The 72089-nt window shown below is 38.8% G+C and overlaps 2 protein-coding genes across 3 annotated transcripts; one reads left to right on the top strand and one right to left on the bottom strand.

The window, feature by feature from the left end:
- The first annotated feature begins 17624 nt into the window (after positions 1-17624).
- Positions 17625-26565, top strand: RFXAP (regulatory factor X associated protein). Its single transcript, XM_080799354.1, has 3 exons — positions 17625-18397; positions 22883-22990; positions 25088-26565. Exons 1-3 carry the CDS (start codon positions 17915-17917, stop codon positions 25196-25198), a joined length of 702 nt encoding a protein of 233 aa, XP_080655480.1. The 5' UTR covers positions 17625-17914; the 3' UTR covers positions 25199-26565.
- A 10648-nt stretch (positions 26566-37213) lies between these two features.
- Positions 37214-60844, bottom strand: SMAD9 (SMAD family member 9; the record flags this gene model as incomplete). Of its 2 annotated transcripts, XM_080799242.1 has the most annotated exons (6): positions 37214-37357; positions 42038-42294; positions 48641-48862; positions 50677-50787; positions 54416-54679; positions 60433-60844. In XM_080799242.1, the coding sequence occupies 6 exons, from the start codon at positions 60842-60844 to the stop codon at positions 37214-37216; spliced, it is 1410 nt and encodes a 469-aa protein (XP_080655368.1). The 2 variants fall into 2 exon arrangements, with proteins under 2 accessions (XP_080655368.1, XP_080655369.1); XM_080799243.1 differs by lacking the exon at positions 50677-50787.
- Between the last annotated feature and the right edge of the window lie 11245 nt (positions 60845-72089).

The following is a 72089-nucleotide window of genomic DNA, read 5'->3' as shown; positions in this document are numbered from 1 at the left end:
CTACTGTTGATAATGCTAGTATAAACATAGAGGGGCATGTACCCCTTTAAATCTGTATTTTTGTACCTTTCAGGTAAATGCCTAGTAGTGCAACTGCTGGGGTGAAGGGTAGTTCTATTTTTAACTTTCTGAGGAACCTCCATACTGTTCTCTAAAGTGGCAGCACTAGTTTGCATTTGCAACAACAGTACAAGAAGGTTTCTATAAGGGCCAATTTTGTTACAAGATTGGGGGTTGGAGGACCACTATAAACATAAAGTGGGGAGTGTCAGGGATGCTAAACATCTTGCAATATGCAGACAGTCCTCTATTTAAAAAAAGGCATCATGTCCAACTTTTGAATATTCCTTTAGATTTCCATATAGGTGAAAAATTTATTTATAACTATCTGAGCTGAGATTCAAACTCTGGTTTATATATCACCAAAAATATGACTGTATAGGAATATAACTACTATATAAATTGAGGAAAGAATGTACTAGGGTTTTGTTCAGAACTTTATGGAGTTGTTCCCATTTCAGAGAGTCAGGTTACTGACAGTACCACTGTGAGGGGTATTTGAGTCACCAACACAACACAACTAGATCAGTCTGTATTTGTAGCTATAGAATCATGGTGATTCGAAGTAAATTTACAGGTTTCCTTCTTTGGATCTTATTTCAAATGTCAAACATAAATTTTAAATGTGGGCAAATATTCAGTTAAATATTTGAAATTAGGTATAGTTATTTGAACAAATAAACAGTCACCAATGTGCCTACTTTGCCAACTCGGTTAAGCTAACAAACCATCAAGATTAAGTGAATATTTTACAAAGGAATATGCTGATCAAATTGGAAAAGATAAATATATATTTTATGCATATGTATATTGAAAAATACTGAAAACTGCAATACCATCACTGGGATGTTTGATATTGTTCTAAGCAAAAGAAGACAGGTCTCATTGTTTTCTTCAGAGCAACATAAATGATCACAAAATATGGTATGTTACACAATATTCAAGAAAAATTAATCTTAACAGCTGTATAAAAGATGATAAAAATAAATCATATTAAATAATTTCCTCTATTCCAGTGCACTGTTGCCTTAAGAAGTTTACAAAAGTTGAAACCAACTGAATAATAAATTTTTATTACAAGTAAATGAAAGCATCCTGTCTCAGAGAGGCTTTACCACTTGCATATGTCAAGTTTGAAAGGACAGAAGTTGTAAAGTGTTATTTTCAAGATTACTGACAGTGAATAAGAAAGAATTGTCAATTTTGAAACCTTCAAAATTACTTAAAAGAAAAAAATACTTTTCCAACATCATTGTTTATGTAACAGATAACAGCATTAGTAATGATCGTTTAGAACCTATTTTAAAAACACGCACACATATATGCACAAAAACCTCATAGAAAGAAAGATCAGGACTGTGGTGACCCAAGGCAGGGGAAAAGAGAAGGGGGAACTGGAGGAAGGAAGGTAGTCAAAAGGTACAAACTTCCAGTTATAAGATAAATACACATTAGGGATCTGAAAGAAAACACAGTCAGTAATCTCTTATACATGGGCCTTAGCAACATATTTATGGATATGCCTCCTCAGACAAAACAAACAAAAGCAAAAATAAACCATTGGGACTATACCAAAATAAACAGCTTTTCCACAGTAAAGGAAACCATCAACAAAATGAAACAACAACCTACTGAATGTGAGAAAATATCTGCAAATGATAGGTCCAATAAGGGGTTAGCATCCAAAATATAAAAAGAACTTATACAACTCAACACCAAAAAACAAATAAACAAAAAAAAAAACAAACAAACAAAACAAAAACCCAACAATCAGATTTAAAAATGGGCAGGCGACCTGAATAGACATTTTTCTAAAGAAGATACACAGACGGCCAACAAACACATGAAATGATGCTCAATATCACTCACCATCAGGGAAATACAAATCAAAATCACAATGAGATATCACCTTATACCTGTCAGAATGTCTGGTATCACAAGGACAAGAAATAACAAGTGATGGCACGGATGTGGAGAAAAGGGACACCTCGTGCACTATTTGTGGGAATAAAAATTGGTGCAGCCACTGTGAAAAATAGTATGGAGTTTCCTTAAAAAATTAAAAATAGAAATACCATATGATCCATTAATTCCACTACCAGATATTTACTCAAAGAAAACAAAACCACTAATTTAAAAAGATACATGCACCCCTTTGTTTATTATGGCATTATTTATAACAGCCAAGATATGGAAGCAACTCAAGTACCCATCAATAGATGAGTGGATAAAGAAGAGGCAGTGTATATATCTATATATTTTTATATATAGAGATATATATCTTTATCTATATACTTGCAAACACAATGAATATTACTAAGCCATTAAAAATGAAATTTTGCCATTTGTGGAACATCGGTAGGCCTAGAGGATATTATGTTAAGTGAAATAAGTCAGACAGAGAAAGATAAATTCCATATGATTTCATTTATAGATAGAATCTAAAAAACAAAACAAACAGACTCTTAAATACAGAGAAGAAACTGGTGGTTGCCAGAGGGGAGGTCGATTGGGGGATGGGTAAAATTGGTGAAAGGGATTAAGAAATGTAAACTTCCAGTTGTAAAATAAATTACAGAGATGAAAATTACAGCATAGGAAATACAGTCAATAAATAACACTGTAATAACATTGTACAGTGACAGATGGTGACTACACTTATGGTGAGCACTGAGTAATGCACAGAATTGTTGAATTACTATGTTGTACATCTGACATACAGCATACAGTGTACATAAAAATGAATGTCAACTATACTTCAATAATAAAAAAATAAGTACTAGGGATGTAAGTACAACATGTGACTACAGCTAACACTGCTATATGTATATAGGAAAGTCATTAAGAGAATAAATCAGGGGCGCCTGGGTGGCTCAGTGGGTTAAAGCCTCTGCTTTCGGCTCAGGTCATGATCTCAGGTTCCTGGGATCGAGCCCCGCGTCGGGCTCTCTGCTCAGCAGGGAGCCTGCTTCCTCCTCTCTCTGCCTGCCTCGCTGCCTACTTGTGATCTCTGTCTGTCAAATAAATAAATAAAATCTTTAAAAAAAAAAAAAAGAGAATAAATCATAAAAGTTCCTATCACAAGGAGAAAATTTTTTTCCTTTATTTTCTTCTTTCTTTACCTTTTATTGTATTTTTATGAGAAGATGGATGTTAGCTGAACCTCTTGTAATCATTTCACAATATATGCAAAATAAGCCATTGTGCTGTATACCTTAAACTTTATTTAGTGATGTATGTCAATTATTTCTCAATAAACCTGGAAAAAATATAAAGCAGAGACACTCCTAAGTTTCCCTTTGCCTTTAAAACTTTATAATGCTATTGGTTTTAAAATTATGTGCATTTAGTTCATTAGAAAACAGTATGACTTTCCATCTCCACACATTTAACCCCTAACAAAAGGTACAATTATATTACACCTGTATCTGTAGAAAAGAGGAGTTCAGGAAATAAGTTTAACAACAAAAAGCAGTGTGCTTTCTTTGGGAGTAAATAAAATGATATATGAAAAGGTACTTTGTTACTCTTACTTTCCTCAACACGGTTCTGAACTTTGCCTACCTGTCAGGAATACAACTGAAAATGATTTTAATATATGAGGTATTTAATCATCTTCAGTCATTCTCATACACTCCCACAATATATACCCTTCTTGGACTACCACCTGGAATTTTTTTTTAATTCAACTCATGTTTAACTCAGCATTTATGTTAAATGGCAATAGTCTTAAGATCATGAATCTGATGTACTAAACTTAAATTACTCATCAAAATAAAACTATTACTATTAAAGTAAAATAAAAAAATATGTAGGTTAATAAAACCCAACAGATTGAAATGACAAATAACTGACATATATTACTTTGGGTAAATACAATTTTATAAGTTTATTCATTTTTCTAGTAAAATCACATTAAAATAAATTCTAATTTTGAATGCCATATCAGCATAATTAAAAAGTGAAACTATATATACTGAAATATAGTTCTCTACAAAACTAAACACAATTTTTCTTGTAAATGTTCCTTACTTCTTCTCAGGTAACTATAGTAAAATTCTTAATTTAGTAGGGCAATTTATATGTCAGATTTTAAAAATTATATATAATTGTATAATAAATATATAATATGCATCACAAATGCATATGGAAATAATTTGTTTCATACATATATTTCTACTTTCTAATGTGTTCTGATCTGATTTACTCTGTGTCATTAGTATTCCCTATAAATATCATAGTTTGCAAATAATAACTGAGGTGCATCACATATACCTAATACTTAAATGAAGAACAGATTTTTCACAAAATGTATGTTCTAAATAGAAGAATAAAAGTATGCCTTTATAAATACCTTATACTAAGTGATAACTATTTTTTCAAGTGTGAATATTAAAGGATATCAGAAAGAAAGAAGCACCAAATGTTTTTAAAAAGTCATTTTGTTATTCATCAGCAATACTTAATTACTGAGAATTATTGAGATAAAGTCCACGGATCAATGAATGTTCAAAAGTAATACCTTCAATGACAGATTACCCACAATCTATCAAATGTCTTGAAGAATCTGAATGTCTTATCCAAATAAAATGGTTCTCCAATAAATTAAAAAAAAAAAAAAGATTTGGGAGCGACTGGGTGGCTCAGTCATTGGGCATCTGCCTTCAGCTCGGCTCAGGTCATGATCTCAGGGTCCTGGGATCGAACCCCGCATCAGGCTCTCTGCTCAGCAGGGAGCTTGCTTCTTTCTCTCTTTCTGCCTGCCTCCCTGCCTACTTGTGATCTCTTTCAAATAAATAAATATTTTTTAAAAATAAAAAATAAAAATAGGGACGCCTGGGTGGCTCAGTTGGTTAAGCAGCTGCCTTCGGCTCAGGTCATGATCCCAGGGTCTTGGGATCGAGTCCCACATAGGGCGCCTTGCTCAGCGGGGAGCCTGCTTCTCCCTCTGCCTCTGCCTGCCTCTCTGTCTGCCTGTGCTCACTCTCTCTGACAAATGAATAAATAAAATCTTAAAAAAAAATTTTTTTAAATAAATACAAATAAAAATCATGCCCAACTCATTCTTCGTCACCTTCTTCCTTTGACAGCCTATTAACTTCTCTTCACATGTTTTCTCTACTTCAATTAAATGTTTCTCCCTCTTTCCTATCACATACAAACTAATTTGGTTTGTTTTAGCTTATCCTAAACTATTCCTACTCTGGGAGCCACCATGTCTCTGCTCTTTTTTTGTTCTGCAACCTTTGTAAGGAAAGACTTCTAATCTTCTTATTCATTTTAGTAGATAAAAGCATCTAACTACATCATTATATTTTCCAGGCTAATTGTCCCTGAAATTAAAATGTTAGATATACTATTTGGTTATATATTATTTTCTTTTTGTGTCTCTTTTATATTGCATTTAGGATAATGTTGATTCTTTTAAAATTGTGGTTAAATATATATGACATAAATTTTCCATCTTAACTGCTTTAAATATACATTTTAATAGTGTTAAATATGTTCACATTGTTGTCCAACCAATCTCCAGAACATTTTGGTCTTGCAAAACTGAAACTCTATACCCACTAAACATCTCCCCATTCCCCTCTGTCCCAGCCCCTGAGAACAATATTGATTTTTAAATTATGTATGTAAGTAAATTATATTAAATGTTAATTAAACTAAATTAAAATTTCATTTTGAGGTAGAGAAGGAATTTTACAAACTATATTTTTAAAAGAAAGAAAGGCCGGCCAACCTTGGGTCTAATAGGGTGTGATGGTGAATTTTATGTATCAAGTTGACTAGGCTAAGGGATAACCCAGATAGCTGGTAAAACATTATTTCTAAGTGTGTCCGTGAGGGTGTTTCTGGAAAAGATTAGCATTTGAATCAGTAAACTGGGTAAAGAATATTGTCCTCACCAATGTAGGTGGGCACCATCCAGTCCACTGAGGGCTAAACAGAAAAAAGAAAAAAAAAAAAAAAGGCTGAGGAAAATTAGCTCTCTGTTGCGCTGGGACATCCATTTTCCTGCTCTAGGACACTGAGGCTCCTCGTTCTCAAGTCTTAGAACCTAGAGGGAATTATACCACCAGCGCGCCTGGTTCTGCAGCTGGCAGTTGGGAATCATGGGACTTCTCATGTGTGAGCCATTTCTATAACAAATCTCGAGAACTCTGACTAATACACACAGTCAAGGACCACTACTCTAAGCTACTTGAACGAAGAGTTTCTTATTTTTCTTAGTATTTCCAAGGCTTATAGCACTGTGTAAATAACACAAGTTCAATAAAAGTTGTTAAAAACAAAACCACACCCCCGAAATGGCATCACTTAGGTTAAGATAGACATCACAAGGTCCCAAGTCAGTAAACCGAATCTTAGTATCTAACTGGTTTCAACCCACCAGAAATACATGGGGATTTCCTGGTCAGCAATTGGAAATTTACTGACAGACCCCTTAGCAGGGTGACTTTGCCTAAAACAATGAGGTTAGGGGAAGGCTCCGTAGCTCAGGGGTTAGAGCACTGGTCTTGTAAAACAATAGGGTTTTTTTTTTGCTAATAATTTTTTTCCCGCTCCCTACCATTAAAAATGTTTCCTTTTCTATAGCTCCTTAAAGCTTCCCTCTACTTGCTAGATAGGAGGCTGCCCAAATCATGACTCCATTAATAAAGCCAATTAAGACTTTAAAATTAGGGGCACCTGGGTGGCTCAGTGGGTTAAAGCCTCTGCCTTCGGCTCAGGTCATGATCCCAGAGTCCTGGGATCTAGCCCCGAATCGGGCTCTCTGCTCAGCAGGGAGCCTGTTTCCCTTCCTCTCTCTCTGTCTGCCTCTCTGCCTACTTGTGATCTCTGTCTGTCAAATAAATAAAATCTTTTTTAAAAAAGACTTTAAAATTACTCAGTTGAATTTTTATTTAAAATTTTACTGGAAAAATTAATTACTGATATGCTAAGTGAAAGAAAACAGTCACAAAATACCACACTTTGTATGATGCCATGTAATGAAATGTCTAGAATATGAAAATCAATAGAAAAAAACAGATTAGTGGTTTCTTAGGCCTGGGAGAGGGAAGTGAAGAGAAAGACCTGCCTGTGAAAACTATAAACCACTGATGAAAGAAACAAACAAATGGAAAGATAGCCCCTGTTAGGGTCAATTTAATGTTAAAACCTGTTTAACTATTAGGGCCTGCTTAGCCAGAACAACTCCATATTGCCTAAGTAGCCACATTGTTGTTTACATCCATGGACTTCATTCCGGGAATAAACGCCTCCGTAGTTCCTGGTATGGTTCCAGGTATCGATTCCGGGAGTAAATGCCTTAACAATAGAAGCCATGTACCTTGGGTCTGCAGTTATGCCCTATAAAACCAGCCTGTGAGATCGGGATGGGGTCACTCTCTTCGGAGGCGGCCCTGGCCGGTCAGTCTGACTTCTAATGCTTGGCATAGAATAAGGCTTTGCATAACTTCCACTTTGTCTCAGTCTCGTTCCTTTGATAACAGACCCCAATAGCCCCTGCTCGTGAATTGCAAGAATATTGATAAAATGTCCATACTACTCAAGCAATCCCTATCAAAATACCCTATCAAATGGGTATTTTAATGCAATCCCTATCAAAATACCAACAGCATTTATCATAGAACAAGAAAAAATCATCCTGAAGTTTGTATGGAACCAAAATAACCCTGAAGAGCCAAAGCAACTTTGAAAAAGAACTAAACTAATATACCTCAATTCCAAGATATACTATAAAGTTGTATACTACAAAGTTGATATACTACAAAGTTGTAGTAATCAAAACAGTATGATACTGGCACAGAAACAGACATGGATCAACAGAACAGAAAGTCCAGAAATAAACCCACCCATATATGGTCAATTAATCTGCAACAAAGAGGCAAGAATATGCAGTGAGAAAAAGACAGTCTTTTCAACAAATGGTATTGGGAAAACTGGATAGCTACATGCAAAAGAATGAAACTGGACCACCTTCTTATACCATATACAAAAACTCAAAATGGATTAAAAACCTAAATATAAGTTCTGAAACCATAAAAATCCTAGAAGAGAGCACAGGTAGTAATTTCTCTGATATTGACCATAGCAACATTTTTCTAGATATGTTTCCTGAGGCAAGGGAAACAAAAGCAAAATAAACTATTGGGACTACATCAAAATAAAAAGCTTGTTCACAACAAAGGAAACAGTCTACAAAACTAAAACACAACCTGCTGAATTGGAGAAGATATTTGCAAATGACATATCTGAAAAAGATTAGTATCCAAAATATATAAAGAACTTATACAACTGGACACCAAAAAACAAATAATCCAATCAAGAAATGGGCAGAAGACATGAACAGATATTTCTCCAAAGAAGACACACAGATGGCCAATAGACACATGAAAAGATGCTCAACATCATTCAGCATCAGGGGAATACAAATCAAAACCACAGTGAGATATCACCTCATACCAGTCAGAAAGCTAAAATAAAAAACAAGAAATAAGTGTTAACAAGGATGTGGAGAAAAAAAAGAAGAACCCTCTTCCACTGTTGGTGGGAATGCAAATTGGGATAGCCACTGTGGAAAACAGAATGGAGGGTCCTCAAAAAATTAAAAACAGAAATACCATATGATCCAGTAATTCCCCTACTGGGTATTTACTTAAGAAATATGAAAACACTAATGTGAGAAGATATATGCATCTTATGTTTATTGAAGCACTATTTACAATAGCCAAATTATGAAAGCAACCCAGATGTCCATCAACAGATGAACAGATAAAGAAGAGGTGGCATATATCTATATAATAGAATATTACTTAGCCATGAAAAGAATGGAATCTCACCATTTGCAACAACAAGGATGGATCTAAAGGGTATAATGCTAAGTGAAATAAGACAGAGAAAGACAAATATCATATGATTTCACTCATATGTGGAATTTAATAAACAGAAAATGAATAAAATAAAAAAGAAGCAAACCAAAAACAAAACAAAACAAAAAAAAACCAGACCCTTAAATATAAAGAACAACCTGATGGAAACTGGAGGGAAGGTGAGGGGATAGGTGAAATAAGTGAAGGGGATTAAGAGTACACTTATTATGATGAGCACTGAGTAATGTATAGAATTGTTGAATCAGTATATTGTACTGCTGAAAGTAATACAACACTGTATATTATACTGGAATTAAAATTTAAAAAATAAAAATAAATAAAGATACCCAAATTTAGACACTTACCAGCCATTCATCACCTAAAAACATAATAGTTCTACCTACCTGTCTCTGCTACCTGTCCTTTTTCTCTCATGAAGAGGCTGTGACATTTGCTTAGCTTGAAGTCTGACCCCATAAAAAGTTTCAAAAGAAGGCAAGATTGGACTTTTCACAAAAAGTCCCCTAAAATTTTGAAGCAGATGCTTTGATCCATGGGATAAAGGGATTTCCCTTACTTCGCAGGAACACTCAAGTTGTATTTAGACTGAAACCAGGTCTGTGGGTGGTATGGAGTCAGTATTTTGGCTTGGGTGTCACAAGACCAATTCTATTTATGTGTTTGATGAATTCCAGAAAACTCTCCTCTTCAATTCACTCTCCAGAGAGACATTTCTGTCAGTGGGTTGATTCCACCCTGCTCTGTCTTTCAGAATAACAATTACATGTTTTGCACATTTTCCAAGTCACCATTTGTTTGTTCTCAGCTCCCTAATATATTTCTGTAATTGACCTTTGATCACCTTCATCTATACGAGATTATTCTCCAGTGCTCAGACCTCCTGGGTGGCTTTAGAATATTGCATTTCAAACTTTTCTCCTTGGTCATACTACTTCCTTAGGGAGTCCATTATTTTTAGTCAGAAGGTCCCTATCCCCAGTTTAATTTGTTCAAGCTGTGTCTCCAATCTAGCTTCATATTCTCAGCTTTCCTCTTGGAATCACTGTATTCATTGCCTACTGCTTTTGTGTCTTCTGAAAAGATAGTATCTTCCTCCTCAAAGATGAAGGTTCTTTTCCTAAACACCTCTAATATGTAACTAATGAAGAAATGAGTCCTTTTACGGTATGGTTTCTAGGCTAAGTAGGCAGGGACTCTCTGATGGCAATGAGGGGCCTAAAATAGTTTTATTACCTTTTAATTACTTTCAAATTCAGTATTATCTCAAACTATTACCTCCCTCTTTTAGTGCAATTCATACAAAGCTGTCTGCACAGATTTGATGACAATGATGATGATAACGTAAACTGAAGGCACTAGGGATTGCTCGTGGTAATGGTACACAAACTGGGTTGATGAAGGGATGACTTAGAGCCCTTCTGAATGAAAAATGGCAGGGATGAATGAGAAAATAACAGTAGACCATGAAAAAACTATATATGGACAATCTAAGTGGCACAAGTTACGACTTCCAAAATTACAATTACTTTCCTTCCTATTGTCTCACAGTTCTCAGTGATCCCCCAAAGATGAGAATAACATGTGTTAAGTGCCCGTACATAGGTGCCAGGACACCAGTGTGGCTCCAAACTGGTTCTGTAACCTGAAACCCATTCCCCACTATCATCACCCCTTTACATATAAGAGAAGTTAAGAGTGTGACAAGAATGAGAAAGATTGAAGAGGACTTTTTTGAAGGGAGTTGCAGGTGAACTATGTGTTTCTCTCATTGCATCTTTCAAGATGAATGTGCTGAGCTTAAAAAGAACATTTCAGAGAAACTGCACATATACCTTAGAGTTCAGGGGGTGACAGGGATTGTTAACAGACTCTTCCTTAAAAATGGATGAAGCTGTCTCCATAACACAGTGAAAAGCTAGGAGCAACAGAAACCAGCCACTCTTCCATCCATGATGGGGCAAGGTAGCTGGCCTTGAGTTATTCTGAAAGGATGAGGTATATGGATCCCAGCAGAAAGATGCATGGAAATGGTATCACCAAAATCAGGAAAATGGAATTCATTAAAGTATCCACCAGGAATAAAGCCAGCATTAGGGCATCTGCTGCATGAAAGGTTATAACTGTGGACTACAAAAACACCTGCCACATAAGCTTTTGTTCTTCAAAAGTTCCCCTTATCCCTATGCCTGACTTAGAGGGGTCAGAAATAGCAATTGTAAATAGGGGAGAAAGTGGAGGGTGGGAGATAAAGAAACCAAGCCCACCACCACCCAGCCAGTTTCAAACTGGTCAACCTTGAGTTATGGTGGAGGAGAGAAACTTTAAAGTAAATGGAGAAAAAAATGAAGTTTTGATATATTTCCCTGGGGTTGTTTAAATCTGAAAATGAGACTGTTTATTAGTAGACAGAAAAATAATGGGATATTCCCAGAAGATTGTCTGGGGGTGAGAAAGAGCAGATGCAACAGGTTTAAAGAGAACATATAAATACTTCCAAACCCTACCATTTCAGCTCATGTAACAAACTGCTTATCCTGATGTTATCCTTAATTGAGCACTTATTAATTGCCAGAATCTTATGTCATATAATACTTAGAGTAAATCTATGAGACAGGCCAGTTCTCACTGTCTCCTGGTAATTTAGGAATAATATTCTTTTGGAGCTTATTAAAAAGAAATTCTAAAGGGATTTCATAAAGAAAAAGAAAGAAAATGAAAAGATGAGCTCCAATGATTAGAAGCCAGCACAATCGCGTTTTCAAATGCTTGGATAATAGGTAATCCTTTCCCTAAGATAATTCCAAACCCAATCCTCCTAAGTGGACCCTTAAACTCAAATAGAAGATTTCTTCTCTGAGAGTCAAAGTACTTATTGGACAAAGTACTAATGAACTGAGGTAGATTTACACACAAATAATGATGGTTAAGCTCCTTTCTTCCTGTCCAAGGCTGGGAGGGTGGCAGCAATGTATTGACATGGGCATATGTTTTTGCAAAAGAAAGTAAACGACTTAATCTTAATTGAGACCCCTGTCTCTTTCTACTTGTACGTCCCTCCTGTCACATTTCTTCTTGTGCTTGGAGATGTTGAAGAGGATCTAGACATGTGGAGACCTGACTGGGGGAGGATGAGTTGAGATACAATTAGTTTGGGTTTAGTGGAATATATTTATGTGGTTCATAGTCAAAGGATTGCTAACTGACTCTCTCTCCCACTCTCCCATGTAGTCCAGGTTTTCAGGAATGTTCCTCCTGCCTATACTGTACTGACTCGCTGGGCATAAAGACAAGAAAAGTGTACAATCGGAGGTCGAATCACAATATGAATGTGACAAATGTGTCCTGTGCTCTTAATGTGAGACACTGGAGAAGAAAAAGGGTTTGAAAGGTATGGAGCCACAAACCAATTCATGGAAAATTATTCTAGTCATCAAATGTGTAAGATCATAAGCACAGATTTGGTTTCCATCAATAGCTACTCAAAAAGAAGTTCTATCCTATTATATGGCATATACAATTATAAACATAACATGTGTTTTCCCCCCCTTTTTTGGTGGGAATTGTGCAAGACAGAATTTACCAGAATGCTATGTTTTTAGGCATAAACCTAGCGGTACTACCAACAATAACTACATCAACAGGCAAAATGCATGTTTTATGTACCATATGATTGTGACTCTTTCCTTGCTTCCCTATTACATATCATGTGTCCCTTCAAATCATCTCAAATTCCCTTGATGAAGCTATCATGCTAAGACTTATGCCAAAATAGAGCTTAAGGCCACCAGACTAAGGTGTCTCAGAGTGAACATTACTTCATACATTGTGCTACCAGAGTTAGTCTCTTTAATTGGTCATTAGAATGTTGTTTTGTCTACAAATTATCTACTAAAATGTACTTTGATAAAGTAACCTACCCACACCTTTAAGATCTCTCATCTCTGGAAAAAGTAATGTTGCTATAAATTGATGGGATGTAATTCCTTATTTCAGTTAATCTTTTTAAAAATCCTAATTAGAAAAACAATTTAGTTGTATAATTTAAACTAAATCATGAAGCCTCCAGGAGTTTTTTATGTCCTCCCTATCTCCACACATAGCTCAAGAAGGATGAAAAGATAACCTGTTTCTCAATGAAACCCAGACTTTTACTGTCATAGCAAATGGGTCTAGGTGTCAGCTCTATGTTCTTATAGATCAAGTCTTGCCTCTCATTGTTCTTCCAGTCACACTATTTCCATTAGAACAAACTTATCTGACTTACTTAGAAATAGTTTTAAAAATGTTTCTCTGCTTGGAGTGCCTGGGTGGCTCAGCTGGTTAAGCAGCTGCCTTAGGCTCAGATCATGATCCCAGGGTCCTAGATGGAGCTCTGCATTGGGCTCCCTGCTCAGGGGAGACCCTGCTTCTCTCCCTGCCTCCCACTCTGCTTACTTGTGCTCTCTCTCTCTCCATCAAATAAATAAATAAAATATATATTTTAAAAAATTTCCCTGCTTATGTTCAAATGAGAACTCAGTTTGGTAGTGTGAGCATCTAATAACATCACAAGTGTTATGAATACATATCACATGGGGATAGAGGAACTCCCTTGTTGCAAAGGAACCAGCAGAGGTCATCTTACAGATATTTCACTGCTGTTATGTATTTTATTTATATTTAGGTAAGGCATTTTGTGACACTTAAGTTAGATTCAAGGATGACTGGGGTATGAAAGATCAAATACATAGGCATTCAACCTCTGACTAAAGTCAAAACATCACACACTAATGTCCAAGAATATTTCTTCCCCTAGAAGTCCTCTACTCTTACACTGATAACATTATTGTCAAAGTATTACATACCCAGCAACTCTTTGAAATCTTCTTTCAAAGGAGGTTATCTCCTGGCTTTCCTAAACAAAATGCAAACAATGTATGTGGAAGTCTAAGCATAGTCTGCTTTTTGTTATAGTCATGCATTATCTATGGACTGATAGATACAAGAAATACAAATATGGGCTCAAAAATGAACTCTGTGCTCATTTCATTATCTTAATATGCCTTTTACCTTTCTGGAAGCAAAGGATAAATAATTTTTTAAAAAATCATTGAATAAAAAAACTAATATAAAATATAACATGTAATACAGATTATCATAAACAAATTTCTCATCTCATGATGATTCATATCATCAACAAAGCTCTCATTGGGAAGAAAGAAGATACTAAGTGGAATGGGGGAAGGCAAGAAAGACTACTGGGGGTAGGATCTTAACTGGAGTTATCAGTAATCAGCATGAACTTATGATTACATATAGATATATACATACATAAATATACACATATTTGGATTTTTTCCCTTTACCTCTTTCTGCTAAAAGTGCCTACTAAAAATGAGCACATCTAGCACCCAGATATTGGTGTCTAGATACCATTCTCCATGAAAAAGAACCAGAAATCCTAGGAGAAAGGAGAAATGGACTGCAGCTGGAAAGGTACAAGACAGGTCTGGAATACCTTTTTGTGCCAGAAAGTACGGAAATGCTCAAAAGGATATAGGACGCAACTTGAAGGACTACTACCAGCCAAATCTAGAAAGTCCAGCCAAATCAGAACAATTTGAGCAGCAAAATCAATAAGTAAGAGATTGCAATCCGTTAAATAAAACATTAATCTATGAGTCCATACTGATAGTATATAAACAGTAAATAAATATGTAAAGTAAAAGGGAAGGCTCTTCTTTACAGTAAAATACCAACTTATAAATACAGAGAAATGGTAGAATTGAAAATTATTGTTTTGTAATCATGGTAACATTCACTCAATCAATATCACAAGCATGATACATGGTACAGTTAAGTACTTTATTTTCCTCTGAAATAATAAAATAAAATCCAAGACCTAAAGACTTATTTCCATACAAGACTTCTTAGATAAAAATGAGGGTTGTAATTGCTTTTAAGACCATTCTACTATGCTGTAATCACAATGGTAAAGTTCTCTTCTGGTGAAAATTGGTACTCTGTGAACACCAAGTTTCATAGTTTGAAAGAACACCTAGGGTGACTGAAAAAAGGAAATTAGAATGATTCTTTTCATAAGCTCCCAAGACACAGCATATATTACTCCTCAGGGAAGCATAGAACTGTTGTCTACAAGCAAGAAAGGAAGAAAAAAATAAAAATAAGCTAGAGAAGGCAAACTAGTCTACAGAGTTTGAAAGAGAGGAAAACAGATGGGGAACTCTGGTTCCGGTTGTATAACAATTTTATTTGAATTACAAATTACATAAAAATTAACCATACATCATTTTCTTTTTTTATTTCAAGTCTTTATTTGAATTCTAGTTGGCTAACAAATAGGGTAATACTGGTTTCACGTGTAAAATTTAGTGATTCATCACTTACATGTAACACCCAGTGCTTGTCACAAGTGCCCTCCTTAATACCCATCACCATACATCATTTTCTTAAGCAAAGGAAGAAGGCTAAATCAGAGTTAAATTACAGTAACACTGAAAAATGGAATATTAAAGCAGTACTACAGGAGTCAATTGGTTCCTGCTGGCCTATATCATTACACTGTATGCTTACCATGAGTGGGTTTCATGATATGTAAATTATCTCTCAATAAATTAAAAAGAAAACCCTGCTGTCATTTATTAAATACCATAACAGGAATTTGTACTAGGATTTAAATAGCACTGCCCTCAGTGACATGCTGGTAAATTTTTTTTTAAAAGAGTTAACTGATAGAAAAAAATGTTTAGCACACAATTTACAAATAATGACAAAAATCAAAAGTCACTTTATTGTAAATTCCATACACCCACACGTCAGTGACTTGTTACTTGTAAAATCCACTGTCATTTTTATAATTATTTCACCAACAGCAGTAACAGCAGTGTCATGAATTCAAACTATAAATAAATGCTTGATTTTTATTCAAATCAGCAAAGAAGTTGCTCACATCACTGACAGAGTGTAGTTCAGATATGAATGTTGGCTGATATTTTTGTTTATATTTATGAGTAAGACAAAAGTGAAACAATGAAGATGTACACTAGGACTTCACTTGTTCTTCAATGATGTAAGCAACTACTTTGCTGAAATCACGGTAGTTTTCAAATACTGAAAGAATATTTATTTCCTCAGTTTTGGGAAGCTATTGACAATGTGACAGCCACAGATCAAATGTTTTAAGTTGAAACTTTGTTAACATTTTTACAATCCCTTTAAGTCTGAAGACAATCGGACATTTAGTAAATCAAACTCCTCTTTGTTTCATTTGGCAATTTCCATTGTGTAAATACTCTTACTATGGCTAGTTTCAAGCAACCACTGTGACATCAATGTATGCAGAGCTGAGATGTACAGTATCATATCACTCCATAGTATTTCCACATACAGATACAATAGACATAACTATTGTTATAAGCGTTGCTACAGTAAAACACTGTAACACAATTAGAAAGTGATAAGTTTTGAGGCTTTTAATTTTTGTTTTGAACATAATTTAATTGTTGATGTAATTTAATTTTTAGAAATGAAGGTGTTTAGACTCCAGCTCATTAAACTCCTGATATTTTAACAACTGGCTCTCATCCACCGGGTCTAGCATACCACTGACCGCCCCTCTGGCCACTGAGAAAGCCAAAGCTCACACAGGCTTTCACTAACTAGGCCTGGTCACAACAGGACGGTGCCACCCAGGTCTGTCGAATTCCAAACTTTCTCCCATCCACTGTGCCTCTCTTTGAAATGTAGCTCACACATGAACACCCAAACACCTTAATGTGAGTGGATTTATCATTGGTTGGAGAGCATTGCTTTCCTTAGCAACAGGTGGAATGCAAAACCCAACTACGCAAGGAGGAAGGAATACATGGAAAGAGCACAATTACTCGACGGTTTCGTACAAGACCTTGCAGGATCGGTTCCCCCGCGAGATTTGGCTAATTTAAGATTTAACAACCAGCAACTGTGCCACAACTGGTAAAAATGATAGATCGTCTACTGAGAGGGTTTTTTTTCCTTGTTTGTTATTCATTGCTGCTTTTCGCACATTTTCACTGAATTTAATGAAAACGGTATTAAAGGCTTACCTCAGCCGTCATAGCAAAGGATAAACATTAAAAATCAAATAAACAAGTTTCCAGGAGAGAAATACAAATTTATCAAGAACAAATCGCTTAGCTCTCAACACAAATAGAACTTGGGCCCCAGTGTGGCCCACTCCTTCACCACTGTATCATTTTCAAATAGGCCGCCTCCGCCGTCCCTGACTGCTAACAAGCGGTCCCAGGGTGTGACATCCCCACATCCCAGCTTCACATCTCCCACTTCAGGCAGTTGGGGACAAAATATCAGGACAACTAGCGTCCGAACGCCACAAGTCATAAATCGCTCAGGAACAACCTTAATTTACACTGTGGCGTTCCAGTTCACAAGTGTTTTGAAACTTTCTGAACAGTAGGTTTCAGCAAAAAAAGCGCCGTCTCACCCAGCGCCCCGGACACTTCAACTTCACACACAACCTCCACCGCAGCGGCGGCGCCAGCGAAGCCTGGCGCCTCCCGCCAGCGCCAGAGCCGCACTTGCGCAGCAGTTCCTTCGCTGGCGGCTCAGCCCCGCCCCTCAGAAACGCCAAGTTCCCTGAAAGGCACCCGGCGTGGAAACGCTCACGCGCAGGCGCAGTCGGGCTGCCTTCGCGGAGCCGGAGGTTTTTTTTTTCCCTCTCGCGGGTCCTGAGTCTTTGGTTTGCGAAGTGCCGTTGGGCCCTACAGGTGCTGAAGGGCTGGGGTCGTGGACCCCTATAAGGTGTCAGAAGCACGGAGGCGCAGGGTGTTGTCGAGGGTGCGGGGCCGGGCGCTGCCAGCGGCGCGCTCCACCCCGGGGCCCCGGCCCCTCCTCTGGGCCAGGCCCTGGCTCCCGCTCCCGTCCCGGCCCCTACCTCGCAGTTTACTCTGCTGGTGATGCACCCCTGCGGAGGGCAGGACGACTCTGCGGCTGAGGGCGTCCTGAGGCAAGCTCCGGCCCTGGGGGACGGCGCCGGTGCAGGCAAGTCCATTAGGTACCTGTGCGAAGTGGGGGGGACTGGCGAGGAGGAGGCAGGGGAGGACGAAGCCGACCTGCTGGACACTTCCGACGCCCCAGGAGGAGGCGAAAGCACCGCTAGTTTGGAGGATCTGGAGGATGAGGAGACCCACTCTGGCGGCGAGGGTGGCAGCGGGGGAGCCCGGAGCCGGAGCAGCGGCGGGGGCAGCATGAGCAAGACCTGCACCTTCGAGGGCTGCAGCGAGACCACGAGCCAGGTGGCCAAGCAGCGGAAGCCTTGGATGTGCAAGAAACACCGCAACAAGATGTATAAGGACAAATACAAAAAGAAGAAAAGTGACCAGGCCCTTAACTGCAGTGGGTCCGCCCAGCCTGGCAGCGCGGGAAACGTCAGACTGGAGGTATCAGACCTTAGATGGGGTCTTGGGTAGTGGGAGGTGGTTAGAAAAAACTCCACTCTTAAGCGAACCGCATTTCCAGCACTACCCACCGGCTCCCAGATGGGCCAGGTTGCTGGGGCTGGACTTGTGGTTGAGAGTTAGTGAGTGCTTGTCCTAAATTAAAGTTTATACACACATGTGCAAAGCCTTAACAGTTCTGTTGCATCCTTGTGATAGATGAATAAATGTCAATGGAAATGATGTGATACATCAGCAGATCTGTCATTTCAAAGATCTGGGATATGGGCTGGAAGGACAGATAGTAGGTGATTGATCTGGTTCATCGCTAAAGAAGCAGGCCAAGAGACTTAGGAACCTAGATGAAATTGTACTTTGGAGAAGGTAATCTCTTCCTGATTTTATTACCCTATTCACAGCTTACTGTTATCAGTATGCCTATTCTTAGTAAGCTGCTCTTAGTACCCCTATGCTTAGTACTCTGTCCTTAGTGTCCTGTTCTCTGTTAATCTTATTCTTTGTACTCTGTTCTCAGTAATTCTATTCTCAGTAGCCTTATACTTAATAGACTTGTTCTCAGTACTCCCATGCTTAGTACCCTATACTTAATACCTTATTCTCAGTATCCCTGTTCTTAGTACCCTGTTCTCATTAGTCCTTTTCTTAGTGCTCCTAGAAAAGAAAATGGAATCATAAAGGGGCGTAATTCTCAGGAAGATTTTTGGACTGTTTGCTTTGAACTGTGTTGAAGGTTAAAGCCCGTGCTTTGGTGTTGGACTTCCGGCCACAAATCTCCATTCCATCATTTGCTGTGTGTGGCCTTGAACAGGTTATTAAACTTTTTTAAGCCCAGCTTCTTCATCTGTAAAATGGGTATTAAAATGGTACCTGGTTCATAATGCTGCAGTGAATATGTGAGATATTCCATATTGAGTGTTCACACAGTGTCTAGCAGATAGTAAGTCAGTAAGTCTTAGCCATTATTGTTGTCATTATTAATGCTATACTTTGAAGTTGTTATAGATAGCGGATATTTCATCCTGTGTGCTTTACTCCTTCTAATAAAAGCTATAATCCCTCTGTACATTTTCATTGAAAAATTGAATTTTGTTAAAAATGATCCAGAAAATTTTTTAAACTGAAAGCTATCCTAGGATATATTCTAAAACTCTTTAAAAAAATTTCTTAGTTTTTGCTGGACTTGAACAGCTGCCTCATTGCTAAAATTTTAGACTTTGGAATTGCTTACAAATAGGAAGTCCTAAATATTTTAAAAATCTATAGTATTTGGCATGACTATAGTATCTATAGTAGTTACTATAGATTAGTATTATTATAGTAATCTATAGTAATCAGCATCACCTACTGATTAGGGTCTGAGTGACTTCTCTTTCCCTTTTATCCCATTGAATCTTAATCTGTTTAGCGTTAAAGGACTTATTTGAGAATGTGATGAAACCTAATGAACTCTTTTCCTAGAAAAATACACACAGGTAGGTATTTAATTTTGCATACACATTACAAAGTTAAGGACCCCTGTGGCTTAAAATCTGTATCCACATCCTTATAAAATATATTTTACCAAATCTTGGATTACAAGTAATTATGGAAATAAACATCTCACTTATTACAAAATGAAAGTTGGTAAGGGTCATGTTTGCCCCCTATACATTCCAAATTCACTTCAGAATACAGAGAGAGAAAATGATATACTTCTTTTCAAGAAAGAAGTATTTTATCTATAGCTACCTTCTTCTTTTAACTGTCTAGCTTTTACATCTACTGTTTTAAGGAGAATGTATAAAAGGCAAATAGATACTGAATTAATTCTCTCCCTCTACCTCCCACAAAAAGAACCTTAATAATTTTCCTATTCTAAAATAATTGGCATGAAGAGAAATAACTGCTATAAGCAAAAATTAATACCCTGCTATACCATTGTCTTATGTTATGGGGACACTTTACCAGTTCTGAGGAGATACCAAGATCTATAAGTCTTTATCTTTGTCCAACTGAGTGTAAAGAAAATAACCAACAGTTATCATCAGGATATAATAAGGGCCAACTATATAGTTTTACTTTACTAGCAGAGAGGAGGGTAGATCCTTACCGGCTGAGATACTCTGGAAAGGTTTTGCAGAGAAAATATAACTCAGTAGACACCAGAAAGTGTGGCTAATAGTTTAAGCTTAATCAGCTAAGTTTCTTATATGCCAGGCATGGAGTCTCACACCCTTCAGCAGTGCTACACAGATGCTATATTTTACACGTGTGGAAACTAAGGCACAGAGAGATTAAGTAACTTAGCCTAGGTCATACAGCCAACAAGTATTCAAACCCAAGCAGTCTGATTCTAGAGCCTTCATTCTATCCCCACTCTATATTGCTTCCCTCAAATTTTGGTAGATAAAATAAAGAGAAACACATCTTAGTAAAGGAAGGGAAGTGGGAATACAGAAAACACTTTTGGGAAGAAGCAAGGGGACCATTCTAACGAAAGAATATATATCTGGAAAATTCATGGAAAATAAATTTGGAAAGAGAATTTGAAGCCAGTTTTTGTATGGTATTGAATGTCAGACTATGGGATTTGGGTTTGGAGTCTTCAAACGAAGTTTCTAATTAGGAAGTAACAGGGACTCTAATGGGGTGGATTAAAGTTGAGGGCTAGAGATTTAGAGATTATTTAGGAGATCATTATAGTAGGACTGATGAGTGGTAATAGGGGTCTTTTGTAGTAATCTAAAAGCAAGATTAGGAATTAAGGTATTTAAAATCATTTACATAAATCAAGTTAAATTAGGAACAAATGTATATGACATTTAGTCATGCATCTAAAAATTATGCTATAGGAGAGAAACATAAAGGAACTAGGGATAAAAGAATAGACTTATGGGAGTGATCATTACCCATAAATATCTTTAAAAGGGTATCATTTGGAAGAAGCAGTAGGTTTATTTTGTGTAGTTCTATGTAAGTAGGACATTTAAGTAAAAATCACAAGAGATACGTATTTCAGCTCAGTCGAAATAAAAGTTTACCTAAATGTTGGACTTATTTAAAACTAAACGGGATGCCTCAAAAGTTGGTAAACTCCCTAGGACAAAAGGTGTTGAAAATTTTTGAAAAGGGAACCTCGACATTGTTGAAGTTTGGACTAGCTGACTCAAGGTTATTTCTACTACGAGTTTTTGTGATTTTGTAACATTCACATTGTGAATCTGCATAGTACTTTGTTTGGGGTTGTGAGAATATAGAGTACTCTGCCATCAAATCAGTTTCATGATTCCACTTCTTGTGCATATAAAAATGAAATAGTGCCACACATAGTTAATCCTGTGGAAAGAGAAGAAGAAATTATTTTTGTTTTCTTTGGGTATGAGAAGGCTCTTTTTATAGTTTTGTTTTTGTTTTTGTTTTTTTTTACATTTTGCGGCCTAAAATGTTTAGGGATTGAACATTTTTGTCACATCGGGTTGATAAACTTCCCATAATGAAAGAGAGATAGTGGCTATTCTAACAGAACTCAGAGGCCAGTAGAGAGAGGTCAAGAGAAGGAAACAGCCTCAGTAACCACCTAAATGAAGAGCAAAGAGAGAAGAGTAAATTTACATATAGCATGGGTTTATGTAAAACATTTGCAATTTTATATTTGCTTAGTCATCATTTTTGGATGTGATCAGTATTGTATCGTGGTTTTATAAGAGTCAGAATATATCTCAGTTAACTCCAGTATTTAGTTATGCCAGGAAAATTGTGAGTTTTTAAGATACTGTCAAGGAACTGGGGATACATATTTGGTAGGTAGGGCTGCTGAGTTTGTTTGGGTAAGGATATCTCAGAGTATGGTTTTCATTTTAGGATCTAGCTATTTTGTCTATACCAGTGGCAGGAGCTTATTTATACCAGTGCTTTCCAGTTTTTTCAAAGCCAGTTTGTAATTTTTCTCCTAGTGACTTACAAATTTTGAAAGCCTTGTCCATCAGTTGCTTCTTTAATATTTTACTGCCTCCCCCCATTTAATTGTTGTTGTTAACTAGATAAAAAACTATCAACGTCTCTAGCAATAGGTAGATTGCCTTTGAGTATATATTCTATCCAAAGGAGGCAGACTGTTTTGGCCTGGATAGCTTTATCTGAAGAGAATGTTCAATTTCCACTTGGCATTTTTTGTAATACTGAAAACAGTTCACAGGTAACTCTTTGCTCCTCCCTCCTCTACCCCATTTTTGATTTTGAGACCTTCAAGAGACTGGAGATCTGAGGTTAAAGAAATTGTAGAGGGTGGGAGTGAATAGTGTTCTATAAAATTACCTGCCAACATCTTATCTGTGACTTAATGAGGGCTTTTCCCAGAGTTTCACAGGAACTGGGCAAGAAAGAAAAGACGCTGAGGACCCATTCATGACATCATTAAAAGCGTACAATCATGGATTCTTATATTATGTGAACTGTTAATCCTATTTGCATTTTTATCATTTATCCCAGGAAAGTACAGATAACATACTCTCCATTGTTAAACAAAGAACAGGAACCTTTGGGGATCGTCCTGCAAGACCTACTCTTTTAGAACAAGTGTTAAATCAAAAAAGACTGGTAAGTATCTGTAAAATACTTACAAATTTATTATCAGAAGTTGTTAGAATTATTTAGATTTTTGAGATTTTAAAACTTGCTCAACTGGTCATCAGAATGAATTGTTCCTTTGCCAGTACACCCTGGAATCTCATAAGGCTTTCCCCAAACAGACCTTTAATCCTTTATCTTTATTGACTAAACCTTGAATATCTGAGCAAAATGAGGTTTTAAAGCAGACTTTGTACTGAATTCTGTGGTTTGCGGAAGAATGCATTAGTGGTATGGAAATAGAATGAGACCAACATTTAATAGGGGTTTCTATTATAAATTTGCTAGAAGACATCAGAATTCAATCAGAAAAGCAGAGATTTTTCAATAAACATGGAAATAATTGGGTAATAATTTGAAAACAAAAAGAATTTAGCTCATCAAATCACTATACATCAAACTAAATTCCTGATAAAGGAAAAAAAATACAATTGAGACTTAATCTTAAAAACCTTTTTCTAGTTTAAAAGAAGTAGAAGTATGAAGTAATGAATGCTGTAGTCAAAAATGGTGAAAAAATGCAAACTTCAGGCAGCACCTGGGAGGCTCAGTCGTTGGGCATATGCCTTCAGCTCAGGTCACCATCCCAGGATGCTGGGATAGAGCCTCATATATCGGGCTCCCTGCTCAGTAGGGAGCCGCTTCTCCCGCTACAGCTCCCCTGTGCATGTGTTCCCTCTCTTGCTCTCTCTCTGTCATAAATAAAATCTTTAAGAAAAAAATGCAAATTTCAAACTAATATATTGGAAAAATATTTGCAGCACATATAAGACACTATGGTTAAGATGGTTGACATTTTTAGTTTACAAAATATTCATAGAAATTGATGAGGAAAAAATGTTGGCTTCACTACATTGCAAAAGTATAAACAAGAATAAAAGCAGAAATGCTACCATGAAGTGATATGAAAAGGTATTCAGTATCAGTAAAAATCACAATTAACAATACAACAAATGACAACTATTTAAAAGACATCACAGTGATGTTGGGGGTTTCATGAAATGGGCACTCTCATTCTATTGGTGGTATTATGTATGTATCAGACCCAGAAAGCAGCTGGGCAGTGGTATCAGGAGTCTCAGCAGGAAATAAACCCTGTATATGGATAAAGTTAAGCATGAAGATGTTGCCAGAAATGTAATTATCACAAATAGTAAAATAGTAGTTAAAACAACGTAAATGTTCAACAGTTTCATAATAGTGGAGTAGATTATTGTCCATTTACTTAATAGGATATTGGTACATCTTTACAAACAATTTTTTATTGAAGTGTAATAAATAGGTTTTAAAGTAATAATTAGAAAATGTACCGTGTTCTAATGTTAAGTTTTAAAATCAGTGTTTAATGATAGTATTTCCACCTTGCTCGGTTTATCTTTTTTAATTTTGGGGATCCAAAGTTTTTTTCCCTCATCAATTTCTAGAAGTATTTTATTTAAGTAAAAGCACACTAACTATAGTGTTATATTTGTTATATGACTATATTTAAAAATGGTAGGTGTACAAAACTGTATTAGATCAGTCATATTCTGCCTTTTCTGAAATTTTTGTAATATGCTAATACTACTTTCATTAATACCTGTACACACACACATTATTTTTAATTTCTTCAGAAAGACTTAATAGGCTAGTGGAGAAATTGAATCCTTACATGGATTTCCAACCTGGCATCTAATTGCCATTTTCACACGTGGCCCCTTGTTTTTCTTACTGTGACCTTGGACCAGTGCTCTTCTTGGCTGTTTGCTCTTATGTTTCATAGATAGTATATATGCTGGCATAACATAAAACATTTCATTTCCTTTGTGTACACAGTCACCGATGATTAGGCTTCACCCATTACTGTAGGTTTTAGTATTTTGATGTATGACATCGAATTTTATTATTTTTAGTTTGCAGTTTAATGCAGTGCATCAGGTGCAAGTGTGAATTCAGTTTGGGCACATTTTGTTTTGTAAGCATATTGTGCCTTGTGTAGAGACATCAGAGTAACTTTATAGCATGAAGACAATCTACTCCCATAAGAATAATGCTAATAAATATATTTTTTTCCTTTTTCTTTTCAAGTCATTACTAAGAAGTCCAGAAGTGGTGCAGTTTTTACAGAAACAGCAACAACTATTAAATCAGCAAGTTTTGGAGCAAAGACAGCAGCAGTTTCCAGGAACATCAGTGTGAAGGAATTTACCAAGAAGATCCACATGTTTTTTTATTTTGTTGTAGAAGATGGACATATTTTTATACTAAAGATAAATGGGATTAGATACGCCAGTAAAACATAAATAGTCATTTTCCTGTAAATATATGTGTGCATTTTGGGATAAATAAGTATTGCCCTTTGTGCATCTAATCCTTTCAGATTACCATGAATTTGAAGAAACAGCTTATCTTTCCAAAATAACATTAAATTACGATTTTTTTTTTAAACAGAGTATTCCTCTTCAGTCATTGTTACTGAAGGTAATGAAGCAGTTACTTTCTGTGGAAGTCACAAAGCTAATAGCTACTAATTTTTGATCATTTAGTTCACTGGTCTTATCAAGGAGCAGTCAGAAATGGATGGATATGTTTTTAATTATCACAATGATCTTAAAAACTCCTAGTATTTAGTGAATGGGTCAGGAATCCTAAATGTTCTACAGTGTCTGGAATGGCCTTTCACAACTAATAATTATCTCACTCACAATGTCAGTAATCCTCCTCTTAAGAAACACTGATAGTTGTGATACTACTTGTGATGATAAAATGTCATTGGAGCACCTAAAATTGGGTTCTTGAAATAACTTTTTCTTTACAGTTAAGACTGGAGCTGTCAAAGAGGTAAGCATATTTTAAATGTATAAGGAAAATGATCATTGTTAATTATCTATAAAATTAGGATGTGCATTTCTTTTCAGAGATGTGCTGGTAAAACCTAGGAGGGGGTTAACTAAGTACACTGGAATGAAAGCATCTCCTAAAGTTGGCTTCTCATTTCATGTTACCTATTAGTGTTTTCTCTTTTAAAGCAGACTTGTGTGTTGAATTTGTAAACAGTATAGGTGTATCTCATTCCACCAATGTCAGGGCAAAAACAATTTTTTAATATTAATTTCCTTTTCAAAAAGAGATTCTGAAAGTAAGAATAACACTTCAGCATTTTGTCAATGTTTTTCAAAATTGAGCTAATTTAATATCGTGTTATTCCTAAAGTAATGTTCAAAGAATGATGATGGGTAATCTGGGTAGATACTTTTTTCCTTGTGTTGTCTCCTACGAAAACTTAAAAGGCGAACCTACCAATAAGAATAACAAATCAAATGTCAAGTGAGTATTTCCAATGTTAGATAATAAATTTATGTCTCTTAAGTGTAACTGTGCAAAAATGTGTTCATTTCTTGGGTTTTAAGCCCTGAAATGTATATCGAGTTAACCTTAGTCGCAGCTGTTCTAAGAAGTACTTAAGGAGAGAATCTTTTTATATTTTATGTGTTTTGTACCTGTGTTATCTGTGCAAAAACACAGATTTTACCAAAATTATTCATTAAAGTCCAGTTGTAGACCTTTCGGTTGTCTGATTCACTTATTCTGTTCTTTAGTTTTTTTCATTCTAGATACAGAGGAATTCATTTATACTTGTTATTAACTATTAGTTCTCTTACTCATGTTTTTGGAGCCTTTATTGAATCCCTACAGTGTAAGTTAAACTTTATAGTGGAAAAAAAAAAAAATAAGGGGCACCTGTGTGACTCAGTCGGTTAAGCATCTGCCTTTGGTTCAGGTCGTGATCTCAGGGTCCTGGAATCGAGTCCCACATGGTGCTTCCTGCTCAGAGGGGAGTCTCTTTCTCCCTCTGCCCCTTCCCCTACTTGTGCTCACTTGCTCTATCAAATAACTAAACAAAACTTAAAAAAAAAAAAGAAAAGAAATCAGCTTATCTTTCAAGTGGAATAAGCGGGAGAGGAAAGGAGGGGAAAGTAATAGGCCAGAATGCTGAATTAAAGTAAGAGGGATTGAATTTATGTATAAATAAACATCTATCTCAGTATATGCTTACAGACAGCTCATTAATAAAACAATACGGTTTTTACTTATTTTGGGTAGATTTACTGCAGTGTGTCCCCACTTGTTTATCCCTTCAGGTACTCCAGACTTGTGCAGTATGACTGACACTTCTCTCACCCAGAAGCTGACTTTATTCCTCTATCCCTTCAGTCTGAAGGACTGGCCTGTGACTTGTGTTAGCCAATAGAATGCAGAAGAAATAATATATGCCAGCTTTGAGTGGATTTCCCAAGACTTTGAACACTTCTACTTGTTCTTTTAGAGCCCTACTCAGCTGCCGTGGTGAACAGCCGAACGTGTGAGTGAGGCTGTGCTCCACTAGCTTGCCCCCAGCCACCCTGCCAGCTGACCGCAGATGCATTTGACCCCAGGCCAAATCAACCAGACCTAGCCCAGATTTGCAGAACCACCCAACTGATCTGTAGACTTGTGAGCAATAATAGCTGTTTATGATTATAAGCCACAGTGTTCTGGGGTCCTTTGTTACACAACATTCTGGAGAGCAGGTAACTGATACACCTAGCTATATAGTTATTGCTGCTTAACAAATGACCCCCAAATTTAATGGTTTATTAATTTATTATTATCTCTCATGGTTCTGGATATGATTACTATAGTTTTAAATAGCTGTACAAATGCTTTCAAGCTAGGTGCTTTCTATTGCAGTTTATAAGAAGAAATGTTTTTACTAATAAATCTTCATTTCCATATATTTAGCCTTATTTATAGTGCAGTTTCCCCCTGGAGTTTCCTGCAATCCATTCTGAGGCCCAAATGTAAACCTCCCTCACAGAGGTGCATGAAGAAAGTAGATTATAATCTAAAGACAGCATGACAGAATGATACCAATTTTCTAGCATTTTATAATTTTTGAAAACAATTCTGGCTACTTACTCTTCCGACAATCCCATGGTGTATGCACAACAGTTATTGCGTAGATGCAGGAGCAAGCCTGCAGAGGTTGTCACTTGCTCAAGATTGCACAACCAGCTGGATTCAAATCCAGGACTTTTAAGTTACTCACTGCACACTGTTGTACGTCGTGTGAGCCGTGTATGTAATCATGGTGAGGCCTGTGCAGTTTGAGCATGAACTTTATATTTGACAGTGGAAGTACTATCATAAATAAATAAAGCCTTTGTACACTAACCCTTGAGTTTTGGAATATGTTAAAAGACAAATATTACTTACACCCTAATTACATTACTTTAGAAAGTACTTTCATGTGCTAATTCATTTGAACCTCAAAATATGGCAAGTAGTGTCCCTGGTTTTGGATGAGGAAAGAAACTCAGAGAAGTGACTTGTAAAACAGGTCTAACTGTTGGATGCAGAGCCAAGACTTGAATTAAATCTTGTCTCCAGAAATGATGCTCTGCCCACAGTAGAGTGTTGTTGCTAAATTAGGAGCTAACACTTCCAAGTGCCTAGTTTCAAACACGGTAGGCACTTAAATATATGCTAAATTTTTTCAAGTTTCTGTATGCACACACGTATAACTTTATATAAATACATCAAGGTAATCCTAATGTGTATACGGAGGATTTCTGGTTTAGGTTCTCCCTTTTGTTTCATTTTTTGGTTCCCCACCATCAGTCTTCCATGCACTGCTCACCTTGTAGGTAACCCATGTCAACAACCTAGCATGTATTCTTCCTTATTTTTACTGTTTTGTGAATCTTAAACACACATATATACACATATAGCAATTTTCAGTTACATAAAAATGTGGGCATATTATACACGTCAGCATATTACTTTTTTATGCTCCAGTACTCAGAAGTCCCCCCCAAATCACTTCTGTGGCTCTGATTCATTCCTTTAGATGGCTGCAGAGCATCTCATGATAGGAATGTGTCATCACATTCAATCATTCCACTGTTGATGCCATTCACTTGGTGTCCAGTTTTCTGCCACTATGAGGTGCCCCAACTCTGTCATTTTTGTTTGTATTTCCCCAAATTTAAAATTTGCCTATCTACTTCTTTTGTGGTATTTTTGCCATACAAGGTTTTAGTTTTTGTAGATTCAACATATATGACATTTCTTTTGTGGCTTTCGGGTTTCCAGTATTGGTTTAAAAAATCCAACTTGGGATCTTTCAAACGATTGTTGATTTATAATGTGCTGTTTCTTTGTCTAGAATTAGAAAACATAATTAGTGCAGGTATTGCCAAATGGTCCTAATTTCTTTCATGTAACTAACTGACATGGAAAAATTCATTTTTTTTTATCATTGTGACTCCTTCAGCTTCTCATTTTCTTTAGCTATGAAAATAAATATTATAATCATGACAACAGGTGCTGTTGAATGGCACATAACATTTACTTGTGTTCCCACAACTATTTTTTTAAAAAGGTAACAATTTATTTTAAAATGGGCTGAACTGCCCCACTATAGAAAAAGGTCTGATTAAAATGATTTTATTGAGTTTAAAGTTAACAGATTTCTTTTAAAACTATTTTAGTGAAGATATTTGAACTGTTTAATAATTAGAGAAGTTGATCTCATCTCCTACTCAGGACATGGACTACTTTCCTCTATCAGCCCAACATTTATTACTTGCCCTCCAAATAATCATTTGTAATGTTCAAAAGCATTAGAGACGAATGGTTTTTGTTATTGTATACTGTAGCAAAAGAAACAAATCTTCCATCTTCATAGCTTTACCCTAGTGATACAGAAATACATGCAGGCTTTCTTAAGATGTGAAAAACAACCAGAAGTTATGACTAGTGAGATTTTGTTTTCCTCTCTTATAATTGTACCTTGTATCATTTACTGTCCTCAAATTGTCCTCAACCACAGTCAGCACTAATAAGATTTTACACCAGTTGCCTTTGAAGATCTAATAACAAACAGGATATATTAATAGTATTATATTAATATTAAGCATTTGCACAAAATGTATTACTACTTATTATAATTATATAAAAATACACATACATACCTGAGTTTCCTCATCATGTTGAACAGACTCATCTATGAGGGAATTGTAACAGGGACAGCATTATTTCCTACAGAAAGTGAAGGAGTCTGAGTCTGAGAGAACTGTCAGTATTTTTCTGAGATCATCAAAAGTTGTCTGCTATTATGAAAACTCAGGTTTGCTTTCAGCAGGGTAGTACTCAGAGATCCTTTTTTCTAGGCTCCTATTATATTTACAAAGCTGATCTTTTCTTTCTAGAAGAGACTTTGGTGGGGGGGCGGGTGGCTGGGTGGCTCAGTCGCGTAAGCAACCTCCTCTTGATTTCCACTCAGGCCATGATCTCAGGGTTGTGAGATGGAGCCGGGTGTCTGGCTCTGTACTCAGCATGGAGTTGGCTTGAGTCTTCCCTCTCCTTCTCCCTCTCCCTCTGCTCCTCCCCCTCCTTGCACTCACTCTAAATTTTTTTTTTTTTTAAATAAAATAGACTTCATGGCATGAACACCTTGCCTTTTGTGTTAGTGAGTGGACCCTTGTGTCCAGGAATGTGCCTGAGAAAAACCAAGCATTCCTCTCATATCCAAGTACTCTCTTCCTTACATGGAAACAATATGTTACCGGGTTTCCTGTGTCTCTTCTATTTATCATTCATGCAGCAACAGTCAAAACTGTCCTTTACTCACTAGTTCCAGACATTTGCTGCCTGTAAATAGGGCATAAAGTCCATTCAGTATCTCATTTCTTGAACACTTCTGGCTTTGTCTGCAGTTGGAAAATGACTATAGCCCCTGGCCAGGATGGGCATTGCCTATTCTAAACCAGTACGAGAACTTAAAACTGAGGCACATGGAGCAGCTCTCATGTGCTCACTTTGGAGAGGAAGGCTGGGTGCTTTCTGACCAACAAGCACTTGGGCCTGAACTCCACTAGATGCAAGGGGAAGGTCAGAGGCTGGGATCACCACAGTGACTGTGCCAACACAGCAGCACGGGACCAGCAGTGTCCTCAGAAACCAGTACTACTTTTCTGTCTACACTGTACCCTCGCTGTGAAATGGAATAGCTCACCTCTGCTATTAATAATTGGAAGCAGGAACTGATCTATTTCTAGCAACCAAAATAGCAAACCTTCCCACATAGTCTAGGAGAGAGACACAAGTATTTTAAACAGAGATCTATGTAGCTAATGAACTGACAAATCACCTTGAGCCTGAATACTCATCAAAACCAGAGTAGCAACCACACAGGAATACATGGGAGGTGCTTTCAGACAGGCGTGCCCGAACTTGGTGAGAAGCAGCTACTCTCACCTCCTTTTGAATCAAAGACAAGGTCTCATCAATATTCCCAACATAAGAACGGTGAGGACCACTGTTTCAGTTATCCAACACACCACCTCAAAGCACGATGGCCTAAAATAACCACCTTTCTGTTGTGTTAACATGCTGTCAGTTGGCTGAGTTCAGCTGAGGGGTTCTGGTGATCGGGCTTGGGGTGTCTCATGAGGCTGCATTCAGAGGGGAGCACGGCTGTGACTGGACCACACAGGGTGGCCTCTCAGTCATCCAAGCAAGACTTGGCAAAGTAGGACATCCTGCCCCAGGCCGAAACTGACCCACAGCCTTGTTTCCGTTCTGCCTCAGGCTAAGAATAGTTTTTACATTTTTAAATGGTTTATGAAAATCAAAAGGAACATGTTTTCAGACATGTGAAAAATACTGAAATCACATTTTACGTTTACAGGAGCCCAGCCACACTCACTGTGTGCATACTGTTTACAGCTGCTTTTGCAGGCAAGGATGGAGCGGAGCAGTTGCAACTCCTGGTTGCCCCATCAGAATTCCTTATGCTTCTTTCTAATCTTTTTTTTTTTTTTTTAAGATTTTATTTGTTTATTTGACAGACAGAGATCACAAGTGGGCAGAGAGGCAGGCAGAGAGAGAGGAGAAAGCAGGCTCTCCAAGGAGCAGAGAGCCGGATGCGGGACTCGATCCCAGGACCCTGGGATCATGACCTGAGCCGAAGGCAGAGGCTTTAACCCACTGAGCCACCCAGGCACCCAGCTTCTTTCTAATCTTTACTGAAATTCACATTTTGAAAGTAAGTGCTTGGACTAAAAACAATGATAACTGTTTAACTGTTTAACTACCGTAGGCAGCTGAGTAACTATTTCCAAACCAAATCATACGCATCCTTCTCTTACCCCACCAATAGAGCAAGGTCACTGGACATGCAATTGGAGGCTTGCAATTATTTTATTTCAAAGAGAAATGAGGGGCACCTCGGTGGCTCAGTCAGTTAAGCATCTGCCTTCGGGTTAGGTCATGATCCCAGGGTTCTGGGATGGAGCCCAATGACGTTGGGCTCCCTGCTCAGCAGGAAGTCCAGTTCTCCCTCTACCCTGTCCCCCTGCTCATGCTCGCTCTCTCTAGCCTGTGTTCTGTCTCTCAAACAAATAAAATATTTTTTTAAAAAGAGGAGAAATGAAATAATTGCTGATTTTTAAAAAGAGGAACTGGAAACAAATATCATTTCTGCTTTTACAATGTGAATCCCAAATGCCTTTCTAAACAATACCTGGAAAATGATTGAACATGAATAGATACAACCCTTGCCCTTCAAGAGCTCCCAGTCTGGTAGATAGTTGGACAAGGAAACAGTGTGGTGCAGGAATTAATAACTGACCATTGATGAGCACAAATATGATAGCAGCACAGAGAGCAGGCATCCAACCTGGCTTAGGAGGTCCTGGGTGACTTGCTAAGGGAAATGATGGGGAGGAAGAAAGTTGGATTGGCCCGGAAGCCTTACCAGGTACCAACCCAGGGCCTGATGGAGATGTCGCTGTTTGTTCCCCCAGCAAGCTGCCACAACCAACAGTGCACTGACCTTTGCTGACATACTCATTCATCTTCCTCCACAAACTTGTAAATTCCTTTAAAGGCAGAAACTGTGTTATCTGCCATTGCATCTACAGTGGCTGACGTATAAGAACCATCTGATAAAAGAATATGCACAGGTTTCTAGGATGAAAATATCCCTTCTCAAAGATAGGTCAATATTTAAAGACTGTCTTGTATGTCTATGCCATGACATATTAAAAGCAATCTGTACAGTTAGTGTTTGAAATGCCAATACCAAATATTAGAGGCAAGAACAGGGTCAGGAATCATGAAGATGCAAAAGCAGACAAGATGGAATCATGGTTCTCCATAAACTCACAGCTGAAATGGGAGGTCTCAGAATCCCTGCCTGCATCTGAACCACAATAGCCTTTCATTCATTTACAGTTTTGAAGTCCACAAATACCTCTTTGAATAAAGGGTGCATTTCTTAAAATGATAAAAAAAAGGAAAACTTTGATCAAGTTTAATGAGAAGGCTAAACTTTCTTGAAATATTGACATATTTTTCCCCCTCCATTTTAAGACTAGAAGAAAATGGAGGAAATTGAGAATTTCCTCCTGGATTTTATTTTTTTCCTCATCAGTCATCTTTAGCACCTTTCCTGATACATAATATATATGTACAATGAACAGATGTTTACAATAACAAAATTGTTCTTTCCTTTATATCACAATATCCCTTAATATTTACCACTATCCAGAAAAAAAGCTTCTATGATATCCTCTTTAAAATTACCACAAAGTATCTCCAAGATTCTATACTTAATGCTGGGGACACCAAGATGTTTAATTCAAAATCATTACTTAATTTCTCTATAGCATATTGGATTTTAAAAGCATCTCATTTTGAAAATAAGATCACCTAAAATCCATATGCAGTGACCTTTCTATGATGTTTGTAGGGAAAAATGAGCCAGAACCATATAGGTACAGTATTGTTTATTATAAACAATCACATAACAGCATAAGTGTGCATTTGAAGGATAATTGAAGCCTAGATATGATTGACAAAAGCATTACTTAAATAGAAATAGTTTCTTGTTGGTTTGTGTTACATTAATTTGAACATATGTCAGGATCCTCTAGTCTTGTCATACGGTTCAACTGCTACAATCATAACAGGGGAAGACAAATTTGGAATGCATGTTATAGTTTGCTTTAGTTGTTGAATACATATATCCAAATACTCAGGACACATTCAAAATTAAACAAGTGCTTAAAGTCTAGCAGGTGCTGTTTATAAAATGTTTTTGTTGTTGCATTTAATCCCTTAAAAGAAAATGAAAAAGGGATTCTAAGTGCTAGTGCTATTTTGTTGTTCAACTTTTCCTGATTTATACTGAATGTAAAAAAAAAAATAAAAATAAAAAAGGTAACTCTTGAAAAGTGACATCTTTACAGTTCCAAAACACTGGCAGATAGTAAAATATCATCTAACTAAAACAAACTTCTCATATCTCAATTTTTAAACAGGAAAGAATAGAAAACAGGCTTGAACAACACAGTAAATGTTCTGGGGTCCAGAGCAGGCCAAAACATTGTTCTCTACCGCACGACCCTTGTCCATGGCAACCTTAAAAATGTGTGGCGTTGTTGGTGCCTTTAAATGGCTTAGCATGTCCACTTTGCTAGTTTTCCTCTCAAAGAATGCTATTACATTTTGGGGGGGCCTGTCCATCTCAAGGAATGAATGCTACATGAGCAAACGTGGAAGTCTGAAAGAAAATGCTACATTACAACTTTGGACAATTCCTGACAACATAAACGTTCAAAGGCTGATGAGAAGGTGACTAGTTACAGTGACCGAAGGGTTAACTTTTCTGAATTTCACTCCTATCCGAATATGGACTTTGGGAGAGACAGGACCAGTGACGATGCAAATGTACCACTTTAAGCATTTGTTTTTCAAAGGATGAGCACAGGCTTCCTGGAATATTTTGTCCTGGTTTTACCAAACCTGCATGGCCATCCAGGTTACTTAACTTTCTTAATGTAATTTATAAGCAACCAGTTATGATTAATTCTGCAAAGGTATAAGGTTATCGCTACCAGAGGATGAGTTTGAGCATTTGTGAAGAGATCAAGAAAGCTATGTTAGCTCTCTTGAGAAAAATCATGTGTCCTTATGGTCTCACAGAGCTGTACTCATGTGAGGAAGACTCGCCGTATTAATGCCTTTTCCAAGAAAAGAGGAAAAGGGAAAAACCTGGAAAACAGGGAAGTCAGGGGAGAAAACAAACAACTTTGGGGCATGGAAGAAAAGTAGCATTTCTCCAAGGAAGACTTCATCTCTTACCTGATTGCTCAGAAGAGAAGGGAACTAAGTTTCAAAACAGAAATAATTAAGAAATGAGTTATATCTTTCTGAGCAAAGGAAAGATCATAGGTTTTGTTGTGTTTTAAAAGTTCTGAAACATGAAGGTATCTACACAGGTTTACTAACAGACTCTCAGCTCCAGAGCCTGGGGCTACTTCTGGTTTACATCTGATTCCACAGTTACCCAACACTGTACCCGGCCCATACAGGGGCACAATACATAGTTGTTGAACCAAGGAACTACGGGGTTTTCTAAACACTAAATGGACCACCTAGTTTTAACGTAGAATGTACTATTTTCTATTGCATATATGAAATTTCTATTAGATAACACTAGTTCTTACAAGAGGTGACAGTAGGAGCTCACTCGCATATCTTTTTCACAGGATCATTTCTACCTTGAATATGATTTAATGAGAAGCAACTATTGTGTGCGCTAAAGCTAAAAAGAGTTGACAGAATGCATAAGTGAAGAAACCTCTTGGATTACTGAAGTACCGTCTGTTACAAGCATAATTACCTTCTTAAATTATACATTTTTAAGAGGGTGTGAAATATTTTTTGAAGCAATGCAGTGTTTAGTGGGTGGGAATTTTATATATATATATATATATATATATTTTATATGAAAGTACCTAGAAATGTGGGGAATTTTCCTCTCCTCTCTTTATCATCTGAGAGTAAATAAGAACAGGTTTTTAATACCATATATATATATTTTTAAATGTCCCTTTCTTCAGTACCACTGTTCCCCAGAAATTACAGGGGTTATGAAATTTTTATTCTATTGGGGAAGTTATTTCCAGGTATGAGGCTTCAGCTTTGTAAGAGACTAACAGCCGTGACCAGCAGATCGAGACACCAAGTTACGTAACCCATAAATGTAACTTCAGCAATGTGTCCAGATTCTCTCAAAGGCTGCACCACCGTTTTAGTCATCTGTAAATAGTATGTGCCAACATGTAGGCAAAAGGAGTGCCCTTGCCACGAAGTCTTCTAACGGGAATGGGAGAAGGTGTGAGAAAACATCCAATGCTTTCGTCCAACCCTCTTCTTTTACTGCTTCTTCCCCACCTAGAATTTACACACAAAGTCCTCTAGCTCACTGGGCAGACTCAGATGTCTGCCAGACTGTTTGAGTGGAATAATGGGAAAACAGGGGCCCGATTTCCAAGGTGGAAAGCAAGAGTCTTCCTGGGTGATTCTTGGACTAAGTTCTGGTCTTACTTTGCAATTTGGGAATATAGCTCATTTCATGCCATTTTCATATGAATATTCCCATGTATTAGACTCATTATTTTCTTCTTAATAGTGGTGGATCATGAGGCAACATGACTCCCAGCTTCACAGTCTCTTTTCCAATCACAGTTTAAATTTGTTTCAAATGTACCATTAATATCAGCACCATAGTTCAGCTATAGGTATTTCAACTTGGGAAATAATTTACATGACTTATCTTACATAACTGATTTTACAAGCTTGGTGTTTTTCTGTCCCCCTTCTTGCCAATAGCACTAAAAGTGAGATTGTTTAAATGCTATGGGTTTGATTGCTTTCTTTTGTCTGAAAGCGTTACTTGCTCTGGTGCTGCTCGTACCCCAATTTGTAAGACACAGTTTCGATATTTTTCTGATAGGCCACACAACATACCTTATAATGACATGGCTGACTAACACTGCCTTTTTTTCTGCCAACATTTTTCTAATTCTATCGACACGGTTGCTTTTCCTTTGTTTCCTCCCACAAAAGAAGCTGCTTCTTATTATAGCATTGGCATGAAAAACCTGCTTTCCTAATCACGTTGTGCCGGCATCAGGTTAACTAGAAATTCTAGTGCAAATTAACTGGTGATAAAAAAAAAAAAAATGAAGAGTATATATTATGTGTATTTACATTATGTACTTAGAAACTTCACTTAGTTGCAAATCTGAAATGGTATCTAAGCCACTGCCTGCAACAGCATTTACTCTATAGAACTGTGGATTAAGACATGACCGGCTGTTAAGACACTGAAGAAATCGGGTTATGTGGAGAGCCCATCTGAGTCAGAACTTTGTCCAACCATTGCAGTGGTCCATGAAGATGAATCTCAATCCAGCAGGGGGTACTCGTGACATCCTGGCGATGATACTCAGCTCCCCAGCCCTGGAAAGCAAGAACAGAGCCCAGAGTGATGGTGGCAGACTTTTGGTCAGCCTTTAGAGGTGAGAGACAGGCATCAGTGCACACATATGCCAGAGCAGCTCCTGAGACCCGGGGAGAGCGTGCCCTCCACCTTCCTGTAAGCACAGGACAATTTGTGCATCAACCAGACACCCGAGGAAGAGTCCAAATCAAAGGATTCCCTCTGGGCTCACAGCTCAACACACGGACCTAGAGTGGTCTGGTCTCTAGGCACACCGGAAACACTGGCAAGTCATTCTCTCGTCCACAAGGGAAGGGGCCTGACTTTATGTTCAACCCCTTCCTGCTGAAGACAGTGTTTTGCACAAAACAGATGCTCACTACAGACCAGTGACTGGATCTCAAAGGTGTAAAGACAGAAGTGAGGGTGTTCTTGATTATTCAGGGTTGGTTTACAAAGCTTGTTTCTCCTCTCTCTCTTTTAGGCTCACTTTTGGCAATTTCCCATTTATTACCATTCACAGAAGAGACAGTAAAAATAAATAAAAAATAAATTTGCCTATCTTTATTCTCTGTATGTTATACATCAGTGACAAGTTATTTTAAAAATGAAGAGACATCACACATCACTGTTATTGGGAACAGTGACTCCCTGTAGTTCTTAAAAAATTGGATTTCAACACAACCATTCTGCCTGACCCCACTTTACATTCGTGAGCACAAGCCTCAAGTGCCCCTCTTGATGCCACCTGCAATCAAATGACTGTCCCCGAGTCACTGTGCTCTCCCACTCCTCCCCACACCCCAAATGACTGCTCACTCCTGCTCCTTTTCCCTAAAAACTCTAACACCTACTCCCCAGTCTGTTTGTGAATGATAATCTTCTTTTTAAAAATTCTTTATTTAAATTCAATTTAGTTAACATACACTGTATTATTAGGTTCAGCAGTAGAATTCAGTGATTCATCTGTTGCATACAACATCCAGTGCTCATTCCATGAAGTGCCCTCCTTCATGTCCCTCACCCAGTTACCCCATTCCTCTACCCACCTCCCCTCTGCCAACCCTCAGTTTGTTTCTTAAGAGTTCAGCATCACTTATGGCTTGCCTTCCTCTTAATTTTCATTTTATTTTAACAAGATGTAGAGCAATCAGAAGGGTTTCCACAGCACCTGTGCCAACACACTCACCCTTTCTATTTCTCAGCACAGATTAATTATCCGTGCTTCCAAATAAGCCAGTCCATCCAGTTGTGCACAAGACTCAAATGCCTTCCCAAGGACATCATTCCCGCAAATCTCCCCATTCTTCCCTACAAGATTTTGTTTTCTGCTAGATCATTCCCATCTACATAGGAAAATTCTGAAATAGCTCCCATCTTCAAAACATTTCTGCTGGCCCTATCACTCCCACCACTTACTGCTCTGTATCTTTGACCTCCTTTCTAGCAAAAACCCTCAAACAAATTATCCATACTGGCTGTACCAATTCCTCTCCCTAGGGTTCTGTCCTGAAGCTCTGATCTTCTCTGTTTAACTCAAACTCTTGGCAGTTCCATCCAGGCTCATGGATAAATACTGTGCAAACACTGACAATTCCTAAACTGACATCTCCAACCCAGCCCTCTCTTCCTAAATCCAGACTGGTACCTCTGTCTCCTTCACATCTCTACTTTGACGCATGTCAGACATCACAGAGGTATTCTCACTAAAACTGAAGGTTTTACCTTCTATCTACACCTGATTCACCTGCATCTTCTCCCTACCGGGTGGGGGCAAGTTTATTTCTTTAACTCCTCCTTTCACCTTCCCCCGTGGAATCATCTGCACAACTCAGAATCCTTCCCCTTCTTACACCGTCTATGAGATTGCTCCCCCTAGTGGGCACAACCGTCATCTCTCATCTGAATACTGTAATAGCCTCTTAGCGGGTCTCTACTTCCATCCTTGTCTGCATGATACCTGCAAATCACATAGCAGCTACAGTGATCTGATCTTTTAAATATTTAAGTCAGGGGCGCCTGGGTGGCTCAGTGGGTTAAGCCTCTGCCTTCGGCTCAGGTCATGATCCCAGGGTCCTGGGACTGAGCCGCGCATCGGGCTCTCTGCTCAGCTGGGAGCCTGCTCCACACTCCCCTCTCCCATTTCTGCCTGCCTCTCTGCCTACTTGTGATCTCTCTGCCAAAAATCTTAAATATTTAAGTCAGATCATGAAATCCTAGGCTCATATCCCTTCAGAGGCTCTCCATCTTTTTAAAATAAAAGCTGAAATCCTTGCGTTGGATCTCACCCCCAGCCCCACCCCAGAATCCCTGACTCATGCTCCAGGCACCCTGGCCTCCTCGCTCCTACAAATGTTAGGGTAAGCTCTTGCTGTCTGGTTGGCCTTTCCTCTGTGTCTACTGCTTCCCCTCTAGATACCCTTACAACTTGACTCCCCTGTCTCCTTTAAGTCCCCACGGAGGTCCACCCTGTCTATCTTTATAAAACTTGCAACCGACCCCTACCCCAGCACGCCAATTCCCCATACTCTGCTCTATGTTTCTCTTTCCATTCACGTTCTTTATTATAGCTGTTGTTTACTGCCTGTCTCTGCCTTCTGGAATATTGATTCCATGAGGGCAGTGATCTTGAGTAATCACTGATATATCTCAATTCCTAGAATGGCGCCTGGTGTGGCCCATGGTAGGTGCTCAATAATATCTTATTGACTGACTGAGTCCTAGAATCAGTAAAAATCAAAGCTAAAAGATGCCTTATAGATGATCTAGTCCATCCCCTCTTAGTGGAAGCCACCAGTGTTTAGTCCTATAATTTCTTTTTTTAAATTTCAATAATGTGTTTTATTCAACTCAATCTATCTAAAATATTATCCTATCAACATATAATCGATATGAAATTACTAATGAGATATTTTACATTATTTTTATCTGTACTGTCTTCCCCGCCCCCCAGCCCCAGTTTTGTTGAGATGTAATTGATATATACTGTGTCAGTTTTAGGTGTACACACAATGATTGGATATACATACATTGCAAGATGACCACAATACGTTTAGTTAACATCTATCACCTCACATACTTTCCCATTTTTTCCCCATGATGAGAAATTTTAAATTTCTTTAAACTGATTGTCTGTTGCAACATTATTAACTGTTTTCTGTGAACTGTATAGCTTTATGAAATAGATCTGGCTGATCTTAGGACAATCAGATGTCTATGAAAGCTTACGTTACAGTGAAATAATTACCTCTGATGTACTGGCATTTCATCCTAACTTTAAAAACACAGACCTGGAGAAAATAACTAGGAGTCAAATGATTGTTCATTAATGGCAATTTAATGCCCTCTGCTGGTTCCAAAGCATCAGAACATTTAGAAAGATCTCCAGGTTATTTGCTAACAGCTTTACAATATAAAAATGCTTTTAAAGCTTAGCAGTAAATTTGCTTTGTCATCATGAAAGAAAGGGTTTCAAAAAGCCATTTTTTAAATTGGAAACTATATTCTTGATTGCTATTTTTAAAATAATTACTAAAATTATAAATACAATAAAAATAAGAGTGTAGAAAAATAGGACAACTCTTCTTCATGGTAATCTTAAAAGATTAATAAATTTTACTTTGGAAAAAACCTGGAACAATCCATACTGATTTCCTGGGTGGATATGTGACAATGTGAAAACTGTCACATAGACCCAGAGAGTCTGATAAACAACCTAAGATTCTGAAATATCAGAATTATTTGCAACTGCTTTGCAAGAGATGAAACAGCCAAAGACTTCAGTGTGCAAATCCAGTTGGCTTTCCTTCCCACTAACTTCCTCAGTTCTCCGAAGCCTTCACATCAACGTTAGTAAGATCTAATTCGAGAAATTCAATAAATATTCATAAACAGAACAGCTACTACTCGCTCAGAGTTAATCATACCCAACATAATATTTCCATCCCAATTTGTTTATGCCTTTATAATAGCACTTAATGTACAGCGGCTTGTATTAGATACTACTCTCTGTTCTGTAGCTTTTTTATAAATATGATCTCTCCTGTTGACCTGCATGCTTTCTAAGAGTAAGGGCAATGTTTTATTTAAATCAGATAAATTCAACATTTACTGAGAGACAACAGTGCTCAGAAATTTGAGAGATGAGGAAAAAAAAAAACCACTTTGTGGCGTTAAATCCTATAAAATCATCACTGTCACTTTATCTTCCGCATGAAAAAATTCAGATTACCACCTTGTTTTTCCTTCAAAAGTAAAATCTTTTAGAATTTTCTTAGGGGTGCTGGGAGGCTCAGTCGGTTAAGTGAGCCTTCAGCTCAGGTCATGATCCCAAGGTCCTGGGCTGGAGCCCTGTGTTGGGCTCCCTGCTTGGCAGGAAGCCTGCTTCTCCCTCTCCCACTCCCCCTGCTTGTGTTCCCTCTCTCTCGCTGTGTCTCTCTCTGTCAGATAAATAAATAAAATCTTAAAAGAAAAAAAAAAAAGAATTTTCTTGTAACTGCTGAACAAGAGTGGATACTCCTGGAGGAGCTCTTCCTAGAAATACCTGAACAGAGTTCCAAAAGAAATCCTCCAAAGCAAGAACAACCCTGTTTCCTACTCGAATGGGCGGTATAGACGCCACACACCCAAAGGATGCTTTTTGGTTTGTTTTACTTTGTTTGTCATCTTCTATCTTACTATCTGAAAGTAAGCATCCTTACCTTAACAAAGCTCATGCGGATAGTGCACATCTTTGTTAACTCGTAGACGACTTCAAATCCATGGTGAACCGACTGCGCCAGCAGCTGAGCAAAGAGCTGGTTGTTGAAGATCTTGAGGCTGCAGCCGCTGGGGATCTTGCACACGGTGGCTGGGTGGAAGCCGTGCTGATAGTTGCAGTTCCGGCTCTGTACGAAGATGCTGCTGTCGCTCACACACTCGGCGTACACCTCGCCCCCGACGTAGTATAAATGCACACCTACGAGGTTAAAAACAGTGTCCCTCAAGCACCAGCATCGTGTTTAGCTTCGGATTAACACCATTTCCTCTCACTGCAACCTCGTGGTATGTGACTCTCTCTCGTGAAATTAATTTTATTATCACCAGCCAGAGTAAAAGAGTGATCAAAATGCCCACTTATTCTAATTATACTGTGGGGTTTTTTTTTCCCATGAGTCCATTTATAAGCGGATTGCACCCCATGTTTACAATGATTGCCGAGGCTGTTGTGCACTGCTCCTTCTGTCACTCTCGATCTCACACTTATTCACTCTCATAATATTAGAAGCAAAATAAATACATAATGCAGAAAACATCCTTCATGTCCATGTATCAATAAAAAAATAGAAACTGGGCACAGATAATATCAAGGAAATGTCACTTACCCCTTTAGTGCATATACTAAACCCGCTTCAGAGGAAAGAGTAAATGAAGTTTACTTTTTTTTTTTTAAGTTTACATTTTAACAATTATGAATCCATTTGTCTTAATAAATACCTCAAAGAGATTTATTTCATTTTAGAACTTGTCACCTACCATTATAGAAATAATGCCTACATTTTACTTAAGAACAACGAAATTCTTGTCACCTTTTCAGATATAAAGACTCCCAGTCAAAATGTTGCTTATTTTACTTTACGTCACGTTTTTGGACTTAAAATGCAAAACACCATCCTGAGATTGGTGCTGCCCAAACTAATTTTCATTCCAGATTAAATATGAGTTGACTCTCTCACTCCAGGTCTCTGGGTTTAAGACTTCACATATATTTATAGCAAGAGACTGGCGTTAGATAAAACAAAGATGCTCTAGTCTAGTGAATATTAAATACCAGCACATTTTTCCTCCAGCCTTTCAGCAGAAACAAAATTTTCCAGCATTATGTGTCAACGTGATGGTAAATACAATTGTCACGGGGTCACAAAGTGTTCATAGAAATGATCCAGAGTACACGGAGACTGATATATCTTGGATCTCCTCTCCTTTTCTCCCAACTTTCCGCTCCCTTTTCTTTCTCATGTCCCTTCTCTCCCTGAACAGCCTGGGGTCAGGCACCCTCAGCCCTGGCCATGAGAAGCAGCAAAGAGGGTCCTCTTGGCTGGGATATGGTATCTGGCTGCACTGACGTGTTGGAGGTGAGGCTGGGACAAATACAAACAGACTTCTTTCCCAGTCCCCGTGAGCTCCCGGGGAGGGCCGCCGCTGCAGTGGTTATGGTTGTTCAAAAAGAGGGAGAGCTGGTGGGGAAAGAGCCAGAGAATGAGATGGCCAAGTGTTCAGGATGTATTTGAATTGAATGACCTTCAAATTTACAATCCTCCCAGAACCTACTAGGTAGCATCGATAGGATTTTTGTTAACTAAACTTTGGTTTTTATTTAGGGGATGATTTTCAATCCTGTGGAAGTATTATCCGCAACCAAAGCACAGTTGGCAGAATAAGGAAAGCGAAGTAGAGGCTGGGCAGACAGGCAGGAGTTTAGTGTCCCGAGCAAAAAGAGGGGGCAGAGCCAATGGGATGAGCACACGGAGGCCTGGGTTGGCTCTGAACAGTAGGACAAGGGTTGAATTCAACCCCACCGTGAAGGAAGGAAGAAAGAAAAGTCAAAGGTGTGTGGGTGGCTCAGTTGGTTAAGTGACTGCCTTTGGCTCAGGTCATAACCCTGGAGTCCCAAGACTGAGTCTGGTGTAGGGCTCCCTGCTCAGCAGGGAGTCTGCTTCTTCCTCTGACCCTCCCCGCGCTTGTGATCTCTCTCAAATAAATAAATAAAATGTTAAAAAAAAAAAAAAAGTCAAGTAGGCAAATGATTTTATTTGCACCCACTTGATAAACCAAAACCATGGCTTTAAATGACTTGTATTTTAGATTCAAAATCTCCAAAAAGAATAGTGAGCAATAGGATGATGCCCTTCCTGAGATGCCAAAGAGGAACCAGGCAGTGTGGTCCTCAGGCAAGCTCTTCCAACTTCTCTTGGGCTGCATCCCTCTATCCAGGCTTCCCATTTGTGTGTGACTGCCGCCCACCTTCTACAGAGATGAGGGAATATGGAGTCCTGTGCTACTTAGGGCCAGAGGCACCATGGGCTTGATTTGGGTCTGCCAAGTCAGACTGCAAATGTGTTCCCTTTGGGTCCTCTTCCACAGTTTTGAATGACAGAGAAATGACAGGAAAGATAGGGAGGAAGGCGGGTTGCTTAGGTTGCTCAGACGGTTCTGAGGCTCTGGACTCTACCAGAAGAAAGAGAAAGTTGAGTCCCAGAGTGGAAGGAATGCACATAGGTTCCCCTCTGACTGGGAGGGAGGGACAAATGTCAGCACAGAAAGTAAATCTCATTATCCTGTAGCCCTGCTCAGAGACTCTAGTACCTCTTCATTTCCTTTAGAATAATCTCAAACTTCCTGACTCGAACTCAACACCTTACCAAGAGTTTGTAATCCATCTGTGCCTTGCCTTTGTTTCCCTGTTTTCCACACACCATTTTAAAAACATGGCTGAATATCAGGATCACTTAGAGCTTTAAGAAAGTGCGTATTTCTGGGTGTAATAATGGTACTTATATTTCGAAATCCCTTCTATAGATAGATAAAATACTCAAATCTATGATGAAAGGATATGAAGTTGGAGATTTACTTTAAAATACTCTTGCAAAAATACTGTGGAGGGACAGTGGATAAGAACGCATAGACTGTGAATCATTACAGAAGCTGGAGAGGGTGATACGAATATTCTTTACAAGATTCTGTGCACTTCTGTATGTGTTTGACATTTTCCAAAATAAAAAATGTTTTAACATATGACGATAAAAGTAATAATATAAAAGCACAAATTTCCAGATCCACGCCAGGGCTTTGGTTCAGGGGACAGGCCCTTGGTGGGACAGTGCCCACTGTTGTGCACTGCACAATTCTAGGGTGTGCTTCATAGCCTTCCAAGATTTATAGCATCATTATAAAGCTTCTCCAGAAGATGGCAGTAACTTCTCTTGAGAAAGGGGCTTCTTACAATTCACACAAAGCCATCACTGGCCTGGTGGCAAGGTCAGTTCCCTAAATCTGAATCTGAAAACTTTAAGTCTCTTTGGACAATATGATGAACAAACAGGGTGGGGCCCAACTGGACTACAGAGAATGGCCCACCTCAGTACTCACTCAGCCTTTCTGCTGGGCTGGGCTGCGCCCCCTGTGATGTTTCTCAGCACCACTGCAGCAATCCTGGCCTGCCCTGACAGGCCAAGTCCCACCGCCTCCATCCCCACATGAGCAAGAAAGCCCAGGAGGGACAATTTAGAAAATACGGGGATGCAGAGAATAAAACTCAGCCACAAATGCAGAGCCCAGAAATAATCAAAGCTAACATTTGCTATATACCTTTCAGTTTTCTCCTTCATGCGTGTTTTTAAACCTTTCATCCTTGGGGCGCCTGGGTGGCTCAGTTGTTAAGCCTCTACCTCCAGCTCAGGTCATGGCCCTAGGGTCCTGGGATGAGCCCTCATAGAGCTCCCCACTCAGCGGGAAGCCTGCTTCTCCCTCCTCCACTCTCCCAGCTTGTGTTCGCTCTCTGGCTGTCTCCCTCTTTGTCAAATAAATAAATGAAATCTTAAAAACAAAATGTTTCTCTCTTCCCTCGCTAACAATTTAATTTTACTGGAGTTGCCAGGGAATCCTTTTAAAGTGAAAATTCAGATCTGTAAACTCCTGTGACCTGGTCCTCTCCCCTCCTCTTCTACAACTTCCCCACTCTCTTATCCATTTTATTCCACTCACCCTGAATTCCCTGCTGTTCTTACAGTGTATAAACCAGGCAGGCTTCAGGGCCTTTGTACCTGCTGCTTTGAAAAGCTCCCTCTGCTTTGAAAGCTCCCCCTCCATGTGACTAATTGCATTTTTCTTTCTGCTGAAATGTCACCTTGTTAGGAATGTGCTCCCTGCCTATCCCATTCTACTTCCTAACAAGCTCTCTCCAATCTCTTCCCCTCCTGTGTTTTCCTCTAGACAAATCCTTAGAGATATATAACATTATTCCTTTTCTGTCTTTCCTTAGTTATGTGTAAGCAATGAAAGCCAGTTATTGTTTGTTTTTGTTTGTTATGTTTCTTTGTTTCCAACTGTTGCATCCCTAATGGTGGGACAATTTGGCTAAGAATAGATTCTCAACAAAGATTTGTGAGATGAATGCCTATCTCTGAAATCTAAGTGTCTCGACTGATTAATTAACTCCAAAGAACAAGTTAACTTATTCACTAATGATTGGAGACATTTTGCTGCAAATTTATTCAGGCTGGTGTTCCAGGAAGCCATGCTGCTCAAAAACAAAACAATGCAAGGGAGCACCTAAGAAGCAGTCCCCTGACCTCATAAAAGACTGACAGCTCTTCCTTTAAAAATACTCTACGCTAATTTTTCCCCATGCTTTATGGCATGGCTTATATCTCCTCTAAAAAAATTATTTTCTCAGTAAAGCACTTTCAAACAGCTTTCTGAAAAAAACTGACTTTGCCTTGGGGAACCACATTAGGTGGAGGGCTCTTCCATTCACTGAGCACTTAGGTGGACTTCCTGATTTTCATAAAAGGCTGTCAGTCCTAGCTCTTGTTCCTATGGTTTCTTAACCTGGGGATTAGCTCTCAGGCAGGAACACACAGAACCTCAACTCCCATGCCTGCATCAGCAGCACTCTCAAAGAGCTACTTGCAGAAAGATTCCCAGAAGGCATTCAACACTCCTTTCATGTTTGAATCCTATCTTTGGACCAAGTGGAATCAGCAGAAGTCTCATATGCAGACCAGTCCGGAAAGCCCCTCAGCACACAGCCAGTCCCACAACATTATGTTGTAATACTCTGCCTTTAGATTTCACCTGAAGATTCTTATAAAAACCATTTGAAAGTAAAGCTGTAGTATCTGAGAAATTTATTTAAGAATTCAGTCAAAGGGAAAGTATTATTTCCTTTGAAGAATGGCTATGTTTCTTCCTTTGGGATAAAAATTACATTATAGTGTGTTTCCATTTTTTGACCTCCCTGTCAGAAAACCTAGAGCACAATTTTAATCATAGCCACAATGCTAACCTTTAGTTGCATTCTCCTTCCTTGCCACCCTCAACCCCCTGTTCCTGATTTTCTACTTTCCATTTATCATTTCACTGCAAAGTTTTCCTATAAGCCATCTCAAAGCCACTATGGAAAAATATAAGATATAAATAAACATAAATATCACCATTAGAACATCAATGAAGGGGCACCTGGGTGGCTCAGTCATTAAACATCTCCCTTCAGCTCAGGTCATGAACCCAGCATCTTGGGATCCAGCCCCATATTGGGCTCCCTGGTCAGCGGGGAGCTTGCTTCTCCCTTCCAGCTCCCCTGTGCTTGTGTTCCCTCTCTTGCTAGCTCTCTTTGTCATAAATAAATAAAATCTTAAAGAAAGAAAAAAAAAAACATCAATGAATAAATTCAACCTGTTTCTAACCAATGGTTGTAGGTTTTCTATGACAGGAGACATTTAGGGATTATGCTAAGAAGAATATTAGAATGTATCACCAGGTACAATAATGAATCTCCCCTGGAAATTTGAAAGGAAAGATTTGTGTCTACCTTCCTGAGGTGGTCTGAGGGCTGGATGGAAAGAGGAAAGATAAAATGACTCTAAAGGTTCTGTACAACTATGATTCCACGGTACTCTGACACAATAGTGGGCAACCAGGTGTCAAACACTACCAGCTACTCTAATGTGAAGAAGATGATTTAAAGATACACAGTGAGGGCTCACATTCAGCTGGGATTTTCTACCATTGATCACACCGATGAGATAGGCTTCAAAGCTTCGTTGGCCAAACCTCAGGGAGGCCTGTGTCCATCTGGCTTCATAACACTCCTGAGCACAGGAGAACCCCAAACACTACCAAAGGCTTCCCTACATAAATTATCATGATTTTCACTACCTACCTTCTAAGTCTCCAAAGGTCACTTTACCTGGTATAATATAATCCCCCACCAGAATTCCTCCTCTGAAGTTTTCTTATTTAGCATCTTCAGGCAATTCAAAAATAATTCATGATAATTCTATTTAGTAAGTTCATCCTGCTTTCACATTTATCCTCTTGTTTTTCTTACCACTTTTGTCTTAATACTTATCCTAAGCCACCCTCTGAAAGACGCTACGCTGACCCTAGAAACAGAGAGACCACGACCCTGTAGCCTCGGATCCTCCTGCTGGCTTACCAGCCTGAGACCATCCTGCCGGGTTACGTGGCCAATCCGTGGCTTGTTTCTCTCCCCACGTTTTAGCTCCAAAGAACATATACATGAATGACATATTTGCTTTTACCCTTTCCTATGTGTCTCCTGGTGTTTTCTATTGTTGAGTTTCTGTTTACATTAGAAAGAAGTCCAAGACAGAATCTGTTCCTGTTATTTGAAGGATCTGTGAATCCATCTATAAGTACGCTTCGGGAGGAGGCCTGGAACGTTTCCCCAACTCGGTTGTTGAGTTCATAGTAGGCGACTGAGCACCAGTGCTGCGGCTCCTCGTAGCAAACTGGCCGGAAGTCTGGAAGGAAAAGAACCAGAGAGCACATCACTCCCGTCATGTCTGGCTTCCCATCTCATGATCCCACCTGGACAACATTCATGCTCTTAACCAGGAGAGGTGGCTGCAAGACAAAGATGCTCTCTGTGATCTCTCCAAACCTGTCCCCTGATGGAAGATCTGTGTGGGGAGCTCATCTGGTCGCCACACGTGTGGCACAGAGGCCACGATACTTGTGACTCTTCCATGGTTAGAGCATTTGTACTCATATGTATTAGTACTGAAGGGGTCTGACAAACAACAGTATGAACAGATTAATGTAAATTCCATCACCCGGAGAGGAGACGCCTCCAGGGAAGGGGACAGGCTGCCTCCTCTCTACAGGTTAAAGATAACATATCACTGCCATTGGACTGAACAGAGTCCCGGTGACAAGAGTATCATTTTCCAAAAAACTAAGGCTGAAAAAATAATAGTTTGGATATGATGAAAGCCAAATCAAAAATACTGGACAGGACTTAAAATTACTTAAGAAAGAAAAAAAGAAAAACTACATAGATAGGGTCACATTCTCCATTGCATACATATGGAGTACTTATACGGCATAAGGTATTTTTAAAGACAGCACATGTTTCATCAGGAAATCCATGAACGTTATGTTTTCACCTTAAATTTTTCAAAGTAATTAAGTTGCCAGTAACCAACCAAAGTTCAGAGTTCTTTCTTTGCCACGCACACTCTTTCTCTGTCTTTTGACTGATTATATTCGCTCTCTTTTCTTTGAATACCTGAGTAATTCTCGTATCTACAGTGTGTTCCTATGTGCACTGAAACATAAATTTATGAAACATAAATTAGGGGGTTATTATTTGATTTACAAAAGGACCTGTACTTGTAAAAGACTTCACCCCTACAGACTTCAAATCGTACGCTCTGTTGGACCCTCTCTACTCGGTGTGGTTCCTGAACAGTAGACTCTGCATCACCTGGGAGCGTGTGAGGAATGCAGATTCCTGGATCCCACCCCAGATCTAAGAAACCAAAATCGGCCTTTCTGTAAGATCCCCGTGTGGCTTACATGAACATTAAAACTGAGCAACATTGGGGTGCCTGGGTGGCTCAGTGGGTTAAGCCTCTGCCTTCAGCTCAGGTCATGATCCCAGGGTCCTGGGATTGAGCCCCGCATCGGGCTCTCTGCTCGGCAGGGAGCCTGCTTCCTCCTCTCTCTCTGCCTGCTTCTCTGCTTACTTGTGATCTCTGTCAAATAAAAAAATAAAATCTTCAAAAAAAAAATTTAAAAAAAACTGAGCAACATTTATTTACTTAGCCTATTTTAAGAAACAGATAAAATTCTGTAAAAACCCTATTTACATATTTGTCTGAATCCTATTTACATATTTATGTATATTTACATATTCGTGTGCATTTACATATTTGTGTATATTTGCATATTTATGTAGAGCGCCCCTCTAAGCTAAATCAAAGACACCACTACAAAACTATAGTATATACACAACGGGGATAAAATTGCTAACTTAAACACCCATTTCTGTACTAAATATCAAGAACTACAAGCATCTAAATGTTAGGTTAGAATAAAAAATTAACTTGCTCTAGTAACCAGGATGACAAACTAACACTCTACGGTGATGTGGAATGCCAAAGTTAGAATGCAAAGCCATGCTCTCTGCCTCTTCAAAGACATGTGAAATAGCAGGCTAGCATGTTTTGATTTGTTTTTTTTTTTGTTTGTTTTTTTTATTTTGTTTTGTTTTAGGGTAGTAGGAAATGCTCTTGGAAAACAGCTTCATTGAGCTGTTCATCTACAAATTTACCTCCATTAGGCACTGACAGCACTAAATGACTATCAGCTGTGGCATCTACGGGTCGGCCATTCTGGGTCCTTGGGGTTCCTGTGGCCTGATAAGGCGGGGGTGGTGTGTCAACTAAAAGAAAGCAGTAAAACTGATACACTACACTAAGACAGCTCCAGTCTTCCTCGCTGTGAAACTCCTGAGCCTGGCACATAGTGCTGCTGCTGGAGAGAGACCAGTCACGTCATCGGGCTATTATTTAGTGACACTGTAAGAAATCTGTTGTCCTGACATCCTCACTAAACGGTCGATTAGTTTTCCCTCTGACTTGGCAGTTACCTAAAGAGTTGTAAGTTCCAACGACTTCATAAGATTTTCAAATCAAGGAGCTATTCTCCTAGCTTTCTCAATAGCGCAGGAGTCTATTGCCTGGCTTTCAAAACAGAAAGTTAAACCTTCTTTGAGCTTAGTTTTTCAATTCCTCTGTTGCCATGGATGGTACAATGACCTCAGGGATGCGAGGTCTCTGAGATAGTTCCCAATGCGCCTCCAAAATGCCCAACAGCGGAAACCTGATTATAACCTTGTGCCCTAAGGCATGCGGAGAAGGGCTCCTCTCCCCAAGTATCAGTTCCTATAATCGGGCAGTGATCATGCTTAGGCAAATGCTGTGCATTTGGTAGACAAGATCTTAGGAGAAAGTAATTCACAACACAATAAAAACTCCTGCAGCAGAGGAAAACCTCTTTAGTGAGAACCTCAGAATAACTGATTCCTCCTGTATATATTCCTGCTGTCACTTCAGAATCGTCTTATTACATTAGCAGTGGGTAGAGTTCAGTGGCATAAAAAGCTGAATCAGTCTGCCTTTGTCAAACTGAATTTTGTCCATCCAAGTAGTTCCCACACTTAAGCATGCATCAAAGTCACCAGTGAAACTTGTTAAAGATGCAGTTTCCTGGTCCCACCCTCAGAAATTTGAGTCTGGAGATCAACGGCTGGATGTGGCCATGAACATTTCCCAGGCACTGCTGGCAATTCGAATGCAGACCACATCGTGCAACCACGGGTAAGACGTTTTCCTGTGGGAAAATAAACTATGAGCCTGGTAAAAAGTTGTAGAGCAAGGTGGCTCTTCTGCAGGTCCCAGAGTACATCTATCTGTAAAACTCAGGAACTGCACACAGAGTTACCATATCACCATATCTGCTCCTAGGCATATGCCCAAAGGAGCTGAAAGCAGGGACTCAAGCAGATGCTTGCCTGCTAGTGTTTGGAACAGCATTATCCACACCAGCCGAAAGGTGGAAATAGCCCAAATATCCATCAGTCAACAAATATTTTTTTTTAATGTGGTGTATCTTTATTTTGGAATGTTATTGTTTAATTACAAAAATGAAGTAAACAACACAGGCTAACAACATAGTTGAACTATGAAAACACTATGCTAACTGAAATAAGCCAGACACAAAAAGACATATATTGTATGATTCCATTTCTTTGAGGTACCTAGAATAAGCAAATTCACAGAGACAGTAAGTGGACTGGAGGTTGCCAGGGGCAGGAGGAAAGGGCAGGGGAAGAACTGGGAGCTACTGCTAATGGGTACAGAGTTTCTGTTTAGGTGGATGAAAAAATTTTGGAAATAGATGGTGGGGATGGTTGCACAGAACTGTGAATGCGCTTAATGCCACTGGATTGTACACTTAAAATGGTTAAAATGTCCAACTTTATGAGATATGTATCTTACCACAACTTTAAAAATTAATAAGTGAAAACCACTACATTGCACACTTTAAGTGTGTGAACTGTATGATGTATGAATTATATCTCAATAAAGCTGATTAAAAAAATGTGAACTATTAAATTTCAGAATCTCCTTTTAGCTTCACTTATCTATGGGTCTGTTTTGCAGGTTGTATTTTGCTGTTAATCATTCAGAAAATAATTATTTTCTTTGAAATTAAAAGAGCCATTCCCTCCATGAAAACGAACCAGCTTCTGCAGAGGTGTTGGGGTCCGTCCTTCATGGGTGGGAGGAGGGGGAAAAATATCAACCTTTGAGTTTCACCAGTGCAGGAAGACAAAGTCAGCATAGGCAATCTTTACAGCACAGATATGTTTCAAGTAAACAGGTGTTCTGTGACATAATTATCCTCCTGTCCCTTAACCTTGGCTCTGTCCTCAAATGACTTCTCTTCCTGTTGTGTCCCTCTCTTGGTGAATCCAGCTCCTTGTAAGACAGCAACCATCTCCTCCCCACTGAGTGGATGACTCCTGAGCTCCCTCCCAGCGTCTCAGCTTTCACCCCCGCATCAAGTTCTGTTGAGTCTGTCTCCTCAAATTCATTGTCTTTTTCCCCTCCCCACATCCCTTTGTTAGTTCAGGTCCTTATCATTACTTGTCCGGACTGTGACAGCCTCATTGCTTACTTACATGATTGTTCTCAACAGCTACTGCCTCCTGAAGGTCAGAGACTCTTGTCAGACTCAATCATCATTGCACCTCTCGAAGTAACACAGTGCCTGGCACTTAGTAGGTGTTCAGCCATTACTTACTGTCTCAGTAACATCAAGAGCTATAACCCTAGGCTCTGACCCAGTTCCACATGCCTGTGTGGTGATTCGTTTACTCTGCAATCAACTGACGAGCAAACACTGTGTTTTTGGACCTGCACTACATATATAAAAGAGAAGATGACTGGCACTTGAATGGGGGAGAATGTGTAATGAGGAATTATATAACGTAGTGTGATAAATGCAATAGTAGATGTGTATGAAAATAGCAGCTGTATTGCTGAGGGAGCAAAAGGCAGAACTGAATAACTCAGAAAGGAAGGGGCACCTCCTTTTCTATCTTCCCATATTTTATAAGTTCTGTGAGGACAGGGACATTTTTTACCCATCTTTGAATTCTCCTTCCAGCTCCCCAAGGCAATGCTTGTATATAATAAGTGTTCCATAAATATCCATTAAATAAAGGAATATATGAACACATGAATGAGGCAGACTGTAACATTTAGCGCCAGATGAGTTTAGCCTGGCCTCTAAGAATTTGTCGCTCAGGATATGATTCATCTCACACTCAAGAGGTGCATATAAATCTCTTCCTCATGATCTAACTTGGACCCACTTTATAGGAGCGGCAGCATGTGCAATTGTGACAATGTGCTTGATTCTCCCTTTTGCACAGGATGTCCCTTCCATAGGCTTTTTCAGTTCAGCAAACGTTTACTGACTAGCTCTGTCTTCAAGATGCTGTGCTGGCTTCACACAGCACGAAAGGAGAAGCACCGGCTAGGTGGGGCCCAACTCTGCCCCGGGGAAGTTAAGCATTCATCTTTTGGAGGCCGGGACTCCCTGTGTTTACTGAAAGAGACAGCCAAAGAAAAGGCCAAGCATGGACCCCTCACGTTGCTTACCCTCAGGTCAAGTCTTTCTCCTTGGGTTAGAGAAGTATTTTATCATCTTATTTCTGCTACCTTAAAAAAAATCCCTGGAAATTCCCAGAGATGCTGTTCAAATCCGTTTAGCATCTTCCAGAGGGTGAGAACCAGAAACCAGAGCAAAGATATGTGTAGCTCCAGGATGGATAACTGCTCCCACCTGGCCCTGATCTTAGAGGTGGGCACAGGACATGGCCATGTAAACGGCAAAACTCCATATGAATATGAGTAACAGTAACTGTAATTAGGACGGTCCCACCATAACTGATTGTGTTGGGTCAAACTCCACGTAGACGGACAGCGGCTTTCACTGACCTGAGTGTTGATAGGGGCTCTCTGGCTCCGAGGGGCTCTCTGGGGAGTGAGGGTAGCCCGCGGTGCACGGGGACTGTGTGAACACGTGCCCAGGCCCCGGAGAGGGAGGGAAGGCCGAGCACGGAGGCTGCTGGAAAGAGTCCGGATAGGTGGCGTTGTGCGGCATGAGAGGCTCACTGTGGAGGGAGGCACTGCGGAACTTGGCCAGAAGGCTGAGCTGGGGGTTATATTCACTGTGCCTTGGCACGAGGACGGGAGGCAGCACTAGGATGAGAAAGGAACGAGTGGATTAGAATTGAGCATTGGCTCCTCGGCACAAAATCCAGTGGACGCTTGCTGTTTGTGTCTGCCCATTTTCTTCATGATAAAACTCTGTTTTCTGGGAACTGCCCACCCACCATTCTTTGTGCTTATTGTAAAACTGTCAATTAAGGTTCCGTCGTTTCCCAGAAAGTGAGCTGGTGAAGCAAACTAAACACCAGTGTTTAGTACTTAAACACTCTTGCAAACTGAATATTAAACAGAGTATCACAGTAAAAAGTTTAGAGGAGAATCATTCTGAGGTCAGCACACTAAAGAGACTGCCTATTCATTCCTACCACAGAAATTACTAGAGCTGCCCTATTATCTGGATTTCTGCAGGACTAATTGTTTGTGTCTTCCTTTGATTCTGCCAATAAAGTGGTTTGGTTTTTTAAAAGGCAAAATTGGTTTCTAAGTGATGCCCAGAATATTTTTCTTTCAGAGACCATGTTGAATTATTCAGACGGCCACCCTAGTGCTGCTAAAATTAAAAAAACAAAAAAAAAAACAAAACAAAACTACTTGTCTTTATCAGAAAGCTCTTAAAGGTACCTAAAAATGACTAAGTAAAAGATAAACAGAGAGTAATACAAAGTGAATCAGTAAAAGATAAGCATCAATAAAAAAACTTATAAACAAAGCCCTATGTATGTTTTTTCTGGGTTCCACATTAAAAAAAAAAAGTGGTTTTGATCCTGATTCTATACAAAAAGTTAGGAATGGATGCAATTTTCAAGGGCAAGATAATATTATCCAGGCATTCCTAGTTCTTACTGACTTCTAAAGTGTCACAGTGCCTGGCAGAAAGAAGATAATCAATAAATGTGGTACAACCTGTGACCAAAGTAAGTTCCAGAAAGAGAAGCAGAGAAAACAAGGAGGAAGTGGTCAAAGGCAATTGCAAAGCTCTTCCAAGGGAAAATAATCCTGACCCCCAGCTGTCAAAATGGAAATCAATACAAGAGCCCCCCCCAAAAATAAATAAACAAATAAACTACAAGATAGATATCAGAGATTTAAAAAGAGGAAGAAAGAAGTTAATATAAATTAGCTAAATCCTCATCTTTTGTATTAGTCAATGAAATTACCTGAAGGTGAAAAGTGCAGAAACAGATATATAAGCATATTATATAGGATTACTTCCATAATTTTTAGTAATTAACGTATAAACATACTGTCTACATGTATAAATATATTATCTAGAGTTATCTCCATAATTTTTAGCAATAATGGAGGGAACAAGCAAAAGAACTAACCAAGAATGATTAAGAGAAGTTGTTTCTGGAGATGGATGGGTAGCTCTTGTTTTTAATAATATTACTGATTTGTTACCACATGCAAGTATTGATAAAAACGTTGATAAAAAGTAAATGTTTTGGAATAAACAGATGACAACAGCAGCGATAAAATAACAATAACATCAATCACAAAGTCTACCACTTCTCCGCCATCATACATTTATCTCTTTCCTAACAAGCAAGTTAGAAAATAAACTCAAACAGGTAAATGAAATTCTAAAACTAAACCACCCCAGCTGAGGGTGACAGAGAAACAGAGAAATGAATTCTCCCCCCTTAAAAAGCCAGTGTACGTGTCTACATGTATAATGTATGACATTACAGAGCCCTCCACATCATCATTCAAAAATGAGGTGGATGATAAGCCATCATTCCCTTTTATGTGTTCCATGAATACGTAGGAACAAAAAGATGACCTGCTTTATCAAAGGGGGGGCCCGAGTACATGGTATATGGCTTATATATATATATACATATATATATACATGGTATATGGCTTCTTCTGCACCGACACTTCATTACAATGCTAACAAGGCTCAAAACAAACACTCATTTTTCTTTTTTGGATGAAAAAGAATTGGAATAATCTCTGTAACTTCAGTTGTATTGTTAAATATCTATAGTGTATTCCTAACATTGTTAAATATAATGCCTCATAACATCCAGAGGCAGAAACTTCTATTTCTTCATGGGCCAAAGATCTGAGACACCAGATCATTGAAAGACATTGAAACAAATGTCTTGATAATTTATTTTTTACCATCCACGTAAAACCAAAGGCAGTGATTTCTGTAAAGAAACCAATGGTATCATCCCGGTTAGCATTCAGCTTGACTGGCTAGTTTACCTTAGATATGCACTGGTCATATTTTTAAATATTTCCACTCAAAACATAGCTTTCCTAGTCCATCTGGACTGTTATAATAGAAATACCATACAGTGTGTGGCTTATAAACAATAGAAATGTATTTCTCACAGTTTCAGAGGCCGGAAGTCCAAGATCAGGGTGCAGCATGGTCAGATTCTGGGGAAAGCTCTCTTTGAGGCTACAGACTGGGACCTTTTGTGCCCTCACAGGGTGGAAAGGGATGAGGGATCTGTCTGCGGCCTCTTTAATAAAGACATTAACCCCATTTGTAAGGGTCTGTCTGCATGACTGAATCACTTCCCAAAGCGACCCCCCCCCCACCTCCTAGTACTATCACCTAAAGCATTAGGTTTTCAACATATGAACGGGGGGAGGGAGGGGCACAAAAATGTTCAATCCATAGCAATAGCTATTCCTAATTACTAAATTATATTTCTAGATCATAACTGCTGCTTACAAATATGACATAGTAAGATTACAGACGTTGGTTTCAATTTTATGCCACCTTTTAAATACAACACTATCTTAACAACTAAGCACCACTTCGGGGAGAACAGTGGCAGGAGTTACTCCTGCCACATATGGGGTGCAGAGCAGAGCTGAAAAAGATTTTGTATCTCTTTCAAAACTCATGTGGTTTTCATATGTGGGTATTTTATGTAGAGAAGAAATTATACTCCTGAAATAAGCTCCAGTTGCGTGGAATAAAATCATCACACACTACAAAAACACGGTTTGCCCAGAAGCTACTAGACACAAGCCGTGCGAAGTGAGATTTGGGGACTGGTAACACTTTACCAGCTGCTAGGTGCCAGTCCAGGAAAATACAGTATTGAGGTTGAGACTGAACTGTTTAGAAACTTATTAAAGTTAGCAATTTGACAGGGTAATTTTATATCTGTTGAAATGCAGATATAAAATATTTTATTATAGTAAAAAAAAAAGCAAACCTACACTTGCCTTTTTATTTTTGTCTTCTTAAAATTTCATTTGCCACGTAATTCGTTTGCATTACAAAAGCACTGATATTTGAAGGATTGAAAATTTAAAAATTAAAACGGGTCCTTCACTACAGATAGTTAGAAAGAACTTAAATAAATGATATAAAAAGTTGTGTGAGTAAAAAGAAAATCAGAGTGCAGCCTTCAGTGTTCCTAAAATGGGGGAAGGTTGTCAAAAAAATGAGATTTCAAATGCAAAGAAACTTAATTAAGCTTTATGATAACTAGGAACCCAGTAAACTTGCTTAATATTAGCACCCTCACTGTTCTCAAAATATTTACTTTAAACATGGCCAGAAAGTTAAGTACAAATTTGATTTTTCTAATAAAAGAACAAAAACAAAGTTAGGAATAAAAAAATCCTGGATGGCTTAAATATTACCTTAAAATTAATACAATCTCCACCCATCTTTCATTTTGGAAACTCAAACCTAAAATATTATGATATGAAATCCATCTGCCATATGTAAATATATTCACATTATCATTTCTAAAAAGAACCTTACATAAACTAAAACACAAACTAAGCCTTTAAAATTAGGTGTTCTAGGGGTGCTTGGGTGGCACAGCTGGTTAAGTGTCTGACTTTTGCTTTCAGTTCAGGTCATGATCTCAGGGCTGTGATCTCGGGGTCCTGAGATCAAGCCCCACGTTGGACTCTGCACTCGGCTTGGAGTCCGCTTGGGTTCTCTCTCTCACTGCCCCTCCCTGCTCATTCTTATGCTCTCTCTCTCTCTCTCTCTCTCAAATAAATAAATCTTTTTTTAAAAATTTAAAAATAAAATTAGGTTTTCTAGTATTCAAAAGGAAAACCAGAGACATTTAACAAGGTACTTCCTGCAATGTACGTTTTACAACTACATTCCTCAGAAAGAGAGAAATGATTTCTTAATGAACATTTTTTTCATTGGGTATATTCTAAATGCTTAATATAACTCAAATCTTTGAAACAAAAAAGGTATCAAACCATTATCTTAAACTCGGACCTGGATGACTTTTTAAAAAAAATATTTTATTTATTTATTTGACAGAGATCACAAGTAGGCAGAGAGACAGGCAGAGAGAGAGGAAGGGAAGCAGGCTCCCTCCTGAGCAGAGAGCCCGATGCGGGGCTCGATCCCAGGACCCTGGGACCATGACCTGAGCCAAAGGCAGAGGCTTTAACCCACTGAGCCACCCAGGTGCCCCTGGATGACTTTTTTTAGTATGCAGAGGATCCAGAGAGAAGCAGGCAAGAAAAGAAGGTGGCTAAGACCTATATGATCTAGTGGAAACCCATCAGATTCACCAGGACTTTCTCAACAGTCTCATACAGGGACTAATCCTGGAATGAAGTGACCGTGAGAAGCATCCACACCCAGGCAGTTTTACAATAGGATGGCAAGATCTGGAAGCCTGAAAGTCACCTCACAAAGACCACTGGCAGCTGAGCACGACTTCTCCACCATTGCTGTAAGGTTAATTGAATTTTGGAGCCAGGCAGCAGGCTGGACCTCCACCATGGCCTGCATGCCTAGACAGAACCATCTTTTAATGGACATGGGCCATTCCCAGAGCTCCTGGGCCAGCCCTCTGGTCTCCTGGGATGAGGCAAACAGCCAAACAGGGAGAGGAAGCTTCTATTAAAACTGCATCCCAGCAGCCACAGAAACACTCAGTCCAAGAGGAATGGACTCCAACTGTTTCAGTCAGTGTGAAGGACAAAGGTGAACTCCAGACTTCAAAAAGACACACAAAAATGTGTGTCCACACACACATATGGGTGTGAGACGGGTTCCAGAACGATATCTTCTTATATTTAAAGCCACACTTAAGAACAATTGCCAGTCTCTCCCAGCCCCTGTTGCTTTCATTCCCTGAAAGGATTTCCAGCACTTCTTTCACTGGCTGTTTGCAGACCCAGGCAGGAGATACTTCCATGTATCGGAGCTTACGGAAAGTGGCAGCAAAAACCTTCTTTAGGGGGCGCCTGGGGGGCTCAGTGGGTTAAGCCTCTGCCTTCAGCTTGGGTCATGGTCTCAGGGTCCTGGGATCGAGCCCCGCACTGGGCTCTCTGCTCAGCAGGGAGCCTGCATCTCCCCCTCTCTCTCTCTTGCGATCTCTCTCTCTGTCAAATAAATAAATAAAATCTTAAAAAGACAAAAAAACAAAAAACCTTCTTTAGCTTAGTTCAGTTTCACTGAGGGAGACAGGATGGGAAGGAGGATTTTTTTTTTTTTTACAGTTAATCATATCAAGGCCATATTAAGATCTTCAAATACCCCAAGAACTAGAAAAACCTGATGATGATAAACTCCAAAATACATCCAAACTTCATTTTTCAAAATCGCACAAAACTTACATGTATACTAAAATTATCTTCTTTCTAGATTTTTCTGACTACAGAAGTTTGGATTACTTCCTCAAAACTGAACCTTCCCCTCTTCCTTTCTTTTGGTGGTGTTGGGGGTGGGGTCTTTGTCTTGCTGACGCCCCATCACTCCTCATCAACTGGGACACAGCTCCTCAATTTTTAAAACAAAGGATGATATCCGGAAGAAAACTCACCTGGAGTTTCCACCCGGCGGTAGTGATAGGGGTTAATGCACACCTCTTTCTGCTTGGAGCCAAATGGGAACTCACAGCACTCCAGCGGCTTCAGCTCGTGATGAGACTGGAGATCAGGCCAGCGCCACACGCGGCAGTAAATAACATGGGGCAAACCCTTGCGGTGGGACACCTGCAGCCGCCCATCCAGAGACCGGGGAATTGTCACACATTTGCTGGGCTGCCCTGGACAGCTGAGGGCCCTCTCCAGCTCATCCATGGCTCCTTTCTTCTTCTTTAATTTCTTCACTAAGGAGTCTACCGCCTTCTCTGCCCACTTTTCCTCTTCATCTCCTTGCTTCCAGCCTAGCAGTCTCTTCACTGCTGGGCTGGTGAAGGAGAAGAGGGAGCTGATGGGGGTGCTGGAGTGCATAAGAGGTGAACTGCAGGCGTCCGGGGCCAACGGGAACTGGACAGACGGCCCGTTACTGCCTGCAGGGCCTGAGGGAAGAATGTAGCAAGCAACTCTCCAGGGATGTCATAGGTACAAACTCTCCAGGGATGTCGTAGGTCTTTCTTTTCTTCTGGAAGTAACTGACCGATTCAGCTTGGGAACTTGGTTGACTTTCTCCCAGGCCCTACAAGGGCCTGGCCAACTCTGGAAAACAAAAACAAGAGAAGACAAAGTTCTAATTAGCTTCATCGGGATAATTTTCAGAAAAAATTAAACATTGGATATAAGGAAGAAAATACTCTTCAAATGTTTTAGACTTGGAAAGTCTTAGTCATCTTTGATTCTTCCCTCTCTACTATCCCCTTACCCAAGTCTTGGTAATTCTGCCTTCAAAGTGCCTTTCAGATTTTGAAATTTCTCTGTTTCCACCAACATGTGAGGTCTCACCCCCCTCACCACGCTCCTAGATTACTGCAACAACGTCTGAAGTAGCTCTTCTCTTCCAATTCTAATCCATTTACTCCCCAACACAATTTTTACCGAGTCATTTTCCTATTTAAGAAATTACAGTGACTCCTTCATTTCCCAAGTATAAACTTCTCTCCCTGGATTTTGAGGGCCTCTATAATATTTCCACAACATGCTCATGCTTCTTCCTTTCTCAGTTAGAGTTTGTGCAAGTACTCCATCTTCACTGTTGGAAAAATATATAAATGGAATAGAAAAAAATTAGGACACTAATTTTTTTTTTCAAAGGACCAGAGTTCCCATGAGGGGGCTTCCAGGGTCCTCTCTTTTCCAATTATATATCTGTGTGTGCTAGATTTTCTTCACGTGTTTCAACTTGAAAAAATACATCACAAATGATGATATGCAAAAACAGATATGAGAATCCAAGTGTCATCTCTTAACCAGGCATTAAAGAGATCTGCAGAGATATAAAACAGTAACAGTCTTTTCAATAATTCTTTTTAAATATCATTTTTACATAAAAATGTTTTTGTTAATATATAAGGGGTTTATCATTCTTTTTAAATGAATCAATAAATATGTTTAAGTTTCTCAGTCTTAATTCTGAAAATGGTAAAGGCTGATAGCTATGAGCCACACAAACAAAGGTTCTTTGGAGTTCTCAATAATTCTTAAGAGTAGAAAGGTGTCATAAAACCAAAAAGTTTGAGAACTGGTTTTTTTTTTTTAGAAGTTATACATACTCACGGTACAAAAAATGTGTACACAAAAGTACTGTTGTCACATTTGTTATTCTGCCTGAAAATCAGTTGAATACTTCTTCACCCTGTCATCCAAAGGAGACATTCTTTCCTCATTATTCAACAGTCCCATTTAAATTTCCTGAGGTAGAACCACACTTCCTCTTCTGTGAAATAGTTGGCTCAAACAAAACCCTCTCCTTCTTCCAGATTTTGGAAACCAGCTACCTTATTAAAGTTTAAAGTGTCTGTTGGTAACATTTAGGAGCACGCAAACTCATTTCAGTATGTTAGAATCAATCTAGCTCAAAATCTCCAATGACTGCTTATTTGATATGCATAAGTATCATTTTCTCTTCCACTTCCCTGGAGGGAAAGTTGTACCTATCTGAGTACAATTATATAAACTTCTCCCAGCAAAGGTGCTACATAAACCCCTGCTGTCATGAGAGTTATCAGGCCCCCCCAGAGGAGGAGGATGTCAGCCTGGTTAGAAGCAAATTGATGAGTTTAATAAATATAAAGCAGCACCCGCAACACTTTGTTCTTCATATAGACTTCAGCATCGTATAGAGAGGTAAACTCTGAGGCAAAGGAGACTTGAGGGCTTGATAGCTGGGTTTTCTCGCTTGGCAGTTTGACTTATGCTCAGTTTTATTTGGAAAGGTTGATTTTGTGGCTTAACGATCATGAATTTATAAAAAATAGTTAAGTCACCGTGTTCAAGGTCTGTTTATTTAATCAAGACAGGCTGCCTTAAAGCAATGGTTGAAGAGGATTAGGAGCTTGAAAGAGAAGTAACACAGTACAGAATGACCTGAACCCCCAAAGAACTTTGAATTCTGCTTCATTTTACATGGGACTTCCATGAGTACATTGTGAAATAAACTTGAAGTTTAAGTCAGGGATACATAAAAGCTTTTTATAAAATATTCAGCAGAGTTAAACCAAATAACGCTTCAAAAAATGTTTGCTCCATGAGACAATTAACGGTTCTCTAAACCGGGCTTTGCTGCTGTTGTTTTAAACCACGGGTTCCTACCTATTAATGACACATGAAATCAATTTAGTCAAACAAAATAGCTTTTGTACAACAAAATAGACTAGATTGTAGTGCAGCTTACAAAGAAATGGTATTATTTCATTAACATCCTCACTCACAGGCATGTGCTCTGTATTAGTGTGTACGAGTATACACGCGCTTATGCTGAGGGTCACTGAGCAATCTGCAATGCAAAACGCAATGTGGTTTGCTACTGTGGGTTACAATCCAGAATGACTGAAAAGCACTACCCTTAAACCAGAGATCCTGAAACCATGTCCGTTCGAGGCACACCTTGGTGAGTGACTTTTTGGGCCACCATCTCTCCTCATCCATTGGGGGCAACACCGAGACTGGTCAAGAACGTTAGGTCTGCGGAACCCTGGCTCTGTGGTCTGATCTCACTGCCATATTCTGAATCTTTATGATAGCCTCATACTGGCTCCAAAACTATGCTTTTATGGCTATAAGGCTCAGTACCTGTCCCATTACACAGAGGCCCTGGCATGGAGGGAGACCCCAGTGAGTCAAATTCAGAATCTCAGAGTATTTCACACCAAACGTGTAATAAAAGCCTCTGGGTAGGGAAGAAAGAGGATAGAAAATATCAGAAAGTTAAGATTTAGTAAAGCAATGGGTGGGCATGCAGACGTTCAAACAATACTCTCTATACTTGCTCCTATGTTTGATATATATTTTTAATAGAAAAAGTAAACTCAAAAAGGGAATCAGACTTGGATGCTCACTAACACTAAGGCTTCAGTTCCTATTTGTCCAGGTTGCCACTTGAGGCTCATTAAGGCTGTTCCATTCTCACTCACATAAAGTTTTTGCCACCAGTAGAACAAAGGGCCCCTTGTTTATTTCCAGCTGGCCATCACCCCGACATCAACAGTGTAGCCACCCTGTCCCTTCCGCCCCATGCAAGCTTGTTTAGGAGTGTCAACCTGGCTCAGAACAGCTTTCCACTGTCAGATAATTTAAATGCCCATAGACTATCTGCTCAAACTTACTATGGCCTCCTGAAAACACCACTGCCCAGGCTCACCCTATAAGTAAAAGACAATACTCTCAGGGAGGTTATTAAAAAGCGGTTCCACAATTAGGAGTGGAGTTGTTAACATTGTGTGTAGTTCCTCTATTCCTATAAAAAGTACAAAGAAGAATAGAACAAAACAGACTCTAAAGATGAATGTATGTGAAGGATTTATAAACAAAACCCTCACCAGATAATTTCTGCAACATCTAATGAGAGCTTTGGAAGCAAGATGCCAGAGGTAGCTACATGAGGAAGAGTCCTTGGCCAAGGCTGGGGGTTCTAGAAGGATTTTGGAGATGATAACTGAGTTGTACTTAGAAGGATTTAGGTCACAGTTTAAAAAATAAACTAACTTAAAGGGCAGCTGGGTGGCTCAGTGGATTAAAGACTCTGCCTTCGGCTCAGGTCATGATCTCAGGGTCCTGGGATCCAGGCCAACATCAGGCTCTCTGCTCAGCGGGGAGCCTGCTTCCCCCTCTCTCTCTGCCTACTTGTGATCTCTGTCTGTCAAATACATAAATAAAATCTTTAAGAAAAAATTGGCATCTTGGGGTGCCTGGGTGGCTCAGTGGGTTAAAGCCTCTGCCTTTGGCTCAGGTCATGATCTCAGGGTCCTGCGATCGAGCCCAACATCAGGCTCTCTGCTCAGCGTGGAGCCTGCTTCCCACCCCTCTCTCTGCCTGACTCTCTGCCTACTTGTGATCTCTGTCTGTCAAATAAATAAATAAAATCTTAGGGGCACCTGGGTGGCTCAGTGCGTTAAAGCCTCGGCCTTCAGCTCTGGTCATGATCCCAGGGTCCTGGGATCAAGCCCCACATCGGGCTCTCTGCTCAGCGGGGAGCCTGCTTCCTTCTCTCTCTCTCTCTGCCTGCCTCTCTGCCTACTTATGATCTCTCTCTGTCAAATAAATAAATAAAATCTTTAAAAATAAATAAATAAATAAAATCTTTGAAAAAATAACTAACTTGGCAGATTAGGATAATTTTCTACTAATTCTTTCTGCGGTTAAATTCTCACTTTCCTAAGAAAACTCTCTATCCCTTGCTACAAACCAACTATGTGGTCTCTCTGAGCCCCCTCATTTCCTCATCTGCAGATCAAAGGGTGGGGTGCTCACCCTCCCTGTGAGGGTCTGTCTGAGCTATAGTTCCATGACTCCATGGCTGTTGGCTGTACCTGCCACATGGGACTGTGTGACTCATTTAGCTGCTATTGACGCTACATTGCTACTCCCCCCACCCGACACCCAGAATAGTCCAGTCTGAGACTGAAACCTTTACTCGTGAAGCTATATTGCATAGAGTGGAGCAAAACAACATTCCCCCCTCCACAGTTGTCAAATCGACACTTTCCACAGCAAATGTCATCTACCAACACCCCATGATTTTCACTTATCTTTCCAGAATTTTGTTTCTTTCTAGCATTGTTTTTATTACCACTAAGGAATAAGAGTGAAAATGTATGCTTGGCATTACTGTGCTTGACATCACTTGCAGTGCCTTCCTCAAGGCCTTCATCACCCCAGATCTCCACAAATGCCATCTGTTGGCCATTAGAGCTTGCCTTCTGTGGACGGAAGGACAAAAGCACTATGCCCAACCCTCCTCCGGTTCACTCGTGGTCCACTTCATGCACAGCACGAAACAGGACTTTCTTTTTCGGGCATATGAGTTTTATAATAGACCCCACTGAGGGAACAAAAAAACTCCTCATTTCCAAGTTTTTAAACAGGACCACTTAAAAGAAGTGCAGCACTGACCACATGCATACACCATGATTTAACTGTACATAATTCTACACTAAAATCCAATTTGCCAGGCTGGAAAACAGTTTGGGAGATATGAACCTTTCATTTGTAATCTGTCAGTCTAAATCAAACTCCTGTTAGCAGTTACTGAGATTATTTTTACTTACTGGCCTCCTTAGAAGATTCAATTGGTGATTTTAATTCTGAAGAAAACAAAATTCAAAAAAATTACCATTTTAGATTAACATGTTGGCTATCTGCCCTGGAGCATGCCTAAGCACTGCACACAAAGAACCTCTGAACAATCCTTAATGGGCACTGCTTCTTGGTCAGTGTGGCCAAGAAAAGTCCACATCATCTACCAGGCTGGTTGCCATCGTCAGCTAAGGGGATCAGGAGGCACTGGTCCATTCTGCAAGGGCCCATTCCAGAAATACTCACATGACAAAATGTTACTGTTTCATTATTTGCTTTGTTTTTTTTTTAATTTTTTAGTCTTATCAATTTGACCCTCTGATCCATGGTATCCCTTCTATAAAAGTTTTATGAACCAAATTCAGAACTTGAACACACTTGCCAAAGGAACATTTAATCTCTTAAAGGAAAAGGCTGTTCCCTTGACTACTTTTATAACACTTTTTGTATACTAGTAATTAATATGGTGATAACAAGTGCTTTTGAAGTATAAAAACAGATCCAAAAAAAGTCTACCTAGAAAATAACTGGGTGTTATTATCCCTATTGTCATATATACATAATGTGTTATTACTCTATATTCCTGAAGAGACACCAGGCTTCAAACACATACACACACACAAATGCGTTAGATGTGTATTTCATTAATTTGACTTTGTCCTCACTTAAGTTAGTCTGTCATCCCTATGTGTTTCAAATGAGTGACAATTACAAGTTTGCATTGTAAACTATAAAAAACTACCCCATACATGCACCAGTTTAGTGTCATCAGATAAACATATCAATTGTGTAAACGTGGAAAATGTACCATGATTTCATATTCTGGAAAAGAGGCTTTTCTAACTATATTCAGAATTTTCCTACAAATCTGTGAGAAGGCAATTCCTGTTCACAGTCTGCTAGTTAACATCTTGTTGCAGGATAGAATAACTTCTGACCACAGTACCAAGGAAGATGACAGAGATGCATCTTTATAATAGAGGCTCTATTCAAACAGGCCATGATAGGACTTCAGGTCATCTGTTGGACATCTGAATTGTCTGCTCATTTTGAGTGACTGTACATATATGTTTTTCTAGGGAGACAGTTCATGGGTATTTTTCTGCAAATTCTGAAAAGAACCTGTGACCTCTGAAAGGTTAAAAAAACAAAAAACAAAAAACACTGAACTAGAAGAAAGAAGAAGGTAAGAGAGAGAAGGGAACAAGCTGAAGAGACTTAAGACAATTGTTGACTATCCCAACTAAGATGGAGGAGAGCCTTAAAGACTAGAGTCGGAGGGTTTTGGAAAGATGGAGGAGTATGAAGCACCAGAAATCTGTCTCCCCATCTAGATGATGATTATTATACTAGCAGGATAACTTAACTATTCTGGAACTCTAGAACCAGTTGAAGGATTACAGCTTCTGGGGGAAGATTTGGATGGCGAATATGGCTAATATGGGTCAATTGCAGTTCTTAGCTCAGTAGCAGTGACCAATCCCCTACGCCTTGGCAGGCAACTGTGCATATGTTCCTGCAGCACCTTGTACTCACTCTGCAGGAGCCAGGGAAAGCAAAATGGATCCTGTCCTCCAAACATCAGGTATCTGTGGTCTGACCGCTGACTGCTGTTTTTGATCACAGAGTTGCAAATGTGAGGGTAGCCTCTTGATGTGTACTTCCCCCCACTGTTGCAAGTCTCTCCTCCTCTGGCCACAGTTACTTCCAGGGTTTTCAAATAGGGCCAACACCCTTCCCCTACCCCCCATCTTTTTTTCTTTTTCTTCTTTTAGGAGCCAGACAGACATTAAATGCTAGGATATGCAAAAGCCACTGCATATATGGGGAAAAGTAGAAAGTGACTATGCATATCTAGGGAAAGAAGCAGGCTCAGAGAAGACTTGAGAAGACCTTGAATTTATACCTCAGGCTGATCCTTGGCACAGAAACTGCTTACAATATTAAAAAACAAAACAAAACCAAAAGCAATAACAAAAACCCACAAACCCTGGCAAAGGCAGAGAATCTGATTTCCAGATTTACCACATTATCAGATTCAGATGTTCAGGCTTTGACAACAACAAATCACAGGCATACAGAGAAATAGGAAAGTATGGCCCATTCAAATCAAACTGTTCCCAAGAAAGACCCGATGGCAGGTATACTAGACGAAGATGTCAACCCAACTATCTAAAAGATGCTCAAAAAACTAAAGGAAGATGTAGAGAAAGTAAAAAAAAAAAAAAAAAAAGTATGAATAAATGGAAGTATCAATAGAAATAGAAAACCTAAAAAGAAAGCAATAAGAAATTCTGGAACTGAAAACTACAATAACAGAAATGAAAAATTCACTAGAGGGATGCAAAATAGGCCAGTAATATCAAAGTGCTCAAAGGAAAAAACTATAAACTGAGAATCCTGTCTCAGGAAAAAATGTCCTTCAAGGGTGAAGGAGAAATTAAGACAGTCCCAATAAACAAAAGCTAAGGGAGTTCATTACCACTAGACCTGTCCTGGAAGAAAAAGAAATGATCAAGGGAGTCCTGCAAGGTGAAATGAAGGACATGAGACACTAACTTGAGCCATATGAAGAAATAAAGATCTAAATAAAGATGAATGCATAGGCAATTGTAAAAGCTAGTATTACTGTAACAAAGGTTTATAACTTCACTAGTTTATTGTCTACAAGATTTAAGAGACTAATATATTTTTTTAAAAAATATTAGTCTAAAAGCTAGCACTACTGTAACTTTGTTTTGCAACTCTACATATTGCTTTCTGTGTAATTTAAGAGACTGATGCACTAGAATATTAGTTTATGTTTTGAGGCATACAATGTGTAAAGATGTAATTTTGTGAACAACTGAAAGGGATAGGCCTGGAGGACTGAAAAAGCCGAATTTTATATGTTATTAAAGTTAACCTGGCATGAATTCAAATTAGAGTATTATGACTTCAAGATGTTTAAAGCAATTCCAGTGGTAACCAAAAAGAAAATAGCTAAAGGGGCGCCTGGGTGGCTCAGTGGGTGAAGCCTCTGCCTTTGGGTCAGGTCATGATCTCAGGGTCCTGGGATCAATCCCTGCACTGGGCACTCTGCTCAGTGGGGAGCTTCTTCCCCCACTCTCTCTGTCTCCCTCTCTGCCTACTTGTAATCTCTCTCATCTTAAAAAAAAAAAAAAGAAAAAGAAAAAGAAAAGAAAAATAAAATAGCTAAAGAGTATACACAAAAGGGGGCACCTGGGTGGCTCAGTGGGTTAAAGCCTCTGCCTTCGGCTCAGGTCATGATTCCAGGGTCCTGGGATCGAGCCCCACGTCGGGCTTTCTGCTCAGCAGGGAGCCTGCTTCCTCCTCTCTCTCTGCCTGCCTCTCTGCCTACTTGTGATCTCTGTCTGTCAAATAAATAAATAAATAAAAACATTAAAAAAAAAAAGAGTATACACAAAAGGAAATGAGAAAGGAATTTAAATATTTCACTTAAAAAAAAACCAACATAACACAAAAGAAGAGAGCAATGCAAGAAATAAGGAACTAAAAAAGCTATCAGGCATATATAAAACAAATAGCAAAATGGCAGAAGGAAGTCTCTCATTATCACTAATTATTTTAATGTAAATGGGTTAAACTTTCCAACCAAAAGACAGAGATTGGCAGAAGAGTAGAGAATAAAAAAAAATATGATCCAAGGAGTCTCACGTTGGATACAAAGACATAAATGGATTGAAAATGAAATGTTGAAAAAAGATATTTTATACAAACATCAATCAAAAGAGAGTAGGGCTAGCTGTACTAATATCAGACTAAATAGACTTTAATCAATAAAGTTCACAAGAGATAAAAACTTTATATAATTAGGGGCACCTGGGTGGCTCAGTGGGTTAAATCCTCTGCTTTCCACTCAGGTCATGATCCCGGGGTCCTGGGATCGAGCCCCGCATCAGGCTCTCTGCCCAGTGGTGGGCCTGCTTCCTCCTCTCTCTCTGCCTGCTTCTCTGCCTACTTGTGATCTCTGTCAAATAAATAAATAAATAATCTTTAAAAAAACCCACAAAACTTTATATAATTAATAAAAGGCTGAGTGTGTCAGAAAGATGGAACAACCTTAAACATTTATGCAAAAAATAGCAGACCAACAAAATTTATGAAGTAAAAACTGATAGAATTGAAGGGAGAACAAGACAGTGCTACAACAAGAGTTGGAGATATCAATACCTTACTCTCAATAATGGATAGAACAACCACACAGAGGTAAGTAAGGAAACAGAGAATTTAACACAATAAATCAACTGGATCTAACAGACATTAACAGAACAGCCTATCCAACATCAACACCACACCCGCTCTTCTCAAGTGCACATGGGACATCTTCCAGGGTAGACCATATGTTAGGTCACAAATTAAGTCTCAATAGATATAAAAAAATAGATTTTGTGCAAAGTATCTTCTCACCCCAACAGGATGAAGTTAGAAATCAACAACAGAAATAAAATTGGAAAATTCACAAATTTGTGGAAATCAAACAATACATTCAAACAAGCAATGGATCAGAGAAGAAATCTTAAGGAAATTAGAAAATATTTATAAATAAATGAAAAAGAAAATGCAAAACACCAAAACTTATGAGATACAACAAACAGTGTTAAGAGGGAAATTTATAGCTAAAAACACATTAAAAAATAAGAAAGATCTCAAATCAACAATCTAACTTTATGATTTAAATAACTAAAAAATGAAAAACAAAGCTAATGAAAGGAAGGAAATAATAAAGATTAGATCAGAGATTAATAAAACAGAGACCAGGAAATCAACAAGGAAAAAAAAAATCAACAAAACTAAGAGCTGGTTCTCGGCAAAGAGCAATAAAATTGGCAAGCCCTTAGCTAGATGGACTAAGAGAAAAGAGAAGACTCAAACTACTAAAATCAGAAATAAAGGTGCAGACATTACAACTGGTTCTACAAAAATTTAAAAAAGAGTATAAAAAAATACTATGAAAAACTCTATGTAAACAAATTGGACAATCTAGATGAAATGGACAAATTCTTAGGAACACAAAAGCTACTAACAAATAAATAAAAAAAATATGAACAGATCTATAACTGGTAAGGAGATTGAATTAATACTCAGAAATCTCTCAACAAAGAAGAGCCCAGGGCCTGTTGGTTTCACTGAAGAATTCTACCAAACCTTTAAAGAAGAACTAATACCAATCCTTCTTAAACTTTTCCAAAAAAAATTGATGAAAAGAGATTTCCTAACTCATTCTATAGGGCCAGCATTATCCTGAGACCAAAGACAAACAAACACACTACAAGAAAACTATATTCTTTGTGAGCATTGATACAGAAATTCTCAACAAAATCTTAACTAAATTCAGTGTATTAAAAGGATTATACACCATGACCAAGTGGGATTTATTCCTGCAATACAAATATGATTCAACAAAGAAAAATCACTCTAATATACCACATTAACAGAATGAAGGGGGGGAAACATGATCATCTTAACTGAGGCAGAAAAAGCATATGACAACATTCAACACCTTTTCATGATTAAAAAAAGAACAAACACTGAATGAACTAGGAATAGGAAAAAACTACTTAAACAGAATAAATACTATATATGAAAAACCCATGCAAATGTTATACTCAACAGTGAAAGACTGAAAGCCTCCCTCTGAGATTAGGAACAAGGCAAGGATGTCCACTTTTGTCACTTCTATTCAACATAATACCGAAAGTTCTAGCCAGAACAACCAGGCAGAAAGAGAAATAAAAGGCATCCAAATTGGGAAGGAAGAAGTAAAATTATCCATGCTCACAGATGATTTGATCTTTTATTTAGAAAACTCTAATGATTTCACATAAACATACCAACAAACAAATATACCTGACAGAATAACTAAATTCAGCAAAGTAGAAGGATAGAAAGTCAACACACAAAATTTCTAAACACTCACAATGAACAATCAGAAAGGAACTTACCAAAAATTCCCATTTACAGTAGT

This window comes from Martes martes, assembly GCF_963455335.1.
Source record: "Martes martes genome assembly, chromosome: 3".
Classification (NCBI taxonomy): domain Eukaryota; kingdom Metazoa; phylum Chordata; class Mammalia; order Carnivora; family Mustelidae; genus Martes; species Martes martes.
This window is presented reverse-complemented; position numbering and strand designations above follow the sequence as displayed.

What these genes read in the sequence shown, in the direction of transcription:
- RFXAP (XM_080799354.1), top strand. Translation starts at nt 17,915, where the DNA reads ATGCACCCCTGCGGAGGGCAGGACGACTCTGCGGCTGAGGGCGTCCTG. An exon ending in CGGGAAACGTCAGACTGGAG is followed by an intron (nt 18,398 to 22,882) that starts GTATCAGACCTT and finishes CATTTATCCCAG; the next exon opens with GAAAGTACAGATAACATACT. An exon ending in TGTTAAATCAAAAAAGACTG is followed by an intron (nt 22,991 to 25,087) that starts GTAAGTATCTGT and finishes TTTCTTTTCAAG; the next exon opens with TCATTACTAAGAAGTCCAGA.